This window comes from Ambystoma mexicanum, chromosome 3p, assembly GCF_040938575.1.
Source record: "Ambystoma mexicanum isolate Mex_15411 chromosome 3p, UKY_AmexF1_1, whole genome shotgun sequence".
Taxonomy (NCBI): Eukaryota; Metazoa; Chordata; class Amphibia; order Caudata; family Ambystomatidae; genus Ambystoma; species Ambystoma mexicanum.
In genome coordinates, this window is record NC_090925.1 from 677,855,795 (window position 1) to 677,927,883 (window position 72,089).

At 45.5% G+C, this 72,089-nt stretch overlaps 1 protein-coding gene across 3 annotated transcripts; it reads right to left on the reverse strand.

Annotated features, from left to right (window-relative positions):
• Nucleotides 1-4,479: 4,479 nt before the first annotated feature.
• Nucleotides 4,480-33,928, reverse strand: KIAA1191 (KIAA1191 ortholog). Of its 3 annotated transcripts, none has more exons than XM_069651452.1 (10): nucleotides 33,661-33,928; nucleotides 32,564-32,641; nucleotides 32,303-32,410; nucleotides 32,073-32,152; nucleotides 31,091-31,281; nucleotides 30,395-30,512; nucleotides 17,816-17,940; nucleotides 16,767-16,879; nucleotides 16,150-16,289; nucleotides 4,480-5,691 (listed from the first exon to the last, which is right to left on the reverse strand). In XM_069651452.1, exons 4-10 carry the CDS (start codon nucleotides 32,098-32,100, stop codon nucleotides 5,483-5,485), a joined length of 924 nt encoding a protein of 307 aa, XP_069507553.1. In that variant the 5' UTR covers nucleotides 32,101-32,152; nucleotides 32,303-32,410; nucleotides 32,564-32,641; nucleotides 33,661-33,928; the 3' UTR covers nucleotides 4,480-5,482. The 3 variants fall into 3 exon arrangements, with proteins under 3 accessions (XP_069507553.1, XP_069507554.1, XP_069507555.1); XM_069651453.1 differs by having other exon boundaries at nucleotides 31,091-31,327; XM_069651454.1 differs by lacking the exon at nucleotides 32,073-32,152.
• Between the last annotated feature and the right edge of the window lie 38,161 nt (nucleotides 33,929-72,089).

The following is a 72,089-nucleotide window of genomic DNA, read 5'->3' on the forward strand; positions in this document are numbered from 1 at the left end:
GAAGTTAAGGTTATGAATTAAACCATTAACTGGAAATACTCAGTAATGCAAAGTAGAAAGAACATAGAAGCTTGGTAAGAGAAATATATAATGGCAAGGACGGCCAGATTAGGAAAATGGACAACGGTTCACATTGAAAGTAACCAATCCAGAAGTTGTAAGTATCAGAAGGCATGAAAAGACAGCCCCGTGAGCAGACCAGACAAGGAATCAAGGTTGGCCCTGAGCGAACATTCTATTTTTAAAGGATAAACACAGAGCACAAAGGGAGTATATGGATAAGATCTGAACACGAGACAGCCTTAAGATGAAGGAAGACAAAAACATCTGTGAAAACCAAACTGCTGGTCAAATTAAATGTATAAAGTTTATATGCGATAGTGAGCAAGTCTCTAGAGGACAAGGGCACTTGCATAATTAAATCAAATAATAAATTGATGGCTGCAATCAAATTTGCGCTCCACTCACGTGACCCAGAAGTTGAAAAGAAAAAAAAAAAGCCTCAAAGCCAAGATAGTGTATGCTCATACTCCCTTGAATGTTCCAGAACAGTGAGCAGCAACAAGGTCAATTACAGACGGAAGACTTTGGCTAATGGCCTACCGATGACAGATTGAATCCCCCACCAGACTACTCCCCATTTCCAACACCCAAGTTTCATTTCATGTACATACTGCCAAAGAGCCGAAAGTCCAAGGTTGGGCTAGTATACGAAAAAAAATCCAAAAAAAAAAATCAGTGGGGTTGGGGAGCAACCCAACATACGTTTTCCATCATAATCAGTACTGTATGCATTTAGAGGTAGTCCAAGGTGTGCGCTACAGACAAGGTGTGGCCAATGAAGCACTAATAGAAGCAGATATGTTCCATTAACCAATCCGTCCCGTCAGTAGGTTTGTATATTTTGCCACCTGGAACGTCTTCATAGAAGCCGCACATTGGATATAATATCTCCATGTAAACAAACTTGGTTGCGAGTATGCAAGCATCAGTCCAATGTCTGCCCGATGACCCCGCTTTAGTAAAATATTAAAGTAGTATTTTACTGTATTCTTTGAGTTGGTCTGGTTATTTGGTCCAAGATCTATTATTGTAATTCCACCTAGCACAAGAAGCACTACAATGTGCTGGAGCACAAGACTGTTCAGTATATATTTCCTAGAAGGTTGCTTGTGCTTCACTGTAAAAAAAAAAAAAAAAAAAAACCTAAAAAAATAAAAGTAAAGGGGGTGTGGCATGGTCCCTGCATTGGCAGGCATATGAACTGACTAGTATGCCCCAAACACAAAAAAAGGTAACAAGACCCAGACCGCCACTCCACATTAAAAAAATATGTATACACATGTGGAGCCTATTAAAATGCAGGAGTTAGTTTCCAGTAGCGCACTTGCCACAGCATGGTGCCAAGCTACTAAAACATGCCATCTTGAACATAGCATTCAGCAAAAACACAATTCCACCCCCACCCCCTGCAAGTTGTACTTAAAGGTTGCTCTGTTGAAAGGCCCATCACCGGAACATGCTTTTTTCTGCTTTACTGAATAGTAAAGCAGCTTCAAATAACGCACTGTAAAGTGAAATTGCAGCGGGGAAAAGGATGCGATTGGAGACATCAGCTGCGGAAAGTCACTTGTACGGAGCGCAAGAGTGCATTATGGCACCCCGCCCCCCCCAACCACCTTAGAACAATGCTCTGAGTGGATTAAGGCATTAAGACTCCGCAGCCTTTCGTGCACCAGGTTCTTTTTTTTGTAACTAAAAGACTCAAATTACATTTTTTTTAAAACACAACAAAAAAAGCAAGAACAATGGCCATATTAGAGTTTACCCTCTGCATGACTCTCTATGGGTGTCTGGGAACAGCAGAGCCCATTACTATAAACCCCTTTGGATGTATGGCCAATATATATAAAAACTTGAGGGGTGACAGGTGTGCTACCTCTGGGTCCCAGCTGCAGTAAGCTCCAACAGTCCAAAGATGTTCTATGTTCTATTGCACTTTCATGCCTCAGCAATCTTCAGGGAGGCTGATTAGATTCAGGTGTGCAGGGTGAAATCACTGTACCAGAAAGCGGTAGCGGGGAATTCTGGTAACTAGTGTAGAGCCAGCCAGGATCCAACGCTCCCCCAGTTTCAATGTTAGACCTGAGTGGGGAGGGAGTTACCATCAGTATGGGTTTAAAATAAAAGGATTCAAATATTTCACTTGCCTAAAAATTGCCCATTGATATGGAACATCCCCACCCAAAAACAAACTCCGAACTACAAAATAGGCAGGAAACTACTTCCACGCCAAAAACACATATGGGGTACTGCTACCGCAGCCACAACTAAATCCAATCTTCTGATTGGAGCTACATTGCTCACCCACAGGAAGCAGTCAATTTGCCACCGCAGGTCCAGCACAAACCCCGTAGCCTTTCAGACAACGCCCACAGGCTATTCACTTGGATAGGCAGAATAGTGTTGTGCTGAAGGGAGGAGTGTCGCAGAATTCTCTGGGAGTAGAGCCACGTTCCAAAGCCAGGACTCCAAAGGACTTTTGGGTCCAGTTACTTTAGTTGTGAACCATAAAAATATTGTAATGTCTGATATAGATTACTCTTACCATGGTGGTGTATTAAGTGTTTAGCTTCGACAAATACAGTAGTAGAATTCCTGCCATAGCGGGAAACTCATCCACCAAAAAAGAAATCAGGCAAAATTGTGCAACGATACTTGGCAGGTAGAGATTGGTCGCCTCTCAAATGAAATGTAAGCCTAAAAAGAAATGCTTGCTTGCTGCAGAGTCTCCTAAAGGCACAAGATAGTTTATAGGATTTAAAGACAAAAAATATAAATAAAAATAAATCGCTAAACAGATTGGCGTGGATTGCTTGGTATGTTCCCAAATGCTTAGAGGTTGCTTTTCAACTGGTAAACCCTGCTAAATGCTTAGAGGTTGCTTTTCAACTCGGATCGTAGGAGGTTAGTAAAATTCGTGTGCAGGAGCAGAGGTTAATCGTGGACAGCCCCATACCAAATTGCCTTTTGAACAGGGTATAAACTATATTCAGTGACCACACGAACATGGAGGCCAATCACGCCCACCCGCTGCTCACAACACTCCCACAGCCAATCGGTCACTCCAGAATCTGACAGAGCAGATGTGGAGCGTATAAACTCACACCTAAATATTTGCATTAGACAAGACACCTGCACAAAGACTGGGGATTTTGGAGACGATGTAGGGTACCTACTGCATTTGAAATAATGTGGAGAATTTCAATGCAGCAATGAAATCTGTCAGCGGTCGAAATGAGGATTTGAACAGCGGAGTTAAAAGCAGCTCCTTGCATCACTCAGTAAGCAGGAACTAACTGCGGGTAATCAGGTGCAGTTAGTGTCCCGCAAATGTACCTCCCATAAAAAATGCAAACTATAACTTTGTCAATTCATTTTAACAATTATGCTCAGGATGGGTCCGAATGTTCAATTATACACATTCTTCAGTGCACAGATTTAGTGTCGCATGTGTGATTCATAACAACGGTTTGTTTGTGGAGCCAAAAGTAGACCCTGGTAGCCGTTTCAGTCAGGCTCTGCTAGACTACAACCATGAATTGCCAACGGTTTTGTATCCAGGGCACTAAGATGCCAAAATCTTGAATGAACTTTAGCGGGATTTGGGACCGGTCACGTTGGAAGCGGTTATGTAGAGTCAGTTTATTATGGCGCATTCAGTACTAGGATATGATAGTTTATTTATATGAGCTCAACACTCGACAGTGTGTGGGGAGGTGGTTCTGCACGAAGCTACTTGCATTATGTGGTTCCAGGGCATCAGTCGTAGCAGCGTAGTCTTTTAGGAAACTGCAGCATTTATCCCATTTCGCGATGGAGTAGGAGCATATTAGCCTCTTAAGACAACCGGTCCCAAGACATTCAAAGTACCTTTGGGGGCATGCAGTACAAGTACTGTGGGATAGTACAAAAGTAGATTTGTGGGGAGAATCAGGGGGTGGGAGGAGTAGTGGGCGCGGGGGTATAACCAGTGGCAATGTATATTCCTCAAGCTTTCTGTAGGCACTTGGACACATTAACACCGAAAAACACGGGTTTACTTTGCTGTTCGACTTCAGACTACAAACCCTATTGTGAACTCTGCCATGTTCCTTTGCATCCAAGCGTGTTCTTTGTTGTGCATACACACAACTCCCTCAGACACCTGTAACTCAAGCCATTAAAAATGAACAAAAACACCCCACCGTAAAGTCAGCCACTAGCCAAACGCAGTTCTTAACATCTTACATCACCAGACCTCACTCAAAGCTTACACATTGGCCGCTTTTACAGTTGTAGCATTGCCTACCAGTCTCGTTGAGTTCCCCAGCGTCCAATACTATTGGCACACTTGCCGCAGATTGGGAGAACGAAACAGGCAAAGCAAAGTGTACCCGGCAAAGCACACCATTGAACCTGAAAACACCAGCCAAGTCCTTATTACAGCATTTCACAGGAGTTTTATTTTAACAAAAAGGCAAAAACTTAAAGAGTGAAACAAATAAAAATCATAATAAATTAATGCCGACAAGTAGTCAGGACTTAATTAAGGAATCGTAATGTCAGCACTTGGATACCAATAGGGCAGAATTCAGCAATAGCAACCAGAACATACTGTTACTTGGGGAGGGTAAACGGGCACAGAAGAAACCCCTCTGCTCGGCAGTCCTCAAGAGTCTGGTGTCATACAGTAAAAAATGTAATGGCATCTTTTAACAAACAAAGCTTCAACTGAAGCATCTCACTTAAATGTGTATTAAAAAAGCTGATGCCCTAACACCACGTTGGGCAAAGAAAGCCCATAACAATACAGGGGTTGGCAACAAAGGTCGCAGATGGCTAGATGGCCCTCCCGGATGCAATCCACTTAAAAAATTGACTACAGGTCCGCTGCCCCAATAAGGAGGGCTAACACACGAATAATGACAAAGCAATAAACAAAAAACTACCGCCATTTAAGAATGAGAGGACATCTGCAAGTTAACTCGGACGACCTGCCGCAGGAGTCAATTTACATTTAGCAGACTAACCATCTTTTATTCAAATAGTACCCATTTAAACAATGCAAGCAGTGGTGGCAGCACGAACCTATACTGGTCACTTTATGAAACATAATTAGACTTCCCAGGCAATGCCTTTGCTTGGAATGATAAGTGGCTAGAGCTATCATAAGCATTACTGGCCAATTGCAACCACTCCATCACAAACAGTACCCAAGGTCCCAGGAGTGCAGCAGTGTAGAGGAGCCAGAACCAAATAATTCCAAGTCTGGTTATGAAAGTGGCCAAAGCTGGCTAGGTGCCAATTCAGGGCACAGCAAAGATTAACAATCATCCTATGCCTAGAGTCTAGGGCGCCCCCTGTCCATCCTCTTCACTGTAGTGGCCAAAGTGAGATCTCAAAGCTGTTAAATGGTGAGAGACAGGAGGGGTGGACCGATTCAGAAGCCAGTGGGAGTTAGGATATTCATATCACGAGGCTTGAGGTTGTGAGTGCGAGTAGACAGGCTCTTGCCCTGAAGTTGTGGGAGGTCCATCGTGGGTGGTTTGAAGGCATGGTGGTCTTCGGGAATCCTGTTAGTCTGGGCTCGCATCAGCTCCATAGCAGTGGGCTTCTGAGCTCCTTTATAGGATTGGAGAGTGAACCCTCCTGTAGAAAAAAAGAAACCGAGGAGTTAGAGATCTAAGACAACCAAACATCCTAATCTCCAGTATGCTTCAATACAGGGACATGAAGACAGCCACCAAGTCGGGATTGGCCAGCTATACACCAGACATTGAAGATTCAATTCCTCTGTACCCTTGGCAAGACCAATCTCTTCACACTTTAGAAGGGTGCAACCAGTTACTCTAGCAGAGGACAAACTGGAAGCCCCCCGGTGCAGACTAGAAGGCAGACGAGTATCAACTGTGGACGTTTGTGTTGCAATGAACTTATGTTGCTAATGGGTGGTACGAGACATTGCCCTCAGTGATTCACCACGCAAACTCGTGAAGAAATGCCTAGCACAGTGGCTTAAAAACTACAGACAGTTCAATTTGCAAGCAACATTTGCCCAACAAAACATTATTCCACTGTCCTTATAATAAAGGAGAGTCAGTTCTGTGATTTTATACATACAGATCCCGACATATGTAATGACATTGAAGCACTGCATGGCCCATAAGCAGTAGCGCCATGCGAGCAGCAGAAATTGTAGTTTAGGCACTATATATGGAAAGCAGAGCAGTCTAGGCTGGAGGGGGTGGGAGGTCAGTGGAAGCCAAAGAGGATGAAAGGCAAGGAGCGTATTAAAAGACGCCACTTTTGTGGGACTCAATGCTATTGGGCACAGCATTGCAGTGTATGAACTCCTAGGGCAATGCCTTCATTTGAGGGTTCTGCTTCACCATATGCATTTACACTGCATGTAGAGACGACCGACAACTGGACCACATTTTGTGGAACTGATGTTTAGTGTTATGCAGCAAGTAAAACACAAACTACTCTATGAAATCACCTGTGGCCCCATGGAAGCCTACATGCAAACGTCCCAGCCACTCACCTGAACCAGGTCAGCCTCGGTTTGGCCGAGGCAAATCATGTACATCATTTGACGATTCCATTAAAAACAAATTACTTGCTACGACACCTGCCGCTGGCAGCACTGCACACAGATCGGCCAACCAAGTCATATTGTTTTTGCCTGATATACCATTCAGTGATGGGGCAGGGCGTCAGGCACAGGGCTAGATTTCACCCCCCACTGCACTTACGAGAAAGTGGGTTTTCATTATGGTTTCCTTGTCATTTACTGCTTCTTACCCAGGTCAGCAGGGGACATCATGGAAAAGTTGTGCCAACCCTGCCTGTTGAAGCGAGTGTCCCCCCCCCCCCCCCCCCCAAGACTGTGCTCAAATGTTACGTTTACCCACTTGCCCACTGTCTCTGCACCTCTTCACATGCCAAATACGCTTCATAATCTCCCCCTAAACTCCTGTGATAGTACACACCCATTGAATACCCCAAATACCACAGTATTTAGCACATGCATTGCCAGGAGCTCGTAACCATTCACCTCACGTCTATTCAGGGAAAGGTTGGGAGTGGCTTGTTAACTTTATACAAATAGCTCCCAGGAGACAATTTAATCCAGACCCAACTGGTGAGAAAAAAAAAAAAAAAAACCCGGAAAAATTAAACCCAAATTTTCGGTGTTTGAAAATGTATACAAGTAGGCATTTAAACCATAATGGGGCTTCAAGAAAAGGTTTGCCTCCGATGACAAATTTACAATTGCTGTTCACTGCATACTAGTTCCTCATTACACCACTAGGGCGAAGGCGGTTTTCAGATACTGCTTCAAAAAATAAATAGAATTTTTTTTTTAAAAAAATGCCTTCTATTGCAGGAGCCCTGAATACACCTCAAAGAAATTCATCTACCACAAACACGTTGATCCTGTGTGCCAAGCTAGATTAAGAGAGGGGAAAAGAGGGAAATAAACATTGGAAAGCAACCTGGCATGCAGAAAATCCCATAAACCAAGGAGCTTTAACTGGCCGTACATTTCACAAATCTGCACAACCCATCAGCCAACCCACAGGGGTAAAAATGTCAAAGTTGCAATTACATACAACTCACACCATGACTTACTCGCCAACAATGAATCATCACTTGCTAGTTGCGAGTGCAAATTGTGCACCCCAATTTCAGGTAGGTTTCTGAAAGACCTTTAAATGGAATGAAACTCTCACAAACATAAAAGACAGATTACAGAAGGACTCAGTCCCCTCTCAACCTTTTAAATGAAAATCACTGGGACCCTTGGGTCTGCTGATGTAAGAGTATATGGCTGTTGTCTCTGGCAATCAATTCTGAAACAAAATACCTTCTCTAGATTAGTTCTCTGCCCTTCACATCAGCCCACCTCTCCTCCTGGACTACACATCATAAACCCTTGCACATAACAGCAATCTGCCTACAGAATGCCACTTTAACGTGGCAATGCCACTTATCCAGTCCCAGCACCAGCACACCAGTAGCAAACATGCAACACACACTGCTATGTGTCTTCATCACTATCCACAAACACTTGATGCGTGGGTACTTCCAACCTGGAAGCATCAACACTACATTATTTCCAGCTGCCTTCCATTCTAACCTGTCTAAACCTACCCCACGCTTTCCTTACAGAACTTGGCACAACAGCTCTAAACAAGACCACTTTAGATTAGGCAATGGTTTTGCTTTAGCAAAATGGTAATCAACTGGATCAGAACTTATGAGGTGACCAAGTCTGTACCCCCTACTACTGCCCAAATCCATTGATGATGCATCTCCATTTCTTGCTATCATTGACTCTGGTCTCTCTACCCTTCCTACTCCTCATTTCTGGATCCTCTTTCATTTCTTCTGTTAATATAGTATGTAGTAACCCCATTGGAAACTACACCAACCTTGTCCTCTTCGAAATAGAAAACCCAACTATAGGTATAGGTCTGTACTACACAAGTTGGCAGACTGACTGAGCAACCAGACTTCTCTCAAAAGAAGTGAGATGTAACATTCACAATTACAAGTAATTAACACTTATATTCAAGGTTTTCTAGTAAAATAATTGTCAGTTTTAAATAAGCCTTCTTTAGAAAGGGCAATATGTTATGTTACTGGGCATTTATATAGCACCTTATATATCATTGGTATGACCTCAAAGCGCGTGTAGGTTGAACCCCCTCGGGAACCGCAGTTCAAGTCAGGAGAGTGTCATATGGTGCGTGGGTGCACCGGATATGTGTGCAGCTGGTGTGGTTGGTGCACGATAGCTGCTTCTTAGCAGTAGGCGTGGTGTTGAGGAAATCAGTTGGATGTGTTCAGTCTGGAGGGTGGACACCCACACTGAGTTCTGGCTGCGTTAGGCCTGAGGAGACGGAATGTGCTCAGCTAGCTGTGTTTCATTAGGATGACGAGGTGTTCGTGGGGTCAGGTTACTATGAGAACAGCTAGACGGAATTTATTATGGTATAACGGTGTTCTAATTGAATGATGGTGTATAGGAGAGAGTAAGCGTAGTAGTGTGATATGGTGGTTATTAGCATAGCACTTGCAGCCAAGCACGACAAAGATGCACTGACAGGAAATACATTACTGGCTAGTTAAGAACCACACCATGGTTACCACCATTAGCAGAGGATACAACCTCGAACCAGCTACTGGCAGATTGTGGGGGCAAGTATTCAGCAAGTAAGGTTAGTAGTGAAAAGCAACTCTTCCTGCCAGGCCTTCAAATACTTCATTTTTCCAGCATCTTACATACCTTCGGTTAGCCTTACTCAGTCTCACTCATCCCCATCTTCTCCGTCTCGAAGCATCACCCTCTTTGATGCCATCAACAATAAAATACCCTTCTTCAGATTTAAGTCTCTCTCTCTAAGGTAGTTCTCTGAACAAGTGAGTACTTTACAATCCGGGACAGAAGAGCCTACAGGAAGCTAGGACAGCCAATGTCAATTGAAACAAGGTCTAGGGAGCGGAGGCACTTATAGTAGAGGTAGATAGCACAATGTTGTATACAGAGTTTGTAGCAAAAGAATCACTGTTGGGCCACAAGCTGTAACACTTGTGAAAGCAAAGATGTAAGCAACTCTGCAGAAAAAGAAGGTACTGCAAGTCCCCAGTGAGACAGACCAGCTACAGACCAAAAAAGTTAAGTACCCCTTTAGTCAAGACAGTACCTTAGGTAGGAAGAAGCAGAACCAGCTGGCTTCTGTTCAGGTTGCAGTCCTGCAGTGCCTGGGCCTCAGTCGTGGAGAGACAAGAGGGAGGCTGTCTGGAGGACTCCTGCAGTGCAGTTTGAAGGTCAGTGGTGGGAATGGGCTCTTTCCAATCAGCAGCACTTCGTGGTTTCAGCTACCAGCAAATAGCACCACCGCGGTTCTTGGACACCTTGTGGGCTCCCCTTGCTTCTGGGGTCCAGCACCGTTTAGGTGGCTCAACCATGGGCTGTCCTGCTTGGGGAGGGCCCTCAGGATCTTCCTGGAGCTCGGGTCCGGCTTAAAGACTATGCACTCATTCCTGGTGTTCCTGACCCCTGGCACTCGGTTCCAGCAGCAAGGAAGTACAGCCAGCAGGGAGAGGGGTTCCAGTAAAGTTGATCTTTGGGTTGGTGGGACCAACTAACCCCACCAACCCAAAGGAAGAAGTCATCTGTCCCAGGGTCGTCTAGTCGATTCGATACGAAATTCAGAGTTTCAGCACTGCAGCAGGGCTTCAGCGGGCAAACCAACTGTCCAGGAGGGTGCAGCAAGCTTCTCTTCCAGTTTCTTTCTTCAGATTATTCGTCCAGTGGTCAACTGCCTTCTGTTCAAGAGCCCTCGCCTTTTATGCAGGTTTCTCCCATTCCGGCACAGCCTAGCGTCACTCACAGCAGGGTCACTGTCCTCTAGGGAAAGCTAGCCAGCACCTTTGGGTGCATTCATGTAACCAAGGTGGCGAAGGACATCGGGCAACTCTAGAGAATTATTTAAAATTCTCAAAGAGTTAGAATCCCCCGCACATGTGCACCAAAGACAGCACTTGGTGCAACAACATACACAATGCCCTGCTCAATAAAATATCCACTTTGTAATCCAAAATCAACGCCAAACCCCCATATTTATCAATACCAGGCCACCTAAAATAACTACCCCAGACTCCCCGGTGCCGTTCAGCTTCACACCGCTCTGGAGGTTGAAATAAATCATTTGCAATTTAAAACCCTCCAACTGCCAAGGAGACGCTTGTCCAGCCCTGATCATTAAGGAATCGGCTCATGACCTCGCTCCTTTTATTACCACATTTATCAACTCCTCCTTTCAAAATCGGGAGTGGTCCCCAACAACCTGAAGGATGCATGGGTTATCCCTCTCCTAAAAAAAAAAAAAAAAAAAAAAACCTACCTTAGACCCGGAGGTCCCAACCAACTACAGGTACAGAACTATCTGGAATCGAACAACCTACTAGGCACAAGACAATCCGGCTTCAGACCCAAGCACGGTACGGAGACAGCCCTCCTTGATCTCAAAACCCAAATAGAGGACCTCAAAGACAAAGGCAAACTAGCACCGTTACTACTATTAGACTTATCGGCTGCCTTTGATCTGGTCAACCACCAAATCCTCTGTCACCACCTGAAAACGGCAGCTCATTTCTTCGACAAGGCCACCAACTGGATTCAATCCTTCTTGGATAACACACAGATGAGGGTATTCTCGCCTACCTCCTCTGCGAACCCTGCGCCAGTCCCTTTCAGGGTCCCCCAAGGATCATGCGTATCCCCTACCCTCTACAATGTGTTTACTAAACCCGTTTGATGTGCTTGACTATCTGGGTGTCATCAGCATAATTAGTATAGGTGACACCCAGATACTCATCCGTATCACGGGTGATTACCCGGTAGACTCGAAAGCCTTAAATGACATTTACCTCATCATCCAAACCTGGATGGCCCAACATGAGCTCTGTCTCAACGACGACAAGACAGAGCTCCTCATCCTAGGTACACAGCAAAGACTCAACAAGCTGAACCCCTTGTTTAGCTCCTTCAAAATCGACAGAAATTCCATAAAAGTCTCCAAAGATACCAAAACGCTTGGAATCTACCTCGATTCCACTCTCTCCCTTCACAGACAAACAAATGCAGTTGCAGCGGCCGCCTACACCTGCAAGTTGATCACAGCTGGTCGCCCTTTCCTTTCCACTCACAACTCTACTACCCTTGCTAGGACTTGTCCAAACTGGACTACTGCAATGCACTGTACCAAGGCACCAAGCAGGGTAACCTAGACAAACTCCAGATCATACAAAATAACACCATTAGAGCAGCCCTCAACATCCCTAGATCCGCACACATCTCTGATACCAGGAAGAACCTTCATTAGTCACCCAAAGGATCTCATTAAAATCGCTTGCCCTGACCTACAAATGCATGAATAACCTAGCCCCCACCTATCTTTCCTCACGGTTCACGCAGTATACCCCATGTCGTTCCCCAAGATCTAACCTGAACCAGAGCCTACTGATTCCAAGATGCAAGTTACAAACAGCCGGAGGATCCAGCTTCCCAGTCCTGGCAGCCAAATTGTGGCACTCTGTCCCCCTGACTATCAGAAGCCTTCCTTCCCTTAATCTATTCAAACACAGAGCCAAATGTTGGCTAGTCACATCCGATGCCCAAGTTGCACTCTGAAAACTTGATAAACTATGTATTGCTGTACAAATGACTAATGTGTTTTATTACTATGTTCAACTTAAATGCTACTTGAAATATCGTACTGTTATGTACTCTTATCACTGTTTCTAAGCTATGGGCCCGGTAGTCTCCGGGCCTGGTCTGCGCTATACAAATAAAATAAATACAAATACCTCCCTCACTTCCTGACCTGCCAGGCACACTGGAGCCGGAGGAGGGCTTCAGCAGTGAAGCCTGCCAAAGACAAAACAAACTGGGCGTGGCATGCAGCGTAAACCCAAGAAAGACCTCGCAAGCAAGAAATGGCAAAAAAAGATGACCAAGGCCATTTTGACAAAATGGGCACCCAAGGGTGCAATACTGCAGATGAGGATTGAGCCTGCAGGACCCACACAAAATGGTAGGAAAATTAAACCACTGCCACCAGCCATTAAATGTAGCGAGGGTAACAAGAAAATGTTACATGTGTAAGTAGGATAAGGGGCTACTGAGTAACACCATAGACCCCACCCCCCACCCCCAGTATTTCCACCTAAAATGGATTGCACTGAACCTACATAGGAAAACTTGGTAAAGTAATTTCACTGTACTACTCTTGGGAACAGTAGTTTACCCAAGAGAATGTATTTAAACCTTTAAAGGACTTCTCTGTGATACTGCACCCATGGGGGATTACTAAAGAGTGCGTTTTCTTTTGGTTTCGAGTCTGACAGACTCGAAATCAGAAAAAATACAAGAGCGTGAAAAAGGTCTCACTCCAGGATAATTAAGAGTCCTTAATTCCAGCAAAAGAGCTAGGGGTCTCTAAGGTAGCAGATAATTAGCACAGAAAATGAGAATTCTCCCTAACATCTTCTATGTCTACCTTTGATGTTTCCATTCATCCCGTTTACTCCTCTGACCATTTGCTGTTCTCCATTTACCCTCGGTTCTTGACACTTGCTTAAACCCCCTCCCATCTCCTACTCCCCCCCCCCCCCCCCAAGTCACGAACTTTGCACTTTCAATACACCCCTTTGTATCCTCCAGTCTTGCCACTCTTCCATCCCATTCTACTTTCTCAGCTCTCAGTGGATAATGCTGCTTCAACTCACCACTTCCCAGTCTACCCAGCAATATCCACTCTCTAAAAGGTGTTCCTTCTCACAAGCCTTCCCAGCCCTGGCTTACTCATCTTCGCTCCATGCGAAGGGTTCTCTGTCGTCTGGAGCGTCATTGGCATACATCCTGGTCTATGTCTGATGGTGTGTCCTCTTCTCATCTGTTTTTTTTTTTTTATTGTTTGCAACCTCAAGGGTTTTTACAAAAATTGATCCTTTCCATTTGCTTCTTTTTTCCAGCTATGAAGGTATGTAGCGACACCACCGTCAACGACGAGAGGGTTTATTGGTGCGTCGAGTTGCGTTGACGCATCATGCGTTTAACGTGCCACTTGGTGTGTCCTCTTCTCATCATACTCTATATGAGGTAGGTCTTCTAAATGTCTCCATTACTGTGATCTCTTGCACTCTCAATCATCCCATCCCGCCATCTTTTCCAATCCCTTTCTCGTCTATCGTCTCCACCTCTGCCTGATCACTCACTTATTGCACCTGGTTTTGCTAATTTTGTGAATTCTTCCTTCTGCCATTTCTCCTTGTTCTTTGCCTTCCTCTTGCCCTATCCTCCCCCAGCCCCCTTTCCATTCGTGCCGATCTCCAATTCTGATACCTTTCTCATCTCTCAGGCTCACCCTACTGCTTCTCCTAAAATACTATTCCTTGTACTCTTCTTTCTAAAATTCATCCTCTCTATGTCCAACCAAGTGACTGCTATGTACCAAGCTGCTCACCATCAGATCAGGATCCTTAAGAGAGTTACCCATGATACCGGAAGCCATCCGCCCTCCCGTGTTGGCTGCGTTAGTCCTCTCACGGTTGGACTACTGTAACACTCTATATCTGTCACAACCGATAGGCCTTATACAGCGGCTACCGTGCATGCAGAACCTGGCAGCCAGGCTAGCCACTGGCACTCACTAAGGAGTTCACATCTCTCCAGTGCCCGGTGGCCAGCGTGTCCATTTTAAGTCACTGTGTATTGTCCACCAGGCAGTCCAAGGGGGTGAGTTTCTGCAATCAAAATTCTCTCGTTACATCCCTGAATGTGACTTACGCTCCTCCACTATCAACCTCCTTGCTGGTCCAAGGTTTAACCGTGAAAGGGTCGGCGGCAGGGCCTTCTCCATTGCAGCTGCTAAACTCTGCAACAATCTCCCACCGCCACTAAGAAATGCTTCCAACCATCTTGGTTTCAGAAGAGCCCTTATGACCACCCTGTTCTAGCTCTCCATTCTCTTCTGCCTCTCCTTCCGCGAGTAGCTTTTCTCTCTAGCGCCATGATGCCCTTGGGCGACCGGGCGCTTTATAAGTTTAGTTAACATTAATATGTCTCTTATCACTGCTACATTTCCTCTTTCTATTCAAACATGCCATTCTTCCTTCTGAAAAAGAAGAACACTCTGTGGATCCTGCCATTCACTTCCAACTTTTCTCTGCTTCCTTACCAAGCTGTTAGAACATTTCGTCTACTCCCAATTTCTTCCTTTGTCACTCATTTTACCTTGCTTCCAGTCTGGTTTTCGGCCCTTTCATTCCACGGAAACTGCCCTTCTTTCTGTGAACCTCTTTCTGCCCGCTAGGCTAGGTTATCACATGGTTTCAATCTTATCTAATTGCAGTTACTCAGTATCCTGGGCTGGCATTTGCTCAGATTCCCTCCACCTTTCGCAGTGTTCCCACAAAAGGTCTGTTCTTGGCCCCTTTTCCCTTTATACCTCTACCGTTCTTTTGGTTAGTCTCATAACTTGTATGCTGATGACACCCAACTATTCCGATCTTAAATCTTTCTGCTCGTCTCTCTTCTATCAAAATCTGGATGTTGGACCACTTCCGTGTCCTCAATCCATCCAAGACTGAAGTCCTCTTGTTTCCCAATACTATTCCTCTTCTGTGTTCCACTATCTCCCTGCCCACAACCTTGGCCTCCATCTCAACAACCAATCTTTCACACATCACATTGCAATCACATCCTGTTCCCGTTTCCAATATTCGTAAAATTAGACCTCTTCTTACTTGGTGCCACTAAGATTCTAATGTCTTCTTTAATCTTTGGGATTATTCTATTGTTCTATACTCCCATTTGGTCTTCATGTCTCCAAAATCTGCTTTTAATTCCTCCATCCGTCTCCTACACTCCTTACATATTCACGACTACCTCTGCCTCTTTGATGGCACTCCCAACTTAAATTCAACTTTCTCTGTATAGTACTTAAAGTCTTTTATGGACTTGCTCCCCATCTATCGTACTTCTAGTGTGCTTTTCTGTCCCGTACTTCACTCTGAAACCCATTTTCCTTTAACTGTATCTCGCCCTCCATGCGATTCTTCTTGTTTCCGTTATTTCTTTATTGGCTCCTCTGCACACTGGAATGCTTTCCGTCTCTCTCTGCGGCCTATTTACTCATATTCTACTTCCGGTGCTGCCCTAAAAAGTTCCCTACTGCAACCTTAATTGTATTTTAAGTCTTTTTTAATTGTACAGTTAATTGGTTTTGTACAGTACCTTGGCATAAGACACTGTAAATAACAAAAATCTGCTTCACATTCAGCAAGTAAGTATAATACATCTCCAAAAAAGTCACAGTTCTGCAAAACCGTGGTTATGGTAGAAAGATCTATAAGAAGACTACATGTTAGCCTTCTGTACTTGAAAATTAACTCTAGGGACAACGGAATGCTCAAGCCTGCTGCATCCATTTGTCAGCCACCAACACATGCATAGTCCATCAGAAATTGAGATCATCCCATCAGTGGCAGCAAACTATGTAAAAGGTACGACACAACTGGCTACAAATTTACCAGGGTCTGTAGTCGATTTCTGGACAGTTCGTGGTCCAAAGATACTCCATTTGTCCGATGCACGCTCTGCAGCACTTGAGTCAACAGAAATGAACTCCGTGCCAGGAAGAGAGGCTGTAGATCCCTGTCCAAACCAGCCCCTAGAGAGACAAATAGCGTGTTTTAAAAACAGACTTCAGAAGAGCAGTAGAACAAAGCGGGTTTAAAACAACGGCCTTGTGTGTGCAGATGGCTGAAGATGCTTGGTTATCATGTTACACCCCCCCCCCCCCACATCCTCCCCAGAGTGAAGATAATCTTGCACTCTCCACAACTGATAATTCACTCTGGGGGAGCGGGGGTGTGCAGTGAAAAGTGGTTTGCTATGTGAATGGTTGGCAAATTGAGGCCGTAAGGGGCTAGTGACTACCGCCATCGTGCAGCCAAGTATACAGCCCCATTCAAAAACATGCCTGGGTGAGGGAGGCAATTTAAATGCTTACATGATAGTGCGCTTATTCATAAGCATGCCTGTGCATGGCAAGTATGAGAGAATAAAAAAGCACAACTTGGAAGGATGTGAACTGTGTGCCAACACATTTCTCAAGAAAGAGATGAAGGTTTTTTGGTGCCAGTACCTGCGTGCTTGCTTTGGCGAGGACTGGGGAGTGCTACTTGGTGTTGACTGGGCAGAGGAGGTCTGCCTCTCTTCTTTGCAGGTGTCTTCATCCCCTGTCTGCATCTTTAGTGTCTGTTGAAAGGAGAAAAACGTTAACTCATCTTGTGAAAGCAAATTGTGACCAAAGCCACAAATCAAGAGTGGCACAGAAAAATAAAAGGACGAGAAGAAAACACCCGATTTTGCAAGTTTCTCACTGACAAGACCATGCCACCCCTACCCTTTGTGATCAATTTTGTCAAATATACACCCATTGTGAAGATACAGCATACATCAGAACTATGTGTGGCAAGTAAAGACTCCTTATTGCATGCATGGCAAGGGACTGTACAACGTCCCAATTTTCCACCACAACGAAGAACGGCTCGGGTTGCTAACCCTTAAATATGCCACAAAAATGCTTGCATCCAAGTTATGAAGCACAAGTGAAATATGCCCGAGAGCATCAATTTTCTTTTAATCCCACAAACAGAGAACTAGTACAGCCAAAACGATAATTGTATTTGTATGGTTTAGCATTCTTTTACTAATTATAAGAGAAGCTAGGTTACTGCAGCACATGAAAAAAAAAGCCAACTCCCAGAATCCCTCCACAACCAGTGCAACACAACAGCACAGTCTCAAGAACATGGAAAACACACAAACACTAAATAGCAATGTCAAAATGTGATGTCAAAATGTGTTTTCACAAGATCAAACTACTGTTATACAACTTCAGGTAAACTCTGCACTGCCCTTATGAGCAGATACAAAGACCTTTGATAGAGACACACAAAGTGAGGAAAGGTAACACAAAGACAATACAAAGTAACAAAATACAAAATGCAGTCACATCTCAATCAGTGATTTATGCCAATAGCACAATTCACTTGGGACATCTCATCTACTGGCCAATACCAGACCAGTCTTACACACACCCACTCCAGCTACAGGACAAAGACCTCAGTGAACGTTGTACCATGTCTCCTAAACCAAGTAGTAGTGTACAACCCCATCTGTAAGGCTTACATGCAGAGCCTCTGCCACACGATGGTATTTGGTCTCCTCCGCCGTGAGGCCCTTGTGTGGGGTGTATCCAGCGTCCCTCAGACCTGCCTGCTGCTCAAAACGCTGAATGCTCTCCTGGGTCTGCTCTGGAAAGGAGAATACATTCGTACAAAGCAATACAACAAGACAAATGCAGTGTTGTGGGGGTTGGGAAAATTCAGCTTCCCAGGCTGAGCGCTAGAGGGTGCACTGAAAAAGTGAGGAAAGGTTCATTAAATCACTGGCATGCTCAGGAAAGTAACGTGTCATGAAACGGCAACAATGATTACTAATTCAAAACAAAACCTTCCGTCACAATACGGACCCACTGGAAAACTACATGTGCAAATGAAGTTTCCATGGTTTGAATGAAATAGCAAAGCTGCGAAAGGGTGGGTGTAATAAAAAAAAAAAATTCACAGCATAATGCAGCACAATGACAAATTCTGCTAAACATTCCATGGTAAAAATCCCACCTGTGGGAGGCCAGGGTGATAAGAGCATACAATGTTACGATTCATGGGACAAGAAATGCACAGGCATGGCATTTACTACAAGGTAAAAGCTACTATATAGTGACGGTACATTTGTAGGACAAACAGGACAGGTTTGTTCGATTTGCGGTGGCCGTTTCTAAAAGGGTCAAACGTCTGCAGGGAAAGCTAATCAGCAATTTTATACCTCCAACGGATTGAAGGATTTGAAAAATCTTTTTCTGCCATCCCCCATTAGCTACTTGCAATAACAATATTCTGCCACAGGTAAAGTTTAGTCGCAACAGTAACTCATGCAACTTGGTCAAAGTGCATGAGATGATTGCAGTTTTAGTTACTGTACGGTTACAGTTCAGATCAGAAGTACTCCTAGGCGGCCATACAAGAGACCTCAGATGCCAAATGGGACACAGGGAGGTGGTCGACGACTTTCAACACCTTGGAAATTGCCCCCCCACCCCAAAAAAAAATAAAGAAAAACAAAAAAAAAAATGCTAAAAATTATAAAAACACACCAAGCCACTTGCTGAACAGGAGATCAGCTGTTGTCAACGATGCAAGTGGAAAATTATCAAGAGTTTTGACTGGGACTAATGCAGCTTAAACCAATCAGCTACCTGGGCAAGAATCTTGTGCTGTGTAGATTGATGACCAAGTCTAACCTAACTGGACTTGCATTCCAGACAAGTAGAACACTCGGCGCCAGAGGTTCTTAGACCAATTGCTCAAACTTGGCTGCTATACCCCTTTTCAAAAATATGGGGTGTTCACAGCATTTTATAAATTTGTAAAGCACTCTAAACCTGTGGGCACCGAGGCGCTTGTTACAGAACGTTGCACTTGCATGTGAACAGCAGAATCTGGAAGTTACGACTATGCTAATACTACACTACAAGAGCTGTATGCTGAGAGTGAAAAGTGAACTGAACTGCCAGGCAAGATAAAGCGGTTGCTTATTGGTCCAATAGGATTTCATGCTCTTGCATCCTCGAAGTTTCTGCTGGAAATGTCACGATGCAGTTCATGGTCTGCACGTTACAAGCACTACCAACACTGTTCCTGTCTTTCTAATCTTTAGTCTCAATTTCCTTTAGGATACGATCAGTTCTACTGCAGCATAATTTGGGCTAACCGTGCGACAGGTACATTGCATCTTAAATGTACCCACTCAGGTGAGAGTAAAAGTCCTTTAGTCTAACACATGGAATGAGCCTAAAGCATAACGGCGGTAGAAGCACAAGCCAATTTAAATTAGAGTATTGCTTGTTGCACTAGCCCTAAACCCATTGTGTAGGCAGAGTTTTTTTTTTCCTATGACAAATGCCTCTCCACTAATTGCATGAGCTTTCGAAACAGGCGGTTACTGATGTGCTTGATTGGTGCAGTCGAGTGACCATAGCAGGTTAGTCAGGTACTCCCTACCAACGCCACTGCAAACTACAGGTCAAGGTTGTATGAGAAACGGTCAGAATCTTGATTGGCAGATAACAGTGACACATTGATGCAACATTACAGGATAGCTAAGATGTACAGCCACGACAGAGGCAAGAGAGGTCCACGGAACATTTAATTTGTTGGGGTGTTCAAGGGAAGGGCTCATTAATTCTTTATGCAAGACTCGTGTGCAGGTTATGTCCTCCTGGTCTACAGGCAGTGTGAGTCTTACCTAGTGAGCCCAGACAAGTAGTTATGCAATCCAAAAAGCCTCTGTCCGCTTAAAGTGCCAGCCTCAAACGTGAAAGATGGTTCTAGCCAAATAAGGACTGGCGTCATGCTGTGTTACTGGAGGCAGAGTTCTCTCAGCATGCTCAGGCTTTCCAGTCTTCCCTAAACATCTAAATGAATATTAAGAGTCTTTTCTGTTGGTCTGACCACCGAGGGCGTTGCTCCTGCATGGTAATCGGGCTGTGCTGCCTTCCACTGCCCTCGATGGGGCAGTCTAGGTCAAAGAGAATGAAGGGCAGTTAACGGAGAACGTGGATTGGATCCAGGAGAATGTGTGGGGAAGGGATCCAGGCACGGGAGGTCAGTTATGGGTTGTCATATCTGGCATACCAGGGGCCCGAAGGAGTTGGTTAGATTCTAGCAGGCTGAAACCTTTGGATCTCCAGATGTTTTGGACAATTCCCATCTATGCTGGCAATGGGAGTTGTACTTCAAACCACCTGGAGAGCCAAAGGTTGCAGGCCACTGGATTATAGGCTACATCAACTCGAGGCAATTTAGGGTATAACAGGGAGACATGGTATTTAGTGGACCAAGTCTCCCAAAAAAGTGTCCAGAGGGAAGGGGAAAAATCCCCCTCACATGTGTAGGACAGACATCTGCCAAGTGAAGATCGACAACTTGTACATACCCTCCTCTGCTTCTGGATCAATAGCAGCCATGGATCGATGGATCCATTGTTGCAAGAGCCTTCACTGAATTAATCCTAGTGCTTATTTTCACTAGGGAAACACTGACACTTAAGCAAAACGGCAAAATTTCAGATTTTCAATACTAACGTTACATGCATAAGTCTAAAGACAGATGCTCAGATTATGCTTTCTCTTTCCTTTCTCAAGCAGCAAAGTTTTAACAATAATCAATACAACAAAGCATACAACTGCAATCTCCAAACATAGTGGAGTCTAGTTTAGATTATTGGCCCTTTTACACCACATGACTTTCCGGACCAATAGTCCATAACCAGTCCTATAAACACTATCCACCATCTTAAAACAGCCCCTTCTTTCACTGGTCTTTATGTGTCCCAACCAGTAAACGCAAACTAAATTCAACATTTACGCCTATTTTCACGTCCCGGGCTGCATTGGAACCTAGACACATCATTTGCATATTAACTATCACAAAATCATCAATACATCAGAGTATTCACGATTAGGGTGGGATAATCCTTCGCCTCCATGTCTTTAATAGAATTATGACTTTCTGTAACATGGTATTGAAAAATCTTCTATGTGAAGACCCGGAGGCTCAGATTATGCTTGTTCAAAGCTTACCTACCACCAACGTTGCAACTTATGGCAATACTCAAGCAATCTGCTGCCTTCCTAATATCTTCCAATCAGGCTCCTACATTATGCTCCTCTCAATGATTGAACACCATAGCGTGGCAATCATTGTAAGTATACTTGATTATTGCAACACTATCTTGGCTGGAACGTCACAGAAAAATAGCAAGCTACAGCCGATCCAAAACAAAGCCCTCAGAGCCGCTTGGGGCCTGAAACGCTCAGACCATATCTCACATATTAGACACAAGGCTCAATGGTTTTCCATTAAAGCTATACTGGCTGCATCACCAGAAAACACAACACATGCAGATTACACTGCTCTTCCCCACTAGTCAGTCACCCCCAGAATCAGTAGAAAGAGCTGGAGGTTCCAGCTTCATGGTCATCGTGCCCACCCTGAGGAACTATTTAACCCCTTGCATTCAAGAAGAACCCTTATACCACCTTTCTCGGAAAAAAAGTAAAAACTGCTCTGTTCAATAAATACTTGACTGCCTCACTAGCACAATGTATAAAACCTTCTTTGACCACACCTGTCCCAACTGCTCCACAAATTGACAAGGGGGGGGGGTCCTGGGAGTCCCTCTGCCAGACATCAGTCCTGGTTACGAGAGACTTACCCAGAGTCTTTAGCTCACTATCTTTCACAGAGAAGAAATATTCCAAACATATCAATCTTTGTCCTGCCCTGGGGCAGTCCAGCACCGAAATGCTAGGCAATTGAGTACCAACAGCATCCCCAGACACGTGTTTCGGTCTGGTGGAGGAGCTTTGGGTCTCACCCTAAGTTACTAGGGGAATCCAGACGTGGACCCCTTGCTCACTATTCTTAGAGAGGCACAGATCCACCCTACTGATGAGGTCCAACCAGACCAAAACACGTGGCTGGGGATGCTGTTGGAACTCTTGTGCAGAGGAGAATTGCCCAGCATTTCGGTGCTGGACTGCCCCAGGGCAGGACAAAGACTGATATGTTTGGGATATTTCTTCTGTGTGAAAGATAGTGAGCTAAAGACTCTCGGTAAGTCTCTCGTAACCAGGACTCATGTCTGGCAGAGGGACTCCCAGGACCCCCCCTTGTTAATTTGCACATTCTGATCCACTACTGTGCTATTCATCTGTCTGACCCTGTGAATATGATTCTAGTGCAGGGATACCTCCGGGTCTGGGCACCATCAATAAATACAATAGCACTTTATATCCTGCTTGGGTTATCACCCATTTCGCTAGAGTTGCCAGAGTTACTGCCCAGGTTTTCCTCAATTCAAAAGAGCTTTAGTCATGTTTGCGTATGCCAATAAGCATTTAACCGGGCATAGCTTAAGATGATCAGGAAAAGAATCATACAGCATTGTTCTTAAACTAGTTTTTGAGGTCTGAGCAACTTAACCCCCTTCAGCAATCTGCATATCAAAAGGGTGTTCTCCGACTGCTAACCCCTCTACCTGCCAAAATCGGTGAGCGAGCCGTATTAACAGTCCTGTAAGCCTGGCCCTGTGCCACCAGCTGTGCTATATAATGGACCATGAAGGACAGGAACGTACATCCCTCTGGAACAGATGTGGTGTACGTTGCCAAATTGGCATAGCTGGTGCATGATCTGCATGCTTTCCTGGAGACCAAGACTATGTTCAGCCTTGTCCTATAATCCTGGCCTAGCCCAGGATCCAAAACTGCCCAATATAGTGAGGCTGCCCGCGCTCTCTAGCAGGTGACCGTCTCCCAAGAGCTTACGCACGATCAGCTCGTACCTCAGAAGAGCTATCGGATTGTCATGCACCATCTCCAGCAGATCTGGAAACCACAGTTTGCCCCTTCAATCCGCAGTGATCAGAATCAGAGACTTGCTGCGTCCTGACTTAAGCCAGCGTCCTCGCCATAATTGAAAACAGTGGGAATGCACTCTGTAGTCGGGCCCAGGTCTGGAGAAATGCACCAGCCGCCTCTGCTTCAGGATCTGGTCTCCAATTGAACCCAAGTAGTGTTTGTTCAACCGAGGTCTGCCTGACACAGTCCCCATCTTGCCATCAGTCGTCCAGCTTCCAATCGCTGAGGAAGTTCCAGTCGGCTACCTTGCTCCAGCAGCCACGTAGCTATCCAGCCATCACGGACACTTCTCTCTGAAGTCATAAGTGCCAAAATTAATTCGCCAGCTCTGCCAGCATTCTGCATCTCGTGCAGCCCAATCCATTTTATGTATTTGACCGTAGACACGTTGTCCATCTTGAGATCGCAACATTGTGCCCAACATTTCACTGTGAACAAGCCTTCAAACAGCTCGAGGCAGTTGATACGTAGGTCTAGTTCTTTCTCTGACCATCTGCCCCCAGATCAATCTGTTGACAGACTGTTCGGTCCGGGGATGAGTGAAATTGCTCTCCCATTCCAGGCGTCCATATGTTGTAGCCATCACTCCAGCTCCTCTCGCTTCTTGTGATTTGCTTGTAGGATAAGCCCCTCGAGGTGTTAAAGTGGCCCTGGAAAGATCAATTGGATGATGAAAAGCGCCACACCACTTAATCTCTCGCAACGACCTCAGTGTTCCTTTCACCCCCCCCCCCTGGATGGCGGTGTCTTTGCTCAAGATAGACACAGTGTCCCCTGCAACGCATCTACCATGAAACCCAAGAATTGCATGGTTTGCTCCGGAGAGGTTTCTTACACCGGATTCCTGATCAAAATCTTGTCCCAACACATTAAGCATGCGTCTTCCAGATATCAGTCTTATCCCGTTTTCAGATATGTCACCACTGGTTTCAACAGTTTAGCAAAACAGCACGGGGCCAATGCCAGCCTGAACGGCAGACATGTGAATTCCCAGATCCGTTCCTTCCATCGGAATCTTACAACTTTCCATTGATCTGCTGCAGTGGGCACAGTGAAGTATGCATCCCTGAGATCTATCCTGACTAGCCAATCCCCTGGCTGCAAGATGTCTGAGGAGGTATATCCCCTCCATCTTTAAGTAAACAAAGCTGTTCAGCTCTCCCAGATTATGACAAGTCTCAGTTTGTGGCTCCCTTTTACTAAAAACATGCTTACGGAACTTCAAGGGTCTGACACTTGCACAATGGCTGCTTTTTATTCTAGACCTAGTATTTCTGTGCGTGTCTAGTAGCAACTTGTCTGCTGCGTTTAGCCACTTTGCTTGCACTGGGAGTGTAAGAAAGGCTAAAACATCTATAACCCACGCATCGGAAGCTACCAGATGCCAGTTCTCTACGCATTGCACTAATCTACCGCCTACATGTGCATCTGCTCTCACGCAAGTTATTTTGTTGCGGACGAGCTGCCTGTCTCCAGTCCCTTCCTCCCGAAGGAAGGGACTGGATGATTGAACTTGGGTTCAATCATCTTGTCTCCGTTGGTTCCCATCATTGAAGGACCTATTGTATGTACAGTGGCTGGCAGAGCAGCCTATGCCGGCCCGTCCAAGAATGCGTTTGCTGATGAGTCACCAAATAACTTGCTGCCTTCTCGGAGGAGGTCAACTCAGAGTTTTGGGTTCATCTCAGCCTCTCAGTGGTAGTAGCAATGTTGGCATTACCTAACAGGCAGATCGCTATCTGGGCCCAGCCCGTCAAGATCGCTGCCTTGTTATTTTCCTTTGTTTCTTCAGCCATTCGTAAAAATGTTTTAAGTGAACCAACCATGTCCAGAATTTTGTCCTGCCAGGATCCATCTTGCCCCTTCTTTACGCATCTGCTCATAAACGTGACCCTTCGGTCATCTATTTCTGGGGCTTCTGCAATCCCTTCAGGGAGATGTGGCCTAGAGCATTCTGCCCTAAGCTCATTTCTAGCCTCCTTCACGAGAGGCATCCTAAAACGCTTTCTCGGGTATGCCGTGGTCTTGGTGGCGGCTCCAACTCAGGTGATCACGTGTGTATAAAGGCATCAGGTGTTGGCTTCTCAAGCCTTACAGGCCTGTTACTGTTCCCTTGTTCATGTGATCTTTTGATCCCATCCACGTTAGAAAACTTTAGCCAGTCCCCCATTATGGACAATTGATGTGACCCATCCCTAGACTTTGAGCTTTCTGAAGAACTTGCCCCATACTGGACTGAAATCTCTTCTGGCTGATTTGAGTTCTACCCTCATCACTACTCATTCTGTGATCAACGGGAGATTACGTGAAGGTTCTTGGGCCTGATCCCATCAAATGTAACTATATATTGTCTTACAGAAATATTTTCAGCGAGTCACGTATATTGCCAAATACTCCACTCAGGTTTTACTGTAATTACTGGATAGGGATGGTGGGGGTTATTGTTATAAAAGGGGGGTGGGGGCTAATGAGAGCAGGAGGAGCCGATATGGGCACAGGAAGTCTCGAATGTAAATGGAGTAAAGATGAGGAATAAACTGATAAGAAATTGGGTTAAAATGGGCATAGGTCTGCTGATAAGCATAGTTCGGAACAATGTGTTGGTGTACATGAAAATGCTCATTCAAGGTCTGATGGTTATCAGACTCTGCAAGTTGTAGCTTATTCTTTTGGAGTGTTGATGGTTAGTCTGTGTGTGAAAGTATTGTTTTTGTTTCTTATTTTCTTTCGAATCTTTTTTCTTTTTCTATTTTTTTCTTCCCTCTTCCTTATTATTGTGATGATTGGGTTAGTGAAATTGGATGTGTATATATGGTTATGCTCTATATACATGACAGTATATAACATGAAACCGCTGAATTTTGTTTTGTGGAATGTAAAAGGTATAAATGTGCTCTTAAGCGACTGAAGGTTTTGGCAAGGATCTGGAGAAATAGAGGGGAATATAATATTTCTTCAGGAAACTCATTTGACTGAACACTGAGTGTCTTTAACTATCTCTAGATACCCACAAGTTGTGTCCAATTGCTACGATTCTAAATCAAGAGGGGCAAGTATATTTATTTAGAAAGGGATTACCAATCAGGGTTGAGAAAATAAAGGATGAGTGCCGTCTATTCCTACTAGAGTTGTTGTGCGATGGCAAAAAGGTGGACAGTGAGAACTGCGTATGCACCTAGTTTGCCAAATGAGCAGTTTTTTGCTATGTTGGTTTATTTACTGAGTGAAATGGAGGGAGAAAGGGGGAGACTTTAATGTAGTAATGGATTGTATTTCAGACCGGAAATCAGAATGTAGATATAGCAGTGAGAAAATTAGTATAGTGCTCAGGGATTTTGCATATAAATATAAGTTGGTAGATGTGTGGAGGGAAATTCAAAAAGGGGAGAAAGAATACACCTTTTATTCCAAGGTCCATAAATCATATTCGAGGATTGATCATTGGCTGGTTAGTCAGACGATATGCATGGATATTGAGAGGAATCTCAGATCATGCATTATTTGATATACAAATAAATATGAAAAGGTATGAAGGAGAGTTCAAAAAGATGGAAGTTGCAAGCGGGGGTAGGGAAGGATCCCGTGGTTACTACCGGTCTGGAAACATTAAAAAAGGTCTTTGATGAAAACAAGAAGTCAGCAGGCATTAAAGTTGTTTGGGATTGCTTTAAGGCAGTGTTACATGGAGAGCTCATAAGTAGGTTGGCATATGCTAAGGGGGAAAACCTGTTAGATAGTAATACATTGGGAGAGGGGGTTGCAGAATTAGAGAACTTGTGCAATTTTAGATACAGAGTCAAACAGGACGAAATTGAGGAAGTTGGAGGGTGGAATGATGAATCAAGTACATACAATGGCAGACAAAGGGATTGTTTTATACCAAGCAGACATTCTGGGAGTCGAGATAAAAATGGTAAGTTGTTGGCCAATTGATTGAAAGGAATGACATCTGAAACATGCATTACTTCCAAACTAACTGATGGAGACCTTAATCAAAAATATAGAAATGTGACTATTTGTGATTTTTATTCGCAATTATACGAAGAGGAACTTTCTCCAAGTGATGAAGCTTACATAGTTTCTTTATTAAGATTAATAATTTGAAGTTACCGGCTGAACTGAAGATTAATGTTTATGAGATACATAATGCTATAAACAATTGAATGATGGGAAGTCGCCAGGTGGCCCGATTTCTGAATTCTATAGTTTGTGGATCAGTGGTCACCAATATTATGTTAGGTTTTTAAATGATCTTTTGGTGTCAGGAATGTTATGCGACTACATGAACGAAGCCTTGATAGTCATACCTAAACCAGACAAGGATCATAAAAAGTGATAACAATAGACCAATATCGCTGTTGAATGTGGATCTAAAAATCGTACTAATATATGGTCAAATAGGTTGATGGAATGTGCGGGAGGTCTAATAGATGAATCGCAAGCAGGCTTTACTCCGGGGAGATTTGGGTATGATAATATTAGGACAGTGTTATATGTTAATAGGGGTGAAGGGGGAAGGGACAGGGTTGTAGGGTTTTTCGATTGAGGGCGCGTTGGGTTAATTGGAGGTTTCTGAACATACATTGATAGAAATGGGGTTTGGCCCTGTATTCATGTGAATGGTTGATTGTATTCATAAAGACATACTGTGGAAGTGTTACTTAATGGGTTGATATCCAAATCCTTTCCACTGTCAAAAAGGTACCAGGCAAGGATGCCCGCTGTCACCTTTTTTGTTTAATTTTGCTTTGGGATCACAGGCAGCATATATACGGCAATGTGAGAGAATTAAAAAAGGTATTATTGGGAAAACTGAAGTAAAATGCAGATGATAGGATGATTCTTCTTTCAAACCCTAAGTTGTGTGGAACACTGCTGAAACAAGTGTTTGAGGTTGGTAGGCTGTTTGGACATAAGATACATTGCGATAAAATGGGAGGGGGGAGAAGTGGAAAGTGAGAAGCAAAGGAGAAACAGAAATAATAATGGCAACAAATGCTGTTAGTGCAGGGGGCTGTATGGGTACAGATACAGCCCCCAGTGCAAGGGGTGGCCCAGAGGCAGTATGGCAGTGTGAGCAGGTAGCTGGGCCCGGAGGACAGAGGGTGGCCAGGTGCACAGTGCCAAGAGAACAGATCAGCAGGGGAGCGAAGGCAGGGAAGAAAGAGGAAGGTCTTGAGGCGCTTCCGGAACCGGAGATGGTTCTCCTCTAGTTTAAGAGGCGCAGGGAGGAGGTATCTTTTTTCTCTTCTTAAACTTTGTCTACGGTCATGTGTGGTGGGTTTGTGTGTGGAGTGTCACATGGGATTTTAAATGAGTTATATTGAATTATAAATTTGATATAGTTAAGGATTTAGTCAAGTAGTATATTTAGTTATAACAGTATGGGATGTCACCGATTTTGGTATGTAAATATTGCAGTGCGTTTGCTGAACCCATGTATGTTGGAAATGTATTTGAATGTAAAACTAAAAAAAAAATAAAATACTACGATTGCTAGCTCGAGCAATCAGACAGTCTCAGATTATAAACACGCTCATTCAATGTCAATTTGAGTGCGCATATAGCGCGATTCAATCGTGCTGATAATACCCTGAAATACGCGTCAGGACTCTGTGCTGGCTTGTGCTACCATCAATGGTCACGGAAGACTGACCTGGGAGCCCCAAAACTTCCTTCAGTCCCGCTGAGCTCCGATAGCTTCCGTGACAATAATGCCCACTTTGTTAGCCTGTACTGTTGCGGTCGCCATAGCACTCGCCCTGTCGCAACCAATAAAGTATCTAGATTCCCTAACGTTCTACGGATACACTCCAAGCTGCCTGCACACCACCATTGCAGCCTTCCCAACACTAGCGCTGACAGCCTCAACGTTTCCACGCATTTAAAAATATAATGAAGACAATGTTGGCCAAGCAGCAAAGAAAGAATTCAAGATGGTGGACAATGTTTATGGGTCTGGTTATGGATTAAACGACAAAAAGGTTACGAGTTTTAAAAAGGACAATAATATAAACTACCAAAAACAAATTATGTTAGGGGTTGCTGCTATGCTTGGTTATATTGATTGTTGCTGCTCGAGAAAGATGGAATTCATAATCCGAGCATCCAGGTCTTGACATAGAATTGGAAAGCGAGCTTATATCCACAATAAGACTCCAAGAGGATGCACTACTCATGGCTGTGCTTGGCCCTATACCCCCACACTTATTAACAAATTAGTTGCCTCCACAACAGCATTCATCTGTGTCCACATTGCAACAGCTTGGCAGACAGTTAACGCCCATGCCGTGGCTCACATCCCTAGAGGTGATATCCAAAGGGTCTGCAACCTTTGGCTATCCAGTTGTTTTTACAGGTGTTGAACTCCCATCAGCCCTAGCCAATAGTGATGATCATGGAGTTATGTTCCCAAACATCTGAAGAGCCACAGGTTGCAGACCCCAGTAGTATCACAACCCCAACCATGACCTTTAGCCATGGCTGCTAACCATGTCCGAACTGAAAGAATTAGACAAAAAGAGCAGGGATATAACTAGTAAACAAGCAGATCCCACCAGCTACAGCCACTATCCCCATTGCACCAATACAACTAAAACTGTATGGGCCAATGACCATGTCAGGCCCCCCCTCCCCCCTCACTGAATTCTGCAGTGATTTTCCCTTGCAGCATTATTATACCAGACACTTTGATGCTACCTTGTATTAATGCACATTTTGTTGATTAATGCGAAAACGAAAAGGCAGTGCAAACGTTCTATGGCGACTGCTGCGATATAATTCCTGTAGGGTGGTAGGTGGAAAATTGGCACTTAAACTCTGAATGTTCCTCCATTCAAGCATGTAGGATTAACGTTTGGAAAACACAAAAAGGTGATTTCCAAGAGTAGACTTTCAGTAAAGCAGGAACGGATCATCAACTTTGTAATCAATTTTTCCTTTGAAACGGTTCCATTTACTGATCCAGCCAGACACGGTTACATGCGTGCGAGCTGTGGCCCATGAAGAAAAATGATCCTACTCCTATGCATGCTGCTAGCCTATGATGAACACACGTGTACCACCCCCCCCCCCCCAACCACATCCCCCACTGGATATTTCACTCAAATTAGAACACATAAAATTTAAAGAACATAAATGAGGATCTACAGAACAGTGAGAAAAGTGAACCGACACAGAAGAACCCCATTATACTCCCCACAAAGTAGAAGTGAAGAGCTTACTTGTCATTAAGGAGTTCATGATAATGGAGGTGGCCTTTGCCTTCACCACGGGAACCTTGTTCGCGTATTCCGAAGTTTGGGTATTAGTAGCAGGGAAACTAGCATCTCCTTCCTCAACCTGGAGGAGGTGCAATTGAAGGACAGAAAAAAAAAAGAAAAAAAAAAAAAACATTACCTTAACAACAAAACCCAAGATTTAACCCTAAAGACTGCGATGGAGATGCCTAAGGACATGCTCAGATTGCAAATGAAGGGCATGGGTGAACTGAAATGAGCAATTTATTAGAATTGAGGCACGGGTAGAACTCCAGTGCTCTGGTTCTTGTGAATTGCTGGAACACAAGAAAACAAAGTTTAAGAAACTAACTTTCAAGTGGCCAACTGAGCATAACTTGGAAGCATGGGTCCACAGATAAACGTAAACAATTGTCCAAGAGCCTCATGGTAGAGCAAAACCGTCTAGGATATCCCCGATGTTTGAGACTACTACTTCTACACAAATCCCATGTGGTATGGACACCTGCACAGGACATGCAACATTCCTGAAAACTATTATTCCTGTTACTTGACCCCAGTCAAGAATTGCCCGCAGGATAATTCACCGAGGTATACAATATTTAAATAGTCCTAATACTAACTCAATCGTAAGAAGATCAGAAGTAAAATGGCTTCCTTTTCAAAGTCTGATGTGCATACCTTGGAGAGCATCTTGTACTTGCGCTCCGGGATAACAGGCTGCCTCCAAAGGATATTACTGCACATGTCTGACGGAGGAGGGCTCATCGGGGCAGTGTCGTCCATGGCATCATCGTAACTGAACGCCCTACGCTGCATTCCCACAGGCAGCGACATCTTGCCTAGAAGGCCCCCTGGGCTGTGTTCAATTGCTGAGAACAAAGAGCCTCATGGTCACTAGGACATATGTCTGTAATACTGAAACCACAAGCCAAAAACAGCAGAGCCTAAATGAAATGAACAGAACGGGTGACAGCAAAGCTACAGAGAAAATGCAAGGAACGTATAAAGTAGAGGGGAATATGAAGACACCACAAGCAACCAAAACGAGACAGCAAGGTGCATCATTCGAAGAAAGCTAGCCTGCAAAAAGCGAGCTTTGAGACGGGAGGTATGCATACGCAAAAATAAAACTAATCCAACACCTACCTATACCAAAATCGAATTTGGTGAGGAAGCAGGGGAGTAACATGAACCCACACCGGTAATAATTCCAGGGGTGTGCAACCTGTGAGATGTTTTGGACCACAACTCCCAAAGTCCTAAGCCATTAACTATGGTGGCTAGGGCCGATGGGGTGTGTAGCCCCAAACACATGGCGAGCCAAAGACTACAGATCCCTGCTCTAGAGAAACTCGGGGAAGAGGTATTTTACCACGGCTGAAACTATACCTGGTTTTTCAAGGTGTGCTGAGCACTTTAAAAAGAAAGCTACATAATAAAGTACAGTTCCTTCGAGCGGCCTGCGGTGTCACAATGGGTGCCTGAAAACATGAAGCTTCCGCAAGGGGTTGTGGGCATTAACAACCTCTCACATACACAACCAAGTGAGAAATACGCTGGGGTTACTAAGGCACAGCGCTACACAACACGATTCCACATGAACAAGCAATCTATAGCTAACGTGTAGGATGAGAACTAAATTGTTGAAGGACGTTTTTACCCGGAATATCAGCTTGCTGCGAGGCCATGGCAGGGGTTGAGACCCAGGCCTTTTCTAGCGTTCCAGAAAATCCGGTTTACCTGCCACCCGAAAGAAAACGTGCTTTTAAATCCGATTCGACACAATTCAGCAAACATGCAAACTACAGATCGATCGCGTAGATGTACCCATGTCTGTTAAACAGCAAGCTTAAGCAAGTGTGCAGATGCAAATAAAATGACTTGACTTACCAGGGTATGCAAATTAAGCGGCAGGCGTGCGAAGTTAACGTGCAGTCTCTTTTAAGATGCCAGTATATAACATACTGAAGCTGGAATTCACAAAGACTTCAACGAATCCTGTGCCAAGACATCAACAATTAAATGATTACATATTGCACAATGGTCACAACAGAAAATACAAACCCACTCTCCAACTACTGCCGTCTTTAATGCCCCACTACTCCAGAAAACTGAACGCAAACAAATCAGAATACCACTGCACGCACTTACCAAGATGTTTGTGGAAGCGATGGCGCACTGGATGTTAACAGTTTGGTTCCTGTGAGATGTCAAATGGGAACATGGTGCCTGCAAGGATTTAATTAGCAGAGCATTACGAGAATTCCTGTAGGTCATTTATTAAGAGTAGTGGAGGTATTAGAAGGCAATCTTACTTCCATAGCTGCCTACATTTGAAAATCAAAAACCTTGAGACGAATGCCCCGCCCACATCCAAACATGACTGCGCTCCTTCGCACAAACGCCCCACCTACATGTCAAAATGTGTAGTTTGCACTTTACAGTGGAACGCAATGTATTTGATTAAATTGGCTATTCATAACTACCCAGATTGCAAAGGACGAATGGCATACGCCTTCCATAAACTCAATACACACAAAACCAAGAGGATATGTTCTTCAAATAGCGTTTTTGAAAACGTTAGTACCAAAATTGGACATTTCACTTTAGTGGTTTTTCATCAGCGTAGTGGTGAGGTGTCCATCATGCAAACTTGATGGCTGTGGTGCAATCCCTGAGGTCGGCATAAATTCAAAGAGGACCTTCAATGTTTCTCACTTTAAGCTGGGGGTGACGGACCCTCTACTTGAGCCCTGCCAAACAAAAATGAAAGCTGAAAAAATAACGGGGAATACTGCTTTCAATCCGCTGTCATTAATGACACCGGATTTAAAGCAGCATTAGCCACGTTTATTTTGCTTAAGATGTCATTCTTTTTGCGCAGTTTGTCTTATGTTTTAGTCGCCCTCAATGGATTGAAAGCAGGATTGTACGTTTATTTTGCTCCAGTCTGCATTCTTTTTGGTCCCGCCCACAGAAACCAGGAGAGTCTAGTGTCTTCCCCGAAGACTAGCAGGTATGCGGACTCCACCCTCCACCCCTCCCCACCTCAGTGTTCCAACTCACGCTGGAACAGCTCCTACCGAGAATCTCAATTAAACCGCTTTACCGTCGCAAAAGGAAAGAAGCGACCACGCATGAACGACACACAATCCGCTGCCTTTATCTCTATGGGCCAATCAACGGCCTCTAGCCACTAAAGCCAAAGCTCCCTTTTACGCGCAACCAGACACTTTACCATCACCTACCGTTCCGGCACTAACAGCCGCTTCTCGGTTTCCAAGATCCTCGAAATCGATCGCAGCTGATCCAAGCCCCGGGCAAGTAGGGGAAGCCCATGGTCCGACCAAAAGCAGTAATTGCGATGGAAAATGGCGACGAGACCCGTCTGCGCATGCGCTTAACCAGCGTGAATAACCATCCAGGGATACTGCTAAACGGCGATTCAGCGCTCGCCCAGAATGCACGGTGTCGGTGTGCTCCGTGCACTGCAGAGAAAAAACAAGAATCCAATTTCCAGCTCTCGCGAGACTAGAGATTATACGCAAAAGCGTACGTAACGTATTTTGGCAGTAGACTAGAGCGTCCTTGGGTGAGGGTGGAGCAAATGCAAAGCCGAGCTCCATGCTAGCTGTAAACAATAGATCTTGGGAAAGCGAAACAAGAAAGGAATAAAAATAAAAAAATGTTTAGGGATTCCAAAATACCTTTTTTTCTATGCGAAACACTTGAGAACTGGTTTTAAATCTCGCTTTTGTATTCGATTTGAATCGGCTGAATGCTTCTGTGCCATTTATTTTTTATTTTGATGGAAGATGAAAGGTAGTGCACCTTTGACTTAACTAACTGCATCGGTTTGGGACACTACATACTAAAATCTCTCAAGTTTCCTGTTACCGTGTATAAGAAGGCCACACAGTCCTGTGTTTAACTCGAACTACTATTACGACAGTTTTTCCTAAAGTCCTCACACTTTATAAACTATACCACCTGATAATAGGGTTGCAAGTAGGGCTCCCCTGTCCCCACCCCCCTCCATGCTCCTTGTTCTCCGATGCTCCCCTTGTCCCCCCCACCCTCATGCTCCTTGTTGCTCCAATGCTCCCCTGTCCCCCATCCCCCTCCATGCTCCTTGTTCTCCAATGCTCCCCTTGTCCCCACTACCCCCCATGCTCCTTGTTGCTCTGATGCTCCCCTGTGCCCCACCCCCCTCCATGCTCCTTGTTTCTCCGAACATTCCCCTGTCCTCCCACCCCCCTCCATGCTCTGTGTTGCTCTCCTTTGTCCCCCTCCCCCCTCCATGCCACGTGTTGCTCCCCTTTGTCCCCTCCATTCTCCGTGTTTGCTCCCCTCAAACCCCCTCCCCACCTGGAATTGTCCCCTTGCCACTTCTCCTTGTCCCTCCATATCCCATGCCCCTCCCCTGTTATTTGTCTTTGACCCTCCTGCCTTCTCTCCCCTGTTTCTCCTTTGGTGTGGTCTCTCTCTCCCTCTCTGCACTCTGCTACCTCATATCTTTGCATAGACATGCTTGATGGCTGCATGTCTTGCCCCCCCCTCTCTTGCTCCTCTCCCATCTTTCTGTCCCTCATGCCATTTGGCACTTACTCCTATCATTTGTCCCTTGACCTTTGATAGCAGCCTGTCTGTCCCCCCTACCCTACTTGTTCCCCTCCCTTTTTCCCATCATGCTCTATTCTGAACCGCCACCAGACCAAACAGAATAGTTATTAGTCACTTTTTTGTTCCTCCCCCCACCCCAATCCACCCTACCCTTCCTCTTGTTCTTCACTTGCACTACATCAATTGTCTCCAGGGATAGTAATGTTACTGCTTGTGTCAAGGAGTTCCCCCCTTCTCACCTGAGTTCGATCTTTGCTGGATTTCTTGATCGATGCCTTCTTGAGGACGCATCGAGTCTTGAATAAGGCTGCACGAGTCTCTTCCGACTCCAGCGTGTGTTCAAGTTCTGGGATGCAAAGATCCAGGAATCCGGGAAATTTACAGAGTGCGCTACTAGCACACGAGTCCAGGAATCAAGAAAGGAAGGAAAGGGACTAGGAATGGGGTTGGCTAGAAAGAAGCAAGGAAACAATACCGCGAGCTACGGAGCACACGTCTGGTCGCTACTTTGCAATAGCATTGAGACGCGTGGAGCCGCGGGAGGCGTAGTCTATTAATAGAACACGCTACATCCAAGGTGTAGAGGAAGGAAGGTGTTTCACAGTGGACGGCCATGTTGGGAGTACAAGGGAGTGTAAGCCCCTTTGAGACAAGGACCAGGAAGTCCAAAAGGGGCGTGTTCTGTAGTTCATGACAGCATGCCTGCTCCGAAGACCCGTTCCTCTGGGTTTGCCCGGGTGTATAAGGTGAAATCTTCTGAGCAGTCGAGGGGCCTTGAGATTAGAAAGTGGTTCCCAGGTTCTTTCACTAGGAGGATATCCTTTCCATTCAACCAGGTATTGAAGCTGACTCTGTTTATACCTGGAGTCACATATTCGGGATACTTCATATTCCAATTGGTTGTCGTCCAGCAGAGGAGGAGGTCGACAGGATTTCCGGGAGGATTGGGTGTAGGGTTTTAATAAGGATGTGTGAAATACTGGGTGTATTTTCTTCCAGGAGTCTGGTAGTCTGATCCGGTATGAAACTGGATTGATAATTTCCTTGATGGCAAATGGACCATAGTACCGAGGGGCCAACTTGTTTGGCCGTAGATGTCGGGGTAGTAATTTCGAGGACAACCAGACTTGATCACCAATTGCATAAGAAGGACCTGGTCTTCTTTTGGAATCTGCATACCTCTTAGTCTGTGTTCTGGCCCTCTCTAAGTTGTCTTTGGCCTCCTGGTGTACGTTGATGAGGGTTTCTATCCAGGAGTCGACAGTAGGTACTGGTGTAGGATGAGGGAGAACAGAGGGTAGAACTGATGGATGGAAACCTTGGCTACAATAAAAGGGACTGGTCTTAAGTGCTGAAATATCAGAATTGTTGTAGGCGAATTCAGCCACGGGTATCAGGAGCGACCAGTCATCCTGAACCTTGGTGGCGAAACATCGAAGATACTGCTCCAGGGTCTGATTAGCACGTTCTGTGGCCCCGTTGGTTTGGGGATGATAACCAGATGAGAGGGCGCGTTGGATTCCCAAAATGCGACAGAGATGTTTCCAGAATTGAGAGACGTATTGAGGTCCTCGATCAGATATGATCTTGGAAGGAAGTCCATGTAAACGGAATATGTGTTCCAGGAAGATTCCAGCAAGCTCGGACGAGGATGGTAGCTTACACAGGGGTGTAAAATGAGCCATATGAGTGAACAAGTCTATGGTAACCATGATGGTCCTGTATCCTCGGGAATGTGGTAATTCCACAATGACGTCTGTAGCAATGAATTCCCATGGCCTTGTTGGCAGTGTAGGTTGCAGTAGAAGACCCGCCGGTCTCTTGTTATCATGTTTATTTTGACTGCAGATAGTACAAGCTTTGATGTACTGCTGTATGTTGGTATTCATTCCAGGCCACCAAAACTGTCTTTGTATGAGACGGAGGGTGTTGGTTATGCCACGATGTCCGGAGTGAAGGGTATCATGACAGAGGTTTATTATTCTTTGTTGTAATTTCTGTGTAGGAATGGCCAGTGCATTGTCCTTGAATAAATATCCTTCCTTAACTCTTAGGTTTCATGGATTCTTCCTTGAAATATCCTTCCAGAGGTCAGAGGATTGGGTTTGCACTCGAATTTCTTCCAGGAGGTTGACTGCTTGAGCTACAAAGATCATGTGGGGAAACATCTTAGGATAGGCCCTGTCTTCAGTAGTTACATAGTCAGGACGTCGAGATAAGGCGTTAGCAATCAGGTTTTGTGATCCGGGAACATGAGTGATTTGGAATTGGTACTGGGCAAAGAAGTAGGCCCAATGCGCCTGACGACTGTTCCTGCACTCCAACGACTGTAGAATGTGAAGATTCCGATGGTCCGTGCGGATCTGAACTGGATATCTAGCACCCAGAAATAGATGTCGCTATTCAGTGAAGGCTTGGCGGATGGCTAACAGTTCCTTTTCCAGGACGGAGTAATGTGTCTCACTGGGAGTCAGGGTTCGTGAGAGGTAAGCAATGGGGTGTTGCAGTTTATCCTCAAGTTCCTGCTTCAGGACCGCTCCTATGGCGTAGTTAGAGGCATCCGATTCCACTAGGAATGGCCGATTTATGTCGGGTTGGGCCAAGATGGGGGCTTGCATGAACTCTGTCTTTAAACGTTGGAATGCCTTATCTTGAGGTGTAGACCAGATAAAGGGGGTGTCTTTCTTCAAGAGGGCAACGATCGGCTGAACGATCTCGGAAAAGGTAGAAATGAACTTCCGGTAGAAGTTGGCAAGCCCCAGGAAGGAGTGAGCTTGTTTCACGGACGTGGGAGCGGGCCATGCCAGTATGGCCTTTACCTTTGAATGGTCCATACCAATTCCTTCTGGGCTAAGGATGAATCCTAGGTAGTGAACAGAAGTAACGTGAAACAAGCATTTTTCGGGTTTGGCTAAAAGTTTGTGTTCACGGAGTCGTTGTAATACTGCCTTTGCATGTTCTTCATGCTTTAGAGGATCCTTGGAAAAGATCAATATGTCATCCAGATATACAATGACGAAGAGGAATAACATGTCAGGGCATGACTAGATATTCATAGTGACCAAAGGGTGTTCTAAAGGCTGTTTTCTATTTGTCTCCTTCCCGGACACGGATCAAATGATAGGCACCCCGTGGATCCAATTTCGTGAATATTACGGGCCTCTCACAGCTTCCAGGATATCCGAGATCAGGGGCAGTGGGTACCGATATTTGAGGGTGCATTGATTTAAGCCACGATAGTCGAGGCAAGGTCTGAGTTCCTTGGTGTCCTTCTTGGGAGCAAAGAACAACAAAGCACCCGCTGGAGATTTTGAGGGTCTTATGGTGCCGTTTTCAAGGTTGGTATCCAGGTGTTCTCGGAGGGCCTTTTTCTCTGGTTCGGAAAGGATGAACATTCTGCCGAAGGGAATCACTTCTGAGGGATCTGTATCTATGGCACAGTCTTCAGGTCTGTGAGGGGGTAAGGCCTGGACTATGGCAGTTGAAAATACATCAGCATATCCCTGATAGGCCTCTGGGACTTGTATGATATTGGAAACCATGAGTGGTGTTTGCTGGTCTCTTAGTGGTTCTTTAGAGGGTGTCGAGGAGGGATCCAGGAATAGACAGTGGGACATACAAAACTCTCAGCCTAGGAATAGTGATCCTGCTGTCCAATTGATATACTTATTGTGCTTCTGTAACCAGCGCATACCCAATACCATGGGGTAATGAGCTGACTTAATGATGTCGAAAGTAATCCGCTGTTGGTGATGGTTTATGGAAAGCTGGATCTCTTTTGTCTGCAGGCTTATGGGTCCTGAAGTGAGGGGTCTTCCGTCGATTGCTTCCACCGGCTGTATGGTGCTTCGTGTCTCGTACTGAATATGATAACTAACAACCCAGTCTTGATCAATGAAAATTCCCATAGCTCCGCAGTCTACCAAGGCCAGAATGGGATAGGTCTTATTCTTGGAGGGTGACAGGAAGGCCTGTAGTATCACCAAATTGTTTTGTCCAGGAGAATTCAAGGATGGAATTGATGCGGAGCAAACATCTCTCTCCCGAAGCTCTGCTCCATCTAGGATCGGGAGCTGGTGTTTCCCGAACGCCGAGGAGGGGCTAGAGGACACTCCCCAACCAAGTGCTTGTCTGAGGCACAATACATGCACAACCTTGTATGAATCCTTCTCATCCTTTCTTGCGGGGATATAGGTCCACGGAAGGCTCCTACCTGCATGGGTTCTGGTTCAGAGACTGAGCCTGGGTTTGTGTCCGTCTTGGTGGTACTCTCAAAGGACAGCTTCGGAGGATTACCTCTGGATTTCTTCTTCTCTGCCTTCCTTTCCTGGATACGGAAATCTATTTGCATGGCAAGGTCAATTAGTGCCTGGAATGAGTTTGGGCGAGCCACTCTGGCCAACTCATCCTTAATCTCCTCATTCAGTCCTCTCCTGAAAAGGGTAAAACTCGCCTCAGGGGACAAATCAGTTTCCTTGACTAATTGCTTGAATCGGGTAACATAGGTGAGCATATCCTGGGATCCTTGCTGAAAGTCTAACAGGCGTTCCTGGGCACTATAGACCTGCTCTGGACGGTCAAACATGGTCTTAAGGGCTTGTATGAAGAGATCATAGTCATCTAGGAGAGCATCGCCGGAATTAACGAGGGGCGTAGCCCAGGTTAAGGCGTTTCCTGAAAGGTGGGAAATTATGAACCCCACCTTAGCCCTGGGAGTTGAAAAGTAGTAGGGCTTAAAAGTAAAGTGAACCAAACATGAATCCAGGAATCCGCGAAGGGTTTTTGCCGACCCATCGTATTTGTTCACTATGCCGCCCAGCAACACACTTTCTTTTGTGGCAGAATCACGGGATAGAACTAATTGTTTGAAAGTGGCGTTTTCCGCCTTTAGATTCTGCACCTCGGTTGATAGCTCTTGCATGCCACGCATCAGGTCCTGGACGGTCGCTTCCATGTCCATATCGAGTTCGGTTGGGTGGCGTCTCAAACTGTCAAGGAGTTCCCCCCTTCTCACCTGAGTTCGATCCTTGCTGGATTTCTTGATCGATGCCTTCTAGCGGACGGATCGAGTCTTGAATAAGGCTGCACGAGTCTCTTCCGACTCCAGCGTGCGTTCAAGTTCCGGGATGCAAGATCCAGGAATCCGGGAAATTTACAGAGTGCGCTACTAGCACACGAGTCCAGGAATCAAGAAAGGAAGAAAAGGGACTAGGAATGGGGTTGGCTGGAAAGAAGCAAGGAACCAATACCGCGAGCTACGGAGCACATGTCTGGTCGCTACTTCGCAATAGCATTGAGACGCGCGGAGCCGTGGGAGGCGTGGCCTATTAATAGAACACGCTACGTCCAAGGTGTAGAGCGAGGAAGGTGTTTCACAGTGGACGGCCATGTTGGGAGTACAAGGGACTGTAAGCCCTGTTGAGACAAGGACCAGGAAGTCCAAAAGGGGCGTGTTCTGTAGTTCATGAGAGCTAGTTTGTTCTCATGTTCTTTCCCTCCCCTTCTCCTCCATAAATGTTTCAGCACTTGCACTTTCAGAAATGTCGCCAGGCCTAGTACGATAGTTATTTCACATTCTGAATTGTTTCAAGGACTTGTAAGAATGTAATTTGTTTTTCTCCCATGTTCCCTCCCTCCTTGAAGCGCTTTGAAACACATTGTGTATAGGCGCTATATAAATAATCAATCAATCAATCAATGACAGCCAGAAAGGCTTATTTCAGGAGGGTGAGATGGCTGTAGATAGGTAAAATAAATTGTAGCATACATATGGTCTAAAGAAACACTGATAAACGTAAAAATAATGGGTTATTTGATATACACATAGACAAAGATACATCTTTGGAAAGGTAAGTATTATATCATAACTCAAACACAATTATAAAAACCAACACAACACTTATGTGTACCAAAGTATAACCTTATTTCAATACCTTCAACTCTGTTCCTAAACATCTTCCTTCTCAAGCTCTTCGCTCATCCGCCTCCAACTCTCTCAGGGTCAGTCGCTTCTCCAAGCAACGAGTTGGTGGTAGATCTCTTTCTTTTGCTGGGGCCTCCCTCTGGAACAGCCTTCCTGCCTCTCTGAAAATTGAAGAGAGCCAACTCTGTTTCCGGAAGCACCTCAAGACCTTCCTGTTTGCTTCTGCTTTCTCTCCCCCTCGCCCCTGCTGAACTCCTGGCTGTAACCTAAACAGCACTGGTCACCTGGCTACCCTCTGTTCTTGGGCCCAGGTCCCTCCCCACCCATTGCACACCTGCACTGCCCCCCTGGCAACCCCTGCACTCTGGGGCTTTATCTGTATCCCTACAGCCCCCAAAACAGCACTTGACACCTTATGTCTGCACTTACCCTTGCCCCTGCCACCAGCTGGCAGCACTTCATATTTATTGTTTTGTTTTATTTATTTACTGTTATCTTATGTGCTGCACTTCTCCCCCTTTCCCTCACGCTTTCCCTCTTCCCCCGCCTCCTCTGCACTTGCGTGATCTCAATGTCACCTGGCCTAGTAAGATCGTTGTCCCTGTCTTCCCTCTGTTCCCTTGCCTTGTCGACCCTTGAAACACTTGTGTACAGGCGCGTTATAAATGCCATATAATATCATATCGAGAACAGCAGCCTGAAGTTCAAGGTGAGTAAAACCTAGTGATACACATTTAAAATGGCGGGATGCTATTCATGGGGAGTAAAACCATATTAGTTAGACTTTGAGAAAGACACAATATAATTCAAGGGAAGCAGACCCTAGTGGTAAAAACCTACAGTGTTATTCCGTTTCAAGAATCACCTAGTTTTACCGACACTGTTACAAGTATAAACCTTGCAACATATGTAACTTATTCTTCTCTCAGAACTCGGACTACTTTTCAGAACACAGTTCAAAGATAATTAAATAACTTAGATACTTTTTCAGAGGCGCAGTCTGCTACTCATCGATAGTAAGAACTCTTGTAAGACTGTTTTAGAATGGCACTAAGGAATTCAAGGTAAGCACAATGTAGTATGCTGGAGTGGCATAACTCATCAGGCAGGACACAGGAACCACTCCAGAGCCAGATATGTATCAAAGGGTAAGCTTGCTTTATTGTTACAGTTGCAGGAAGGGAGGTAAGTAAGGAGAGCAGGTAACAAGCTTCTACTCCCTCTGGCTCTCTCTCTGCCTCTCTCCCAACTGTCATCGCATGGAATCTCAGTGAACCCTAGGTTCCAGGCCCCTCACCACATTCCAGGCTCCACTTCACTCATACACAACACACACTGCTCATCCTGCCAAGCGCCAGGCCACTACACACAACAACAATGCTACACTTTTAGAATGTCATCAGGTATTCAAGGTAAGACCCTATTGATCATAAACTCTAGCACTATTTCTGTTACAGGAATAGTTACACCAATTACACTTTTCAGAAGAATGGAACACAATTCTAAGGCCTGTACAGAACTTTGTATACTTATCAGAATTGACTACAGCTACCAGAATTCCCTGACACCAAAATTGAGACTAATTAGTAACACCTGAAAAGACTGCCTCCATGAAAATTGCAAGAGACATGAAAGTGCTTGGAGGAGAAGAGCAACTGAACTGCAGCAGGTATACAAAGCTGGGATCTAGAGTGTGGTGCCTCACCCCTTCTTTTTTCTTATTGCAGAGGGCCTGATGTAACAAACAAACACAAAATTTCCTTTCTCTTTACCAGGGTTTTCACATTGACAAGTTCTCAACTGGTCTCCCTCGTTCGGGCTCGGACCACAGACCCCCCCTCTTTTGGGCTCAGATCCCTTTAACACAATGTTCACAATTGGCCTCCCTCATTGGATCCTCTTGGTATGAGTCTCCCTCATTTGGGCCCGGACCCACTTGATATCTAAATCGAAGACTTTCGAATGTGCGATGGGGTTTTGCTCAAACCGTTGCAGGACAACTTCGATTCACTTCACACAATTGTTCAATCTTCTACTTTCATTTCTCTTGGTGGGATACCTCACAGAGACCTTCGATTGAGTACATTCACAGTGCCAGACCACTCTGTCAGTCGTATTGTATCTTTCCGTCTTAAGTTCAAACATTCATCCGCAGTTTAGCTTTACTCGTGTCTTTCATCACACACGTTTAACAATGTTCGTTCCAGTGCTCGTTATGTAATGTTGCTGCTTGCAACCTTGATTTCAACACAGACTGGTCTTGCATCGGTCTCCCCAACTCACCGGCAGTGTTGATCTTTCTGGCGCTTCTTTGTTCTTGGAGCCAAGGATGATACCACAGCGGCTGCTGCTGCTCCTCCCCATGTTGGTCAGCTGCGCGGCAGGGCCTTCGGTATCTCCGACACACAATGCAGGATTCTTTAGTCTGGTTTCCTGGCCTCACGCTTTCTGCCTCAAAGGTTTCTTGAATGTAACAGCATCTTGCCGAAAAGGTGAAGGGTACTTCCCTTCTTATGAACCCTTCTTGGTTTGCCATCTTTCTCCCCTCGTTCAGCTGCTGACTCGAAACGGCTGTACATTTGTGTGCTTTGCCTCGCTCAGAGTGTGCTTCGTGCTCCGCCTTTTATTTGTTTGGGGAAGTTTAATGGAAGTTAGTTGCAAGTGATTGCCAATAATTGCCTGACCTCGACTGACCACAGCACCGGGACATGTCAGTTACACTGCTTGGGTGTGAGTCTGTTTCTCCCAGAGCGGGCTCTTCTGTGAAAGTGTCGGAAAAGGGAAAGGGAGGTAAGGTTCCCACGTATCCTACCAGGTGTTCCACTCCCTGAAAACCCCTCACCCAGGTGATCCTCCCATACTGGCCCCCCCAGCAACTGGATCCAAAAGTGATGGCCATATCCTGGCCACCTATATAACAGATCCCCGGGGACTAGCAGGTGAGACGCGTTCTGGTTTCTCACACCTCTCAGAACTTGAAGGGGAAATCTGCTGTCTCCATGTTCCGGCGTCCTTTCTGTGATCACGCTTCCTCAAGAATTGCCAGCCCCATGCTCTTCTACTACTACTACTACTGCTAGCCTTCCTATGCCTGCTCCAGTTCATTCCATCTCTCCTCTCCTGCTGCAGCCTTTTATGCCTCTCAGGTTTGGCAATTGGCTTCAGGTGTGAACCATTAGTTTCAATTGCCTGACCCTTGAAAATGCTGTTAGACCTAATTACCTGACTATTACACCAACATGCCTCTTCAGCCCATTTTGGTCATCTCAGCCCCTCTAGGATTCTGGGACATGTAGTTTACTTCATCAAGGCTAGGTTTTTCTACTTCCTGCGTAATTTTAATAGTAGATTTAATTCTCTTAATAATTCTAACAGTGGGGCTGTAGGTTTTAACTTTGCTAGAGGGAGATGGTTTAGAGAAGACAACATTTCTGCCATTACTTGTAGTGTACCCTTGCTATTGAGGAGGGCATTTGTTGTTATGAACTAAAAAGATTCTTTCTTTTGGTATAATATCCTTTGGTGTTACAACCTTAGATTTAATAAGTTGGTTGATAGACATTACAATGGCAATAAGCCATAACCTCTTCTGGCACAGTGGTAAGAGTCTCCCGGTTAGAAGAAAAATACTGTGTCTCATCCCACTGACTCTCCTCACTACCCTGGGCTCTGTCTCCACCTCTGTAATCCTCCCACAGTACACCAACCCAGGGTTGGGATCAGGAAGCACCTGCCTGCCTCTGGCCCACCTTGGAGGAGACTTTAGGCAGGGTTTCAGAGAGGGGTCCACAGGACTCTTCACAGTAAGCATAACACAATGTTACACATTAAGAATGGCACTAAGCAATTCAAGGTGTGTAAACCCTTTTGGTAAGCTTTTACACGTAATCAGTTTCAGGAATAAATACCAACTCAGTTACTTTCTGGAAGAGTGGAACACAATTCAGAGGTAAGTAAATAACCTTGTTATACTTTTAAGAATGGCATTAAGCAATTCACAGGTAAGTAAGAACTTTAGGATACTTTTGTAACTTATTCTATTTCAGAGATGCAGTTTGAACACTAACACCTTAACCAAGTAAGTATTTTGTAACACATGCATGCTGTAGCACCTTGAATCATTTGTTGCGCTAGATGGAATTGCCATGAAAAATATTTTGGACACAATAACTGGACAGACTCAAAGGAGATGGTAAAACACTGCTTTAATCTCAAGAAGCAAAGCAGGGCGAATATACACTCATCAACTCGACTCATGCAGAATCACACTGTTTTTTCAATCATGCGTAGTTTATAAAATGCGGGATGAGTCATCTATGATGTCATCCTACGCGGCAAACTTCGAAAACCTATTGTGGGGTGGGATTGGATTAAGCGAACAAGTCTACATTTAGATTGAATGAGTGTTAGTCTCTCATTGGCGGCCCTTATCTGTAGGACACACCCCGGGCTACTTTTAGTCACATGGCATAAAGCAATTGTCACAGCAGAGAATATGGCAGCAAACTAACAGTCTGCAACATTGTATGAAAAAGTGCTTGGCAAGCTACCAACCTTGGATATTCGGCTTGTTAGCAGCGCGTAGATAGAAACGAAACCCAGGTGGTTGGATATATATCAGTTCTTCCTTTGTTTCTCAATTAGGCCATCCTCTTTCATCGGCAGGCCTCATGCCAGTGTCTTCTGTTTGAAAGTTGACCTTGCCAGTCTGCACAGTCTCCGGACATCTGAGGGAGTGTAGGTACATCGCTATCTTGGCTCCAGGCCTAATGAATAGTCCTTGTTTGCGATCTCTTTATCACATGTCATAAGACCATTTGTCCAAATCAACAGTGCTTTTAACCTTATTTGATTCAACTTTTGCTGGGTGCAGTTCTTCTTCTATCTTTCAGAGACTTGCTCACTCCATCCCACATTGACTTTGTGCCCTTCACCCAATATTTAGCATCAGAAAATGCCCGTGTTCCTCCTAATCTTTGGAAAATATGTCCTTGTGCATGGTCTACTCATGGACTTCCTTCATGGTTTTTTCATCTCTCGAAATAGCATCCGTGGTTCAAAGCCAATGTACTCCTCTATTTTGCAAGGAAAACAGTTTCTGCATCAACTCTACATGTTTACGATCCTAGACTTGTGTTTTTGAGGTAACTGGGTTAATTGAAATGAGCCGTCATCCATCTTGTTCTGATGGTAGTCCTAAATGTTGAATGTGTCCCCACAGGCCATCTCCATCCCCTCTGCTCCCCCAGTGATGTTCCCCTGCGTCCCCCCTCTTCTTGCACACTTTGCTTGATTCTTCTACCAAGCTTCCCCTCTCCCTCTCTAGCCTACTTCTGCAGGAGTCTGGCCTGATACATTCTGGTTTCACCATCACCGTCTTGTGGCCAATGCTGGATTTGACTTCATCGATTCACGGCGTGTCACCCTTTCTCAACTCTCATGCTGGACTTCTTTTGCATCTTGTACTCATGGTGGCCCTGAATCATACTGTTCCCATCTTCATCTTGTATCCTGGCTTGCAACATTATATGCTAGTACTGACTTCTGCAATTATATTCGCTCTCCACTCTTTTTGACTGTTTACTCTCTGTTATTGTCATGACCACAGCAAGGAGCAGTAGAGTAACACATAAAAAGAATTGGACATCAGTCAAGTGGTAGGTTAAAATAGCTACTTCCTGACCCCACAACATGGCTCTTCTAATGGTTCTTCTGTTGGTTCAGAGCAGGTCTAGTTGTTAGCACTACAGCAGTTTATAAGCCCCTCCCAGCGTGTGTTCAGGGCTTCACGTCGTGTCAGTTAAAGCGAACGCTTACCGATGTCAAGTCCCTTCAGTTAAGCTGTAGATATTGTTTCATTTAACTTCCTAAACTACAGTTATGTTGTTGAAGCAACGCACAGTAGGTTTTCTAAGTCCGTTGATCTAAACACCTCGTTATATATTTCCCTTCAGTCAGCAAGTATTCTCTGCCTGCGCTCCTCGTTCCTGTCAGGGAGTTTGGGCAACAAGCGGTTGCCGTGTACAGCCTTCCGCTCTTAGTGACAGCTGCGGTCAGTTTCCTGCCACAGCAAGTATAGTTATTTAATGTAGTCATATTGTAACAGCGTTCTTCAATTGTATATTCCAGCGTTGTGTGAAGAGTTTGTAACGCAATTATCATGCGTTGTATTTCTTCTTTACTACGACACACTCTTAAGCTGCGTTGCGTGAAGTGTTTAATGACACACTATTTAAGTTCTTCCCTTTTATCTAGTTACGACCCGCTCTTAATCTAATTAGAAGAAACTCATTTCCCAACACCTTAGCGTTACGTTCCTTCTTTTTTAAGATACACTCTGCAATCCTGGCTAGGAACTCTATCACTTGTTAATTATTTCAAGTTCCACTTAGCTGAACTCAACCCCAGGGATTTTACATGAGAAAACATTGTGAAAGGCTATTCTTAGTTTCCATTCAATTTTTCCTTGATCACTAGGAGATATGCAGGCAGGCTAGAGAAGTAATTTCACCCTGGAGTAAAGGCATAATTAGTTCCTTGCATGATATTCATTTTCAATGAGCACTAGCCTTCACCCAAAAAATATTAGGTGCAGAATCCACTCTCCACATCAGTCACCTCTCAGCATCGCGATTCTTCAGAACTTAGAGCCCCTGCACAGATGCAGGATGGAGAGCTAACCACAAAAGAATATTTGTGAGATAACAACTGAAAAGAGTGTTTGTAAAGAAACTAGATACTAAAACCAGTTGCTGTATTCAATGTTTAATTCTACGCTCACACCAAGGGAAATTATTGTGTATTAATAGGTCACATGTTCACAGAAGAAGTTGTAGATTGTGAAACATCGCTAGCTGAGAAGAGTCATAGAAATTGTTCCTTGTGAGTGTTCCTGCAGAGTCAAGGTAAGCGTTACACTTATCCCACTTCTCTCCCTTCTCCCTTTTCATATAACCTCCCTTCCTCCCCTTACTTTCTTCTATGCACTTCCTCTATCAGAATTGATGTGAGGACTAGTACAATAGTTGCTTGTTTTGTTCCTCCCCTCCCTTTCTGCACCCCTCTCCCTCACCTTTTGTTTTTCTCCGGCTCTACCAGAAATGTCTTCAGGCCTAGTACGGTAGTCACCTGTCTGTTTCCATTTCCTTCCCACTCTCCCCCTCCCTTCCTTATTTATGTCTTAGCTCTTGCACTATATGAAATGTCATCAGGCCGAGTACGATAGTTAATTTCACATTCTTACTTTTCATAGCCTGTAAGAATGTCATTGTATTTTCCCTTGTTCCCTCCCTTGCCTTGAAGCGCTTTGAAACACAGTGTGCATAAGCGCTATATAAATAAACATATTGTCATGATGCCTACCCCTGGGCCTCTGGATCAAGCCCAACAGCCCGGGAGCAGGCATCCAGATATGTATTAAAACCCCAGCAGTCCCGGCTGGGGGCTGTCTGGGTTCACTCCTGGCGCCTTAGGCACCAGGCTCATAATAGAATGCAGTCCTGATAGGCGCCAGGCTCATAGACATTACTTACCTCATGCAGACCATGCTGCAAATGAATCGAAGCCAACGTGAGGCCTGGAAGGGACTATTTTACTACAGGGACTATTTTTTACTCGGGTGTGGTTCTGGGGAACTTCTTACCTGGGACTACTTTGGAGGCTATTTAAACCACACCCAAACAGCAGCACACGCTTCGCGTTATTCTGCACTCAGCAGCGTAACGCTCACCGTGCCTGCAAGTCAGCATCCAGCCACGCCGTCTTGAATCCGGAGCTCCTAGAAGAAGAGGAAAGAAGAGGCAAGGTTAGAAAACAAACATTATTCAGTTCCTCACCTGATTCCGGATCCATCATGTCTCTGAACCTGGAAAGGAAGTTATTTCTGCACGCGTTGCATCGCCAGCTGCAGCCCCGTGCCATACTCACCAGTCCTCACAGCATCTTTCGATTCGGAGCTGCCTCCATCATTTCTTCGCCGAACTCCGGCACCTAGGGGACAAAAGAAGCAACAAGGTGAGCCGAGAAAGCCAACAAATACAATCTCTTTTGCCACCATAGACTTACCTGATTTACCACCGGAGGCATTATTCTTTAACTCTCCACATCCTCATACACCGCACCTGTAAAGGGAGAGAAAACAACATGTCAAATTCATGCATCATTTTACCGGACAGCGTCGGGTAATACAGACTCTTACCTGCACGCCATCAGCTGCCATGAGACCAACTTCTCTCGGACTCAGCTGCAAGATAAGATAGGAATGGGACAAGAGTGAACATTGGACATATTAAACTCTATGAACTGTATACTTACTGGTCCTCGCCAGGAACCTCAGAGTCAATACTCATCTGGAACTCTCCCAACCCCTTCGAACCAGTGAAGTAACTGGTATCTACGCACCCTGCAATCCACGCAGGATGCAGAGCTCATCTTTCAAGAATATAAGGTGAGATTACTGAAAGGGAATTTCGGAGGTGATTGGTGGGGAGAACAGTGGGGTGCCATCGCTAGAATCCACAGGTGGTTAAACTCCTCTCTCCACTTGCAGGAGAATACTTCTACGGATCAAGCAGACGAGATTAGGAGGGCAAGTCCAGTCTGTCATCTTTGCACTACGCATTACGTTGGTGGAGTCCCCAGCTGTCCGGGTCCGATCGACACCCCTGTGGGAGCCAGGTGAGCGTAACACATATCATATCATATATACCGCTCCTAAGCAAGTTTCTATGTAGTCTTTCTACCTTGCGTTTCAGAGTATATACAGTCTTTGACCAGGGGGTCACTTCATTCTTCGTTATATACATACCTACTGCATCATGGAGTACATGTTTCTGTGGTGTCCAAATAAAGGGTTGAAAGCAAAAGGGTCGAGTGCATTCGACTGAAAACCAAAGGATCGACATTTTTATTAAAATATATATATATATATTTTGCTCTAGTGTAGCTTTAAAAGGGTTTTTTACCCCAAAAACAGGGGTTTGGGGGAGGGACCCCCTCAAAAAAAAAAATTCAATCCTTTTTTTCAGTCGAATTGACTCAACGCTTTTGCCATTCAACCCTTTATTTCGATCCTTTCACCTATAACCTGTTTCTATAACTGTTACATCGTTATTCTTAAGTACTTTCATATAATTTAAAGATAGGATCATATATCTTCTTTCAGACACTTTCTTTCTGTCCTAAGACGTTGTTTAATGTACATTTATATTGTGAATCATTTTATTCATGGTATAATTTTGACAGCTCGGCAAGGAACATTCCTTTTGGTAGGTTTCCTGCACTGTTTCAACGTGAGGGTATCTTCTGAATGGCTGCCTGAGTGCATATCGTTTCTCATACATTTGACGTGGTATGCATATGTCACAGAAATGTGTACATGGGTTCACAATTATAGCTCCTCATCTGTTATTCCAATAGGGTGGGGGCGAGGGGGGCGTTGCCTAGGGAGAATGCGTCCACTTGCTCCTCTACATTCTCCCTCTGGTTGCATTCTCAACCAGACTCTTCGCCTCTGTTCTGCAATTCCTGCTTCATCTTCTTCAATCATCTCATCATATTATCTTTTCTTTGGCACCCATATTTTTGTCACCCCCCTCAGGTGGCCAGCATTCTTTATGTGTTCATCCACACTCCAGGTAATCAATCGACAATCTCCTGCTAGTGCACAAAATATCCATCGTCCTACATATTTATTCCAAACCTGGGGATAATAGAACGTTGTTCCTGGAGGTGCAAGATAACTCTTATTTATATTTTGTCAGGCACCTTCTTCTGTTTGCCTCTGGTCTCCAGTATGTTTGTTAATGTGAAGCATTATTTTCATTCCAATAGCTTTTTTGGCTGTTTTCTGGCATTGTCCCAAGAGGATCCTTGTGAGACATAATCTCAACATTAATAATAGTAATATTGCACCAAGTAGTTTAAAAGGATTGGCCAATCAAGATGGTATCCATCCAATCCATGATGAAAGCCAATAATCTCCTGCTGTTTTATCAGTTTCATATTGCATCTGTGTGTGCAAGGTTGTCAACATCATAATTTCCTCTGTCAGTGTCCCATTTTCTCCATCATGAGCAGGTCTAAATGTACTGTAAGAAGGTCTGACTATGGTGTACACACCTCCTTCCATTGCTGTTATCAGATCCAGAACATAACTGTTCTGGAGAGCCATCAGCCTGATGGGCCTTAGCTCTTCCTTTATTGCATTGAATCCTTTTATTGTTGTATTCATCGTCTGCAACATTTCCCATCTTTTTATCCGGAGCCATTTGGCATTTACTGCTGTTTGAAGTCCTGGTATGAATATAGATGTCATTATCATAGCGGTTTTGCTGAATAATTTGTTCTCATCTGGAATGTCGTTGTTAGCCTCTATGGACTTTGATCATAAGTAATCGACGAAGATGAAGTGATCTCTTCCTTTTATTATATTTATTCATTTTCGGGAACTCTCCATTATGGAGGTCACTTTGAGGAATCACTAGTGCTGGGACATGTATATTCACTATGGAACACACTCCTCCCAAATCCTTGGGCAACTGCATGTAGGCTCTGGATCCACAAACCCAATATAGATCCATTAGAACTGCAGTTCCTCCATTCATTCCTGGTACATCAATTACTTCTCCACATCCTTTATTTTTTCCAACATAGACCATGCCATCATTCTTGAAGCAAGTTGTCACATTCTTCACTTGTAATATATGTACTGGTCCTGCTTCGTTCTCAACCCAGGTTCGTAGTCTTACATGTTTGGCCCATGAATCGAGGCATTCATCATTCACCTTCTGCACCTCATGAATTTCTGTTATTTTCAACAAGTGTGCAGGGCATGATATTAAACCATCTTCTCATCCAGTACTGGTTGCTACACACCCATACACCAACAGCTGTGTTATTTCCCAACATCTTGGTTCTCCTGATTTTTCATTCTCTTCATATCAACTTGTATCTTTGTCATACCCTTGGAATATACACAACTCCTTCCTAGCCACGGAAGCCAAATGTAGTGACCCCTCCCACCTTGGTTGACACGGGCTCCTGATTTTAGAAACACGGGTACCCCGTGGCAGCCGAAGGGGGGGAGAGGGTTAGGGAGGGGTTGTGGATAGGGAGGGCGTGTTTATGGTAACGGGAAAAGGGGAAGTAGATAACATACAAACAAGAACATAACCATACCAGGCTTGCCTCCTCACGCCTACTATCAGTATCCTTCTTTTTTTTTTTTTTTCCAATATGTTTTTATTAACCGCTTTTCATTGAAACACTTACACAAAAGAAACCAGTAACAGGAAAAAAATAAACAAACAACCCCTTACCTCCCCACCCCCCTCCCTACCAAGATTCTACAGGTTCGCTGACCGATCAAGTTCAACAAATAAGGATAAAGAAAATGGCAACCACTCCTTAAATTGACAGGTCCGATTTGTCCTGAGGGCGAACTATGCGCAATAGTTCCATCGCCTTGGGGCACCAGGCCCGGCAGGCTCCCGCCTTTAAGAAGGACAACAAGCTGGCCCATTCCGAGTGGAACCACATGTGCGCCCCCTGGATCACGTAGGTGAGCCACTCCATTGCCACCAGTGCCCACAATTTCGCAACCCACTCATTTTCCTGTGGAGGGTCCTTTGAATTCCACTTTCTGGCCAGGACCAATGCAGCCGACATCATCATTATCGTATAGAGTTTGCGGTCCGCTTTGGTGGACAGGGTGGCAAGCATCCCATTGAGGCCCAATAAGTCCCGCCCCCTATCTCCAGCCTGCAAGGGACCCAACACCTGAGTTATCGCCCGCCAGACTAAAGACCAAAATACATCAAGTTTCGTGCATTCCCACCAAATGTGAGCCCAGGATCCCACTTCGTCACACTCCCTCCAACAATACACTGAAAACGTGGGGTACATCTTATTTAACTTAAGCGGGGTAAGGTGCCATCTCAGCAAAAGCTTCAGCCAAATCTCCCGGATTTGAATAGACCTAGTAAGTTTCAGGATTTGGGACCACAGCCTGAGCCATTCCTGTTCCTCTATGTCAGACCCTAGATCTTTCTCCCACTTACTCATGCAAGTCCTGGAGTGTAATGCCTCTTCCCGTTTTATGAGTTTGTAGATGGACGAGACCACCCCCCTCTCCCCCGAGTATGTGTCCAGATACTTTTCAAATTGGGTAAGGGAGTGTGAGCCTGCTTGCCTCATGGACAGATGGGAGATCCAGTGCCTGAACTGGAGATACGAAAATATCTGCTTCTCCCCCACGCCAAAGTCTTTCTTGCATTGCTCGAAGCTTTTCACCTCCCCCTCCACCAACAAATCCCGCAGCATCCTGCATCCCCCAGAAAACCACAGATCAAAACTCGGCACGGGAGTGACCGCAGGAGTGAATTGCGGGTTACCATGCAGGGGCGAATAAGGGGAAGGGAAGGTGCTGATCCGGGCTCTACGGACAGCCTGATTCCATGCATCACCAGTCGCCGATGTTATTGTACTACGGTACATTCTAAATGGCCTATGTTGCCTCGGCACCCACAGAGCGCCTTCCAGGTCTGTACCCACTACCGCTCTGTCCATCGGTCTCCACACCTTGCCCCTGTCATTCCTCTGCCAGTCCCTAATGACCCTGAGGTGCGCTGCTAAATAGTAGACTCGAAAATCCGGCTCCCCAACACCCCCCCTGTCAAGCAAAGCTTTCATAATGGAAGCCGCCACCCTCGGCCACTTTCCATTCCAAACAAATCGGTTGGTTATTTTTTGCAGAGCCCTGAAAAAGGATGCAGGAACATGGATCGATAGGACTATGAAATGATACAGGAGCAGAGGCAGGATTGACATCTTTAATGTGTTGACTCTACCCAACCACGAGATCTCCAGGGGGCCCCAGTCCACCAGCTTAGATTTCACCTTCTGAAGGAGCGGGCGGTAGTTCGCTACATACAATCGCTCCACATTCTTGGTCAGATATATCCCCAGATACTTCAGCGAGGAGTCTACCCATGTGTATTTGTACACCTTCATGAGGTCCTGGGTTGCAGAAGGCGACAGGGTCAGGGGGAGGGCTTCAGACTTGTGGGCATTGACTTTTAGGCCAGCCACTTGACCGAATCTGTGCAACTCTCTTCCCACCGCCTGCAAAGATATGATCGGGGAGGTTAATGAGAGGATCATATCATCGGCGAAAGCCGCAATCTTATGGATCTCGCCGCCAAATGGGATACCTTTGATGTCATCGGCCGCTCGTACCGTTTCCAAAAATTGTTCCAAGTGGAGGGCGTAAAGGAGCGGCGACATCGGGCATCCCTGCCTGGTGCCCCTTCCCACTCGTATCGGTACAGAGACCTGGCCATTTACCGCCAGACGTATGACAGGGTTTTGATAATGTGCCTTAACCCGCGCAATAAAGCCCGGTCCAAATCCCATTCGACCCAAGACCGCAAACACGAACCCCCACTCAACCCGATTGAAAGCCTTCTCGGCGTCGATTGCCAAAAGAAGGGCCGGGATATTCTTTTTCTGGGACTTTTCAATCAGGTGCGCCAGATGTCTGAAATTATCTGAGGTTTGTTTACCCCTTATGAAACCCGACTGATCACCATGAATTCGTTTGGGGAGGATGGATTCTAGACGATTGGCCAAGACTTTAGCATGGATTTTGGCGTTGATGTTCATCAATGCTATGGGGCGGTAGGACGCGCAGTCAGTCGGATCCTTACCCTGCTTATGGATCAAGATCACTTTAGCTTCGTTCATGGAGCCGGGGAGTTGCCCGGAGGATCCTATACAATTAAATAATATAGTGAGGATGGGAATCAACACCTCCTTGTGGGTCTTATAGAATTCAGAAAGATACCCGTCAGGGCCTGGGGCTTTACCCGACGGAAGGTTGTTAATGACCCTCCTCACTTCATCTGGCGTGATCTCGACTTCCAGCGCGTCTCTTTCAACTTGCGATAACCGTCGAACGCCAATATCCCGAAGATATGCCTCCTGCTCTGCGGTCTCGGGGTAACTTGAACTATAAAGGGCGGTGTAAAATTTAGTAAATGCACCCTCTATATCTGAATGCGACGTAAGCAAGACCCCTCCCTCGCCCTTTATTTTTAGTATGGTCTTATCCCCGGCCTCCTTTCGCAGCTTTCTGGCCAGTAAGCGGTCCACTTTGTTGCCTTTGACATAGAACCTCTGTCGCTGGCGGAAAAGAGTCCATTCCACAGCTCTGGTTTGTAAGAGGTTCAACTGACCGTGGAGCGCCCTGTACTCTTTTTTTGTGGCCGCTGACATTCTAAGGCTCATACAAGACATAACCTCCTTAAGCCTTGCTTCAACTTGTAATTCCTCCAGCCTTAGCTCCCTTTCCCTTCTAGCCTTGATAGCAATGATCCTGCCATGATTGTGGCCTTAAAGGCGTCCCACCAAATCTGAGGAGTTGAATCCTCCCATTTATTGTGAATAGAGTACTCCCCCACCTCCTCCTCTATCTCCCTAACCAGGAGAGGGTCCCTAAAGAGTGGGCGGGTATCTCCATTTCCAAATGGCCAGAGGGCCCCTGGGCACCGCCAACAACATGGTGAGTGGGGCATGGTCCCCCAAGGTGATTGCGCCCACCTCCAATGCCAACGTCCTTCCCAGCAGTGGTTTCGAGATCCACACATTATCTAATTGCGAATGCGACCTATGCGCATGCAAATAGAAAGTGTACCCCTCAGCCAGGCCATATAGTTCGCGCCACGTATCTACTAGGGCCAGATCGCGCATTTTCCTCAGCAAATCCCCTGACAACCCCCCTGTTTATCCCACGTCGAAGAGCTCCTATCTTTGGAAGGGTCCCAAGCTAAATTAAAGTCACCCATTCGGAGGATGTTCCCCCAGCAAATTTCCCCAGACGAGTGAGGGATTTCTGTATGAAGGGATCTTGTGCCTGATTGGGCGCATATAGGGTTGCCACCGTGAAGGACTCCCCCTTCCCCTCTAGTAACACTGCAAGATACCGACCTTGATTATCCTTCTGCATGTCTTTAATAGTAAGACCTGACCCGTCCCGTATAGCTATTAACACCCCCCCTTCTTACTTGACTGTGTAGCCTGAACCAGCCGGGAGTAACCCCAGAATCTAATACTGTGTCATGATGCCTACCCCCGGGGACCCAGACCAGGTCCAGCAACCCCGGAAGCAGGCATCAAGTTATTTTGGGAAAGCCCAAAAACCCCTGCTATGGGCTGTTTGGGTGCGGTCCTGGTGCCTATGGCGCAAGGCTCATATGGAGAGTCAGTCCTGGCGCCATAGGTGCCAGGCTCATAGAGTAGAACTTACCTGATGCAGACCATGCTGCAAGAGCTCCAAGCCAAATGAGGCTTGGAAGGGACTATTTTACCTAGGGACTATTTTTTTACTCGGGCGGGGCTGGGGAGGAATAGTTACCTGGGACTACTTTGGGGCCTATTTAAACCACGCCCGAAGAGCAGCAGACGCTTCGTGTTATTCTGCATCCAGCAGCGTAACGCTCACCGTGCCTGCAAGTCTGCATCCAGTCTTCTGCCATGCCCGCCTCGAGTTTGGAGCTCCTAGAAAAAGGGAGAAAGAAGGAAAAAAGGTTAGAACAAGAGCAATACCTTTGATCTTTACATGAATGCCCGATCCATCGCGCCTTCGAGCTGGAAGAAAGAAGTTATTTTATGCACGTCGCCTCGCCTGCTGCAGCGCCGCGCTGAACTCACCGGCCTTCGCAGCATCTTCACATTCCACTGCATCCTCCTGCATGTTCCCGCTGCATTCCGGCACCTAAGGAGTAGACAAGAACAGCAAGGTGAGCCAAGGGAATACACAGAGGAATATTAGTAACCCCCCTATAGACTTACCTGATTTTACCACCGGGGGTACTATTCCTCTTCACGGGTCGGCGCAGCTTCCACTGCATCTTCGCCGAACCCCGGCCCCTAAGGGGAAACAAAAGGACAGCAAGGTGAAACAAAGGGACTATCAAGGGGAACCCTCCTCACCACATTAGACTTACCTGATTTTACCGCCGGATGTATTATTCCCTGAGACTTCATACTTTCTCTCAGTGCCTGAATAAGGGAGAAAGCAACAGGTTACATATTGACATTATTTATCAAACTGTGTTGGAAATACAAATCCTTACCAGAATATTACCGGTTGCCACTAGGAACTCTTCACTAGGGTCAAGCTGCAATCTGCAAGGAATCGGACAACAGTGAAAGTCAGGCATTTGAACTCTTACGAACTACATACTTTTCGGAGTCAGTATTGTTCTCGAACTCACCAATTCCTTTGAGCCAGTGAAGCAACTGGTTATCAACGCGCCCCTGCGCTCAATGCAGGATGGAGAGCTCATCTTTTCAAACCATCAGGTGAGACTATAAGAGGGGACATCAAAGGTGATCCATGGGGAGAACAGCGGGGGTGGGGGGATTTACACTCAACTCCACGGGTGGTTAAACAAAGCTAGGTGGGCCAGTCCAGTCCGTCATCTCGGACCTACGCGTCACATTGGTGGAGACCGCAGCTGTCCAGTTCAGATCGACACCTCTGTGGGAGCCAGGTGGGCATAACAGAACACGAAGCCTACCCACAAATTCCCACCCGGGCGTTATGGATACCTCAGAGACTGACCAATTGGCCCAATTACTAGGGGAATTGAGGGCTGATGTGCATTCCGTCCGTCAAGAAACCAATACTCTTAGGAGAGAACTGATTTTGTCAAAGGAGCGAACTGATGACCTTGCTAGGCAACTATTGCAAAGCCAGGCTGGACAAGCACCCCTACCTGATTCCGGGGGAAATCCAGCTCCTGTGTTATCTGGTAACCCTGTGCAAATAAACCTACCAGGAAATATTCCATTAGCTCCACCCGAACGCTTTGCCGGAGATCCCAAAAGGTTCGCCGTGTTTATGAACCAATGCCGCTTGCACTTTTTATGCAGACCTGGAGCCTTCCCAAATGATCAAGCCAAGGTAGCCTTTGTATTGTCATATCTCAGCGGCAGTGCAGCTGATAGGTCAATTCCACTAGTTACTCAGGATGACCCAATTCTTCTGGATTTTCAGGGCTTTCAAACGAGCATGGAAAGACTATTTGCCCGGCACTCCCAAGGACAGGCCCTGGATAACGCACTTTTGTCCCTACGACAGGGTAACCAGGACCTTCTATCCTACATCGCGACCTTTAATAGGTTGATAGTGGAAACTGGTTGGCCGGAGGTAAAACGAATCACGTTATTTCATCGAGGGCTTCGAGGAGAACTCAAGGATGTCTTGGCTCAAGTCGTGAACCCACCTCAAGACTGCCCTGAATATATTGACTTAGTGGTCCAGTTAGATCACAGACTTCAGAACAGAAAGGCTGATCGAAACAAGTTTGAGAATCGGGTGTTGGTCAAAACCCACGCTAACCCCAAAGGAGCAGATGTTTCAGAACCAATGCAAATCGGAGGGGTTAAAGGACCCTTAACCCCGAAGAAAAGAGAAAGGAGACGTCAAATGCAATTGTGTCTATATTGTGGAACTTCTGGGCATTTTCTACGGGATTGCCTTGTAAAACCACCCAAGAAGGTGGTAGGAGCTGCTGATAAAAGCTATATGGAGTCAGACTCGGGAAACGACAACACCCGACAAGCGTAGAGGTCCGCTTGCCGAGCTTGAAGAAGGATACTCAGACCTCGCATTTCATCATACCAATGGTCCTCGTAGATCCAGGGCAGCCATCGCGTATGCACGCAGTAAGGGCATACATTGATAGCGGGGCCATAGGAAACTATGTGGACTATGAATTGGCTTTCAGGATGAATCTACCACTCTGCCGAAAAACCACCTCAGATGTCATCACCACAGTCGATGGAACTGAAATTGCCTCTGTGCCTGTTACTCATTCCACCGCAGAGTTGACACTATTAGGTCAGGATGGGCATCGAGAGACTATTGTGTTTGATCTAATCAAAGCCCCACAGTTCCAAATAATACTGGGGATACCTTGGTTGGAAACACATAATCTTTGTATTGATTGGCGAGAGAGGAGAATAACCTTCCCGGATTGTGCACAAACCTGTTACCGAAAGAAAAATCAGAACGCATGCCTGGCCACAGTAACCACAGCAGTCATGCAACTACCTCCAGAATACCAAGAATTCCAGGATGTCTTCCAAAAAGAACAGGCAAACACCTTACCTCCTCACAGATCGTACGATTGTCAAATCGATCTCATACCCGGTGCACAACCCCCTTGTAGCAGGATTTATGCCCTTACGGAACCTGAGAACCTTCACCTACGACAATACTTAGACCAGTACCTTGCCAATGGCTTTATTCACCCATCCAAGTCCCCTGCATCTTCAGCTTTGTTTTTCGTGCCCAAAAAGGAAGGTGACCACAGAACGTGCATAGACTACCGCGCATTGAACCAGCTAACTGTTAAGAACCGATACCCATTGCCTCTGATCCCTGAACTACTAGACCAAGTGAAGGACGCTTGTATATACACTAAATGAGATCCCCGGGGGGCATACCATCTGGTACGTGTAAAAGAGGGCGACGAATGGAAGACTGCTTTTCGCACTAAGTATGGGTTATTCGAATACCAGGTGATGCCTTTCGGGTTGTGCAATGCACCAGCAGCCTTCCAATACTTCATAAACGATGTCCTTCGTGAACTCATTGACGTTTGTGTTATCGTATATACCGATGATATTCTAGTATACTCCTCTTCAGAATCTGACCATGTGAAGTACGTCCAAGCAGTCCTTGAGAAATTGTGCCAGCACAAACTATATGCAAAACTAGAAAAATGTGTTTTTCATGCCACAGAAGTTGAATTCCTTGGGTTTATCCTGACCCCAAAGGGAGTCCGAATGGACTCACGAAAGGTGGACGCAATCCTTAAGTGGCCATCACCAAGTTCAGTTAAAGGAGTACAAAGCATGCTCGGCTTTGCCAATTTCTACCGCAGATTCATCCCAGATTTTTCACATGTCGTACATCCCATCACAGCACTCTTGCGAAAAAATAAACGCTTTATGTGGACTGAAGAAGCTGAAAAAGCCTTCCAAGAGCTGAAAGCGAAATTCACATCTGCACCTGTATTAAAGCACCCGCGCCCTGACCTTCCATACATAGTGGAAACTGATGCATCCAGTCTAGCCATGGGAGCTGTCCTGTCTCAAAAGGACCCTGAAACTGGCCAGCTTCACCCAGTAGCATTTTGGTCCAGAAAGTTCTTGGTACCTGAGTTAAACTATGCGGTTACCGACAAGGAGTTATTAGCCATTAAATCCGCCTTCAAGGCTTGGCGGCACTATCTTCTCGGTGCCAGGCATACCATTACTGTGATCACCGATCACCGGAACTTACAGTATTTAAAGACAGCCAAGGCCCAATCGTCACGTCAACTCTGATGGGCATTGGTCTTTGCCGAGTTCGATTTCGTAATAACCTATCGACCAGGTTGTAAGAATGGTAAAGCAGACGCCTTATCCCGAATAGGGATGGGAGAGGCAGAAGTGAACCCAGCACCAGTACCTATAATTTCCGAACAAAGAATTCTTGGCATGACTACTCTACAGACACTAGAGGACATCTGACTTATTACCAAGGGCGGCTATTTCTGCCACACAAGGAACTACAAGAGCTAGTCATTTCCCGTTATCATGATACCCTAATGAAGGGTCACCCAGGCATTGCAAAAACTGAAGCTAAAATTAAAAGACAATTCTAGTGGCCCACCTGGCGAAAGGATATTAAATCATTTGTGATGTCTTGTGGCATTTGCGCCCAAAACAAAAGTCAAAAGAAAAAACCAGCTGGACTCTTACAACCTTTAGACATTCAACCTACACCATGGCACACCTTATCGTTAGACTTTATTACTGATCTACCTCCTTTTAATGGATTTAACACCATTCTAGTTATTGTGGATCTTTTTTCCAAGATGGCCCACTTTATTCCTTTAAAAGGATTACCTTCAGCCTCAATCCTGGCCAAAGAATTCCTCGAAAACATTGTTCGCATACATGGATTTCCGTCCGTGTTGGTCTCTGAACGGGGCAGTCAATTCATTTCACATTTTTGGAAGAAATGTTGTCAATTGGCGCAAATCGACGTGAGATTATCGACCAGTCACCACCCCCAGACCAATGGTCAAACCGAGAGGACCAACCAGACTCTTAAACAATACCTGCGTTGTATGTTACATCAAACTGAGAGTAATTGGAAGGACATTCTTTGGATCGCAGAATATGCATACAATAATTCAGCACATTCTGGAACTGGACAAATCCCCTTTTATACCCTATATGGGCACCATCCTCGAACCTCAGACCTAGACTCACCCCAACACTTAGAAATGCCCGCAGTGGACCAGCTACACGCTACGATTACACAAGCCTTTAAGGAGGCAACTTCACATTTAAAACAAGCGAAGGAGAAATATAAGAAAGATGCTGATCGGCATAGAAGTGATACTCCACAGTACCTGATAGGGGATCAAGTATGGTTGGCCACAAAACACATACCTCTCAAGGGAACGCGGACCTTTAACCCTAGATATTTGGGACCATACTCTATTAAGGCCATTATCAACCCGGTGGCCGTCAAGTTGGACTTACCTGCTAATATGCGAATTCACCCCGTCTTTCATGTGTCACTTTTGAAGCCAGTGCAACCAGGGACAAGACTAACCAAGCCACCAGACCCCATCCTTATAGATGGGGAACTCGAATTTGAGGTTAAAAACATCCTGGACTCCAAGATGGTGAAGTCAAAACTTTTTTATTTAATCGACTGGAAAGGTTACGGACCACAGGAAAGGTCTTGGGAACCTAGTGACCACGTGCATGCACCTCGATTAGTGAAAAGAATCCACCGAAATTTCCCAGACAAAGCAAAACCACGGGGAAGAACGACTTTAGGAGGGGCCTTGGGGGGGAGTGCTGTCTTCACGGGTCGGCGCAGCTTCCACTGCATCTTCGCCGAACCCCGGCCCCTAAGGGGAAACAAAAAGACAACAAGGTGAAACAAATGGACTATCAAGGGGAACCCTCCTCACCACATTAGATTTACCTGATTTTAACGCCGGAGGTATTATTCCCCGAGACTTCATACTTTCTCTCAGTGCCAGAATAAGGGAGAAAGCAACAGGTTACATATTGACATTATTTATCGAACTGTGTTGGAAATACAAATCCTTACCAGAATATTACCGGTTGCCACTAGGAACTCTTCACTAGGGTCAAGCTGCAATCTGCAAGGAATCGGACAAGAGTGAAAGTCAGGCATTTTAACTCTTACGAACTACATACTTTTCGGAGTCAATATTGTTCTGGAACTCACCAATTCCTTCGAGCCAGTGAAGCAACTGGTTATCAACGCTTTAGGCTTTAGAGCGTCCCATAGCACTGAAACAGCCATGCTGGACCTACAGAATCAGATGCTGAGCTTGCTTGACAAAAATAAGTTAGGGATGCTGATGCTTCTCGATTTAAGCGCCGCTGTCGATCTGGTAGATCATCAACTCCTCATCAAGGCACTCCGAGAGAACGTGGGCTGCTCTGAAGGAGCCATTGACTGGTTATTGTCATTTCCATCAAACCTCCAAGTCAGAGTCCATTGGCCAGCAACTTTTCGGATTCCTGCGATATCCTCTTCGGAGTGCCCCAAGGGGCCAGGTTGTCACCAATGCTGTTCAACATATAAATGCGCAATTTGTGCAGCATTCTGGTGAAAGCAGGCGTGTCGTTTACGAATTACGCAGACGACACGCAACTTATTTTGGAACTACGGGGAAGCCAGCACGCCATTGACAGCAAAGTGATTGCAAGGGTTTATAAGATAATAGACAATTGGATGCAGGCTAACTGGATGTGCCTGAATGATTCAAAAACCGAATTGATGTTGTTTGGTTCCAGTCGTCAGCTAGCTAATCTAGGGGCAGAGTATAAATCCTTGCAAATTAAGAAAGCCATCATTTCGGTGGCCCCCGAAGTGAAAACCTTGGGCATGATGGTTAACTCTGCGGTTGATTCTCATGCCTAGAACAGCTATCTCCAAAAAACATGGCTTATTATCTCAGGCTAATGAGATATATCAAGCCTTTCCTTAATGAATGTAACCTGGCCACCATTGCCAGAGCTATTATTCTATCAGGGCTCGACTATGGCAACGCTCTGTTGTTAGGGGCCACGTCCAAGGATTTAGCTAGATGTCAGGTGATCGAGAACAGTGCGGTTAGGCTAGTTAGAAATCTGAAGAAGAAAGATCATGTCACCACTGACACGATCTCCCTTCATTGGCTAAGAGTAGAGGAACGTATAAAGTTCAAGGCTCTATCTTTGGTCCACAAGTGCCTATTTGGCAAAGCACCAGAGTATTTGAAAAACAGCCTAGTCCTCTACACACCCAGGAGAAGACTAAGATCGGAAGGAAAGTGCCTACTGGTCGTACCCAATTTCAAGTTGAAATCAGGGTTGGGTAGATCTTTTTTGGTACTGGCACCGACATTGTGGAACAGCCTTCCGGATTCACTGAGGTCAGAAGCAAACCACCTTGTATTTAGGAAATGGATGAAGACATTCCTCTTCAGATAAGTTTTCTAGCGCTAGTGGCTGTCAGGTCTTCCAAGCCAACTGTTTCGCGTCTCTTTACGCCTGTTCTCTTCTCTTCTATGTTGTAATGTTCATCCGCCCTGATGCCTGCTGGCTACCGGCGCTATATAAAAATATATACATACATACATACATACATACATACAACGCGCCCCTGCGCTCAATGCAGGATGGAGAGTTCATCTTTTCAAACCATCAGGTGAGACTATAAGAGGGGACATCAAAGGTGATCCATGGGGAGAACAGCGGGGGTGGAGGGATTTACACTCAACTCCACGGGTGGTTAATTCCCTTTCTCCATTTGCAGAAGAATATTCCTACGGGCCAAGCAAACGAAGCTAGGTGGGCCAGTCCAGTCCGTCATCTCTGCCCTACGCGTCACATTGGTGGAGACCGCAGCTGTCCAGTTCAGATCGACGCCTCTGTGGGAGCCAGGTGAGCGTAACATCCTGTACAAATCTTTTGTCTGCACATGGGTCTCTTGCAACGCCACTACCTGGGGCTGTTCCTGCTTAAGAAAACGCTCAACTTTTCTCCTCTTAACTTGGGAATTAAGCCCATTCACATTTGGGGAAAGAAACTTTAGAGCGTTAACATTGGCCATCTGCCTGTTTCATGTGAGTCTTATGAGTCTCAATGGACCTTTTAGCCCGTGTCCCATTTGTTGCATGCTCCAAACGCTCCCGCCATGAGCCCCTATTCGGGCCACCCAAAGCTGAACCCTGAATCCTGAATCTTGAACCTCTCCCACCCCCCCACCCCTTCCCTTCTAGGCAGGACCGGCTGCCGCTCAGCCCCCCTCGTACAATGACCACGAGAGCCGACCCCAATAACAAACCCAGAAACAACCAATGCAGGAAATCCCAATCCCATTCCAAGCCCCCCAATCTCACCCTTCCCCAAACCTGCAGCCCAATACAGCATAAACAAACAGCCCATCCAGAGCCCTTGAACAGCTTCCGTTAGTGCTCTCCCCGGCCTCTAATCTAAACTTGAAACAACCATAGGTCAACTATGTTGCAGCTGAGGGGCTACTCCGCCCCGACAAATCTCCCTGAGCACCATTGTTAGCGGGGTGCCTGGGAGCTGGGTCCGAAGCTTTCTTCCGTCCTCTCTGGCGCTTAGTCGTGGACCACTCCCATGGCTTGCGCGAAGACTGTTGCTCCTTATCTCCTCGCAAAGGGGGTGAGGTCTGCTCTTCAAGGCCCAGCAAGGCCAAGCCCTGGTCGCAAGTCGTAATCTTGTGTTGGGAGCCCTGCCAGGTGAAAGACAAATCAAATGGGTGGGCCCATCTATAACGAATCTGTTGTGATCTAAGGAAGGACAGGACAGGACCCATCCGTCGGCTCTTTATAAGCGTAATCCTCGCCAGGTCCTGATAGAGTGAGATTTCCTGGCCATTGTACGTCATTCGAGCGGCCTTTCTCGCTTTCTCCATAACTCTCTCCTTTGCTGCATAGCTGTGGAAGGCTACCAGCACATCTCGTGGTCTGGATCCAGGTTCCAATCTTCGCGGACCCACCCTGTGGACCCTGTCAAACTGCATGTCGAAGTCCAAGGTGGCATCCAGCAGGTCTATAAATATTCCTTTCAACACTGACGGCAGATCCTGGTCTTGAATATCCCCCGACAGCGATTTAACTCTGATGTTCGCCCTTCTTGACCTGTTCTCCAGGTCTTCTGCTTGCAACTCCAGGTTTTGTGTGGCCACCGCCAAGGTCTCCAACAGGGTGTCCACTTTTCTTGCATCCTCTGTCAGTTCTTGAATGGCCCGCTCAGTAGTGTCAACTCTCTCCTCGACCTTATTCACATCTCTTTTGAGGTCCCTTAGGCTTTCAGCCAGATCCTCACGCAGCTTGTCCATTTGTTGTTGCCCCGCCGCCGTGATCTTCTCTAGCAATTCACCCATGTAGTGGGAGAGCGTCTCTTGGGTTATCGGCTTATCCTGGGCTTCTTGGGAAGGCCCGGAGGCGGTCCCGGCCGACCCCTGGACCGAACCCCGAGCCTCCGCGAGCTCCATGTCTTTGGGCCAGAATTTCGTGAGGGGGCCCTCTGTAATCCTTCTGGATGGTTTTCCTTGGGAGGGGCAGTCTTTTCCCTTGCCCCTGGACATGGATGACCAGAGCGACTGAAAACAGGGAGTCGGCACGACGTCAAAGAGGAACCCCCCAGGCAGGGGCGGTGCAGGGGCAGGGAAGGGGGGCGCACCGGGCTCGCACCTTCCCCTGTAACGTCTGAGTCAGGGTCCTCTTGCCCCGCCAGGCCCCGCCGGCAAAAGGCCAAACTCCCCCTCCACTGATGCCCCCAATGGCGGCGAGACCACCATAGGCCTGAATATATCCCTGTGCCACTGAGTCCTCCCTGCCTTGCTGGCGCAGCTCAATTAGTCCAGTGCCCCCCAGTGCTCTCCGATGGCTTTTGCTTCAGGGGAGGGTGGCTGCAACACTGCACGTCCGCGGGGTGAGCTCTCATGTAGTGGACTTAATGCCTGGTCCGCCCGTTACCTCCTCACAGGAGGACCAGTCCCGATCCTCCAGCGGGTTTTGGAAAGCAGCCCGCCCAGCCAAGTCCGAGGGCCACAGTGGGGGGAAGGACTGCCGCACCTCCGCCAGGCTCCCGGCGACGAGCACCCAGGCCCGCCCCGCACACCGTAGGCGGTCTCTCTCTCTCTCCTCTCATCCCCGATGGGCGGGCGCAGCGCAGGCCAGTGATCTTCCGGGAGCCGAGAGGCCAGCAGCAATCCTCTGGCGGGTCGCCAGCTGGGGGCTCCTCGGACCGCCCCGCGGGCCTCAGGCTCTCCCTCCTTCTCGCTCAATAAGCGCTCGACAAGCGCTGCTCCAGCCCCGGGCCCTCAGGCTGCCACGGCCCCTGTGCCGCCAGCCGCGTCCTCTCCAGGGGCTCGGCTCCTGCCTCCGCCCACACACACCCCCCGCAGCTCAGGCCAGCGAAATCCCAGGGGCTGAGGGGCCAGCAGCAATCCTCCAGCGGGACGCCGGCCGGGGGCACCCCGGACCACCCCGCGGGCCTCAGGCTCTCCCTCCTCCTCGCTCAACAAGCGCTCGAGAAGCGCAGCTCCAGCCCCAGGTCCTCAGGCCTCCGCGGCCCCGGCGCCACTGGCCGCCTCCTCTCTAGGGGCTCGGCTCCTGCCACAACCCACACCTCTCGTGGCTCGGAGCCCACACCAGCCCGTTCACGTGCCAGGGAGGGCGACTGGTTCGGCGGGCAGGCTATGTTGCTGTGTGCAGGGCACAGCGTCCTCCCCCACTAAGCGGCCATCTTGGAATCTGTCAGTATCCTTCTTAATTAGAATACTAACTCACCACACTGCCATTGCAGCTTTTCCTGAGATAGACGCACACATAAGCACATAAAGCATGGATGAAACATAACACTAGAACACTTATACTTTCATGAACCATGGAGGCATGTACTTCTTAATTAGTAATGCCCCTCAATGTATGCCTTAGTGCTCCTCTCGTGGCAACTGAAACCACTGATCACACTGAACATGACTGTGAACATGTTAAATGATACAACATGAAATGAGACAAAATGCAGCCACAAACAAACATAGCGTTACTTCACGATATGCCTTGCTCCCTGCTTCCACCCTGCGAGTGTCTTTCTCAGTCTGGGAAACACCCGTGTTGTTTTAACTCGCGTATATGTAATCACAGTAAAAAGTAATCATGTGCGTATCCTAACCGCACCGCACAGTTGTGCATAGTTCATAGCAAACTTTTATAGTGCACTCCTAATAAGACTCCTCATGAAACTCATTGTCACCAGCACAGACCTTCAAGCACTTATCTGAGGCCTGGGGGCGCTCACCGGCACCACCCCAGGCAGTGAATATCCTGCGTTGTACAGCGTCCTGCTGTGCGCAGCTCTGCTCTCCTGGAAGAGCTGCAGAGTTTCACTGCTGGGCCCGGGACTAAAGGAATCACCTACGGACCCTGTTCCGCATATCAGGATTCTCCACGTGCTCCGACTGAACACTCTGCTTCCTTCCTCCCGTGCCACACCATTAATCACCAGCAGGCAGCACGGGCCGGGGAAGTCCTTAAATAGCCGTTGGCTGCACCTGCCTTCACAGCCAACTGCCACGCAAAGAACCTTGGGGATTGTAGTTTTCCAACACCTTTCGCACCGATCCTCATTGTTTTTCTTCTTTTTTTTGTTTTTTTATTGAAACTTAATTTAGTTGATGAATCAACTATTTCAACATTAGTACAAGTTTTCACAATTATGTTCCATTTCGTTTTGACATATTTAACAGTTCCGTAAAGCATATCACATTCATTAGTGTTAAGTAATTAACGCAGTGTCACTGTAATCTGAGACATTGACAATATAATATCCAGCTGTCTTTTGACCATCAAAGCTAAAACATAGTATAAATATAGCAACCTTTTTCCTTAAAATCATAAGACAACTTGATGGACAATAGAAACAATTATCTACAAAAATAAATCCTACAGCCACTTGTTAATTCACTACTTTGTGATTAATTAATTATTGGAATTTAAACCTGCTAAAAGTGACATTTGTTAACAGTAGATTTTTTTTAAAGAACATCTCTCTTAGCGTATATGACATTGATACATTCAGAACTTATATAATTCTTTGTTTCACAGTAATAAAATAGACAGCGTAATTTCTACATTATAAAATTCAAATCCACAATTATATAAAATCACATAAAACACTTTACTAATAAAATGGCGTAAGATAGTAGTATCCTTGATATTTCATTCATGTGAAGGGCTAGTTAATCCTGTGTGTCGATTGGGTGTTTTTCTTATATTGCAGTTAGAATTGGGCTTAGGTTACATCAGTTATGTATAATTTAACTGCTCTCTTCTCAATTTAAGCACTTGAGAAACTGGATAGTAGCAATGCTTAGTGTTTTAGTATTTGGATTAAAAACCTTTATCCACATTTGTTCTTTTGTTAGGGCATCTATATGCTTTAAATGTTTAAAACAATATGTGTTTCTGGCGAGCGCTAGAGCTGTGCATTCAGTAATTAGATTCTCTACTGTCTCTTTCTTGTCCTCTATTTTACAATAGCGGCAGATTGTGGTGCAATTGACGCTTTGAGCATAGATTGCTATTCTGCTTCGCATTGGCAATAGATCTCGGTGAACACATAAAGTCAGATTGGCGTATTCTGTATCAGGGAATTTTAAGAGATACGATGAGATTTGATACATAGGTTTTGCTATAAAGGCTCTGGTTTTAAAGGTTGTATATTTATTACATATTTCCCAAGTTGTTCTCCAATCAAAGCACCATCATTTTAGCTAGCTTTATCTGGATTTTCTATGAGCAGTTGTTCAGATATATCAGCTTGCTCCATGATAGATCGACATCGCGCTTTCCATTGCTGAAGACAGTCAATGGATATGGATGTCATCAGTGTTTTTAGTGTTGGAAAAAGATTATTGGTGAATGTTTCTGATGTAATTACTTATCTGATTAGAGCCAGTATTTGCCAGTTAACACGCGCTGTTAGTGATATGAGCCCTAATTCAAATCTTATCATTGCAATTGGTACACTCATGGGTAATGATAGTATGCGCTTCCAGTAGGCTCCTTCCAGAATATCCCATCTTGGTGAATCATTTTGTCTGGGTGCCATATATAATTATCGGTTCGACTTTTTGGTTATAATAAATGATAGCCAGTTTGTAAGAAATTGTGCCATATTTTCTTTGGAGTGCTATGCCTTGAGTTGTTAATAGCCTTATTCTGCTTTTTAATTCACTCTTATAAGGTTGGATTGAGGGGTGTGTATTTAAGTTTATTCCTAGGTACCTGTAATGGTTTGTTTGTAATAAAGAGGAACTACCGAGTGTCCAATTGAATTTGAATCCATTTTTGGGCAAATGATGGTGGAAAATTAGGACACTGGATTTTTGTATATTTATAGCTAGATGGTTATTGTTTGTTTAGTTTGATAAAGCGTTTCATTTTCTCCGAAGAACAATGGGAGTTTTGTCAAAAATAACCAAGTCGTCAGCGTGTAAGAGCCATGAAATTTCAATGGAATCTATCTTGGGAGGGAAAGAGCGCACTAAATTAAAAGCAGTATTTATATGATTTATATAAAAGTTAAATAAAATCTCTGCTAAAATAAAGCCCTGCTTCAGGCCTAATGAAGTAAAAATATCCTTTTGTTAAGATACCATCTGTTGTCATCTTAACGTTAATAGAAGTGTTTGAATACAATTGTAGAATAAAGTGCATAATGTATGGGGGACATTTAGCGTCTAGAGGTTTTTGCCATAGGCTTTCACGGGAAATAGAGTCGAACGCCTGTTTGAAATCTATAAGGGCTATAAAAACAGGTTGCTTGCTTATAAGTGTTTGTCTTTTGATTATTGATATTAATAACAGGTTTAAAGCAGTGCCTGTGCCTTTCGTGAAGCCCGTTTGAAACTTGTCAAGTAGATTTTTAGATAATAGCCATGCTGAGAGGTCTCGAAATAATAGTCTAGCGAAGATGTTTCCAGGAATATCAGTCAGAGCTATTGGTCTATAATTGTTTGGATTGCTTCGATCGCCTTTTTTGAATATCGGGATGACAATTGCTTTTTGCCATGATGGGGGAATTACTCCTGATTTTATGATTTTCATAAGGATTATATTTAGGATCTCTGCCCAATGAGTGGAGTGGGTTTTGAGCATTATATTGGACAAGTTATCCGGTCCTCGGGCTCGGGACATGCTTAAGCTCTTGATCAATTTAATCATATCCAATATATCATATGTTCTTTTTTCTTTTTCTGAATTATAGTCAACTCTTATTGGAGGTAAGATGTCTTCTTTATATAGTAGATTTTTAAAATGCTTGCACCATACTTATTCGTCAATAGTATTTAATTCTATTGATAGGTTAGCGTTGGTCTTGTGATCATTAATTAAGTTCCATATCTGTGATACAGAATTTTTCATTAGTGCCCTGAGCATTAGTTTCTTCCTCCTTTTTGGAGGCTATCATTTCCTTAATACGATTCTTGTATGATGTTTTCAGATTTGATCTCTGAATAACCTCAGAGATAGGAGATAATAATCTGATGGAATGCTGTAATTCCTTTTTAAAATTTCTAATCATCATGTCGTGTTTGAATTGTTGTCAAATTATATCTCGGTTGGTCTGGACAATTACTTGTATGTGGTCATTATAAAAGAGTGGTATTGGTAGACAATTTTCTGTGTCAGGATTTCTCCCTTTCATAGATAATAAAGCGAGGATTTTGGGGTTCCATTTCAAGCGATTACACTCAGCATTAATTCTTAATGGCTGGGTATAGTGCTGAGTGGTTTGTGTAGTGTGCGGGGCCCATTGCATCTCAAGAAGATTATGATCACTACCTTCAGAGGGAATTATCTTAAAAGATTTTACTTTCCTCTTAGCCTGCGTAGATATAACAATGTAATCTAGTATGGAAGCAGCTGCTCCCCGGTCCCATTTTGGTGCTGGTGGGGTATCATCTGGAGTCCGGCCATGCAACATTGTGAAGTCCCTAGCTTCCATAAGTGCAAGCTACGCAATTGCTCTAGGTTTAAGTTTAACTGAATTCCTTGGAAAGCAATTTAAATTAAAATCTCCAGCTACATTGGTTGTGTTGTTCGGAGGGTCGAGGAGTGTTAAATCTAGTATCTTTTCTAACTTATTGATCAATATTTGCTCATTAAATGCTAGGGGGTCCCAGTAAATATTAATTAAGGTGGTTACTGGATAAAAAGGATGAGCAGGATTAGAGGATGAGAGTTTCACTGCTTGTATTCCTGGATCTGGATTTTGCCATGGCTCTATGTGTATTTCTGTACTGAGATTAGTGGCTATAAGTAGACCAGCAGCTGTGCGTCCACTAGAGGCTTTAGTTGCCGGGACCCAGGCTACGTTGGGCCATGTGGGTTTGGAGATTAGCCAAGCCTCCTGTAGTAGAACCACTTCATAGGTATTTAGAAAGTCGGCCTTTGATGACAATAAGTGTGAAAATCCTCTAGTATTCCAAGTCGCCATTGTGTATGAATGTGTTGGATGTGGATCTTCATGCTAGTGTATGGAGGGATTGTTCTTATCTGATATAGATTTTGTGACCCACGTCCATCTGGATGACGGTTGTACTGGGCGAGGGGGTACATTTTGACATTTACAACAGGTGGATTCCTGTTATCTGTTATCAGGTTGAGTCTGTTGAGATCAGAGTTGTTGTTCGCCTAGGTCTTTTGGTGGTAATGTAGGTGCTGAGGCTTCTAATAATAGACCTCATTCCTTTAGTGAGGCTCTATATTGATATATAATGTTCTTAATGGTTTTTGATGGGATGTTTAGTTCCACTCGATTTTGGTTAGATAGAGCTGGGAATGGTACGGCTGCAATGTTGCTCGATTCTATTTGTGCCAGGTTTCGGGTAGCATGTAATATCGTTAAAATGGTAGATCTATTTGGGAAGGGATTTGAGTAGGTCCTATCTAGTATTGTGGCTACTAGCACTTACATTGATAGTGTGGGAAG

Coding starts and splice junctions, on each gene's coding strand:
- KIAA1191 (XM_069651452.1), bottom strand. CDS start 32,100: ATGGCCTCGCAGCAAGCTGATATTCCGG. Junction 17,941..30,394: donor CATGAACTCCTTAATGACAA/GTAAGCTCTTCA, acceptor TCTCCTTTCCAG/AGCAGACCCAGGAGAGCATT. Junction 16,880..17,815: donor GTGTGGCAGAGGCTCTGCAT/GTAAGCCTTACA, acceptor TCCTTTCAACAG/ACACTAAAGATGCAGACAGG.